This window comes from Tamandua tetradactyla, chromosome 19, assembly GCF_023851605.1.
Source record: "Tamandua tetradactyla isolate mTamTet1 chromosome 19, mTamTet1.pri, whole genome shotgun sequence".
Taxonomy (NCBI): Eukaryota; Metazoa; Chordata; class Mammalia; order Pilosa; family Myrmecophagidae; genus Tamandua; species Tamandua tetradactyla.
In genome coordinates, this window is record NC_135345.1 from 68,925,424 (window position 1) to 68,997,512 (window position 72,089).

The 72,089-nt window shown below is 37.8% G+C and overlaps 2 long non-coding RNA genes across 2 annotated transcripts; both read right to left on the reverse strand.

Annotated features, from left to right (window-relative positions):
* Window positions 1-3,085: 3,085 nt before the first annotated feature.
* Window positions 3,086-11,808, reverse strand: LOC143663669 (uncharacterized). Its single transcript, XR_013166110.1, has 7 exons — window positions 11,661-11,808; window positions 8,963-9,163; window positions 7,335-7,397; window positions 6,149-6,309; window positions 4,910-4,945; window positions 3,671-3,852; window positions 3,086-3,218 (listed from the first exon to the last, which is right to left on the reverse strand). It is a non-coding gene; the product is annotated as an uncharacterized LOC143663669 (long non-coding RNA).
* Window positions 11,809-16,329: 4,521 nt separating this feature from the next.
* LOC143663670 (uncharacterized) lies at window positions 16,330-49,563 on the reverse strand. Its single transcript, XR_013166111.1, has 3 exons — window positions 49,498-49,563; window positions 16,820-16,952; window positions 16,330-16,498 (listed from the first exon to the last, which is right to left on the reverse strand). It is a non-coding gene; the product is annotated as an uncharacterized LOC143663670 (long non-coding RNA).
* Between the last annotated feature and the right edge of the window lie 22,526 nt (window positions 49,564-72,089).

Genomic DNA, 72,089 nt, shown 5'->3' on the forward strand with positions numbered 1-72,089 from the left:
AAAGTTTGATACCATAATTATCTGAAACAAAACAGCGGTCCTTAATAGCAATTACTAGAGCAGAAGGTCCCATGAAATTCCAGCCAGAAATTGTGCTTAAAAAATTCTTTCGTTTTATGCATCTTTCTCCCCAAACACCTAATTATCCTACCCATCCTTATCTCCCCCCAAAGAAAATTACATTCAGCCTAAGTTTCAGTTAGAGAGTTCATTGCTAAACAGAAAATGTTCTCTGTGATTTGTGAGGCAATTGGAAGGGGAAAACGCCCTCATCTGTACACACTGGACAGCAAGCCCTTTGTTCCTATGTACACTTTCTCCTGAACTGCTTTCCATAAAAGAAAAATAAACTTGATGTATAAAGGCCTTAATAGATTTGATTGCATTTGTATTGCAAACTGCTGGGCCATTGTGTCAGCAAGTGTATTCTAAATGTTAATGCTTAGGCTGCTCCCTGCTTAACAAACTGGAAACTGAGACAAGACAACGAATTGTTCAAATTTGTACAATAACAATTGGAACCCAAAACTGATGGAGGTCTTAAAATAATGATAATTAATACAATAATTTAAATAAACTGAAGGAAGTAAAACAGAAGCATATGTAATCATGGAGCTTAGGTTGACTAAAGGTTAGAAAAATAAATCTACAGTGATGAGGCTGGGACCATGTCTTGTAGGACTGATGGGTCACAGATAACATCAAGACACTAGTCCATACCTGTCCTTCTGGAAAGATGCCCTTCTTTTGAAATATCACATATCAAATTCTTTAAATTCACCACCACCACCACCTCTCCATCTCTCTCTAAGTGCCCCTGTTTGGGGTACTTGAAGTACATTCTTAGTTTAGCTATCAGGTAATGGTCCCAGCATGGAATGAGGCGTTCCTTCAGACAGTCTTCATTACAACCCGATAAAGCCTTGGCATAGCCAAAAAAGGCTGTTGGTACATCAAAAATTAAATAAGAACTTAGAAGAGTTTTCTTTAGGAATTTGTTATTGATCAAAAAAAACTGATAGCAAATGTCACTTTGTCTGTCTTAGGTGGGGCATAGTTCCCACCGTCACAGATATAACAATAGGTTTTGCAGAAATAAAGTATAGATAAATATCCCCAAATGTCATCATATAGCCTTTATAACATTTTAGCCCATTATTTAAAATCTCACTGTGCTGACAGCGGTTCTGATCTCCAAATGGAAAAATTACATTTAACTGAGAGTATTAGCAAATCAAACCTGAAAAAGCTTTTGTAAAGATCTTAGATCCCAGAGATACTCAAGGTTTGAAAATCATTGTGCAACTCGGGCTCATTACATTGAATGGAAGGCAGTTTGGTGCCTTGTTTCTTTCATATTCTTCCAACATGCTTAGTCAGATGTTCTACATGTGGGATCGACTCCTCAATAAATATGTGTCAAATGCATGACTCAAATGGCTGACCACCTCTCCACAACCCACAATAAACTCTTTCCTAAGATTTTTGTGTGGGTGTCTATTTTTGGGGGGGAGGATGGGAGGCGGTGCATGGCCTCGGAATCGAACCCGGGTCTCTGGCATGAAAGACCAGAATTCTAACCACCGAACTACCCATGAGCGTGTCTATTTTAAGGCAGGGATTAAATCCTAGTTATTCTTATATCCCCTAAAGAACTCTGTAGACTCATAGAAATAGTTGACTGGGAAGTTCTTCATGAATGGACTTGAAAAAATTGAAATGAGTATTCTCCTTGCCAAAGGAAACTAAGAACCAGTGTACAGGCCTCCATTCCTACCTATTTTTAAATTTTTTTGCTTGTTAATTCCTCTTTCATAGCCCCTGCTGTTGTTCCTGCTACTTATGTCCTACAACACAGCAAGTTCATCACACATCTCCCCATCTCCTAACCTTTCTGTAGCCTTTGTTTTCATCTTTCCCCCATGTATTTGCCCAGATGTTCAGGTGTCTGTGTGTTGCTGATCAGTGGCTAATTTCCTTTTTATCACGGATAAAGAAACCTTCATTGCCTCCTACAGTACAACTGGCATAATCCTGACCCTAACACATCACGTTAAACAGGAGGCCTATAAATAAACATGCAGTGCTGTGAGGAATTTCACTGGTCCCTCTCCGGATCATTAAACCTATACATGTTTGATGGGCAATAAAAGAGATATGTGGAATGATAATGGCAACTGTAAGAGCTGCCCACCTCCTAGTCTGTGTTAACTGCAAGAAAAGAAAGAAAATTATCCATGTGTTCTTTAATATGTATATATTCTACTCCTTACTACTAATTTTGAAAGCCTATGCATATTTCATAGGCAACTGGTTCATAAATAAAAATCAAGCTAAGATTTTACCTTTAAATTCTTTGAACTTTTAGTAGGGACATAGAATAAAGTTTGATTAAACAAGGAGTGCTGTGATCTAGGTAGAAAAGTTTTGAGTGTGGATGACTCGGAGGGGAGGTGCTAACAAAAGTACATTTCTATTTTGTCACCTTTTGCTATATACATAAAGCATGTTGACATGTGCTGATAAGATATTTAGCAAAGTAATATTCAAATTCCAGAAGCAAATTATCAAGGCAATAAAGATAAAACAGCCTTATAAGTTCATTCTTTAAAGCTTAAAATGAAAGTAATAATTTTTATCATATAAGACAGGACAAAAATTATTTTAGGCATTGTATTTTGATTTCTTGGATAAAGTCAAACATAAACTATACGTCATAAAATAGAATGTTTAAAATACCTAGTGTTTAAAAATCAACAAATTCCATCATAAGCCTACAGCAGTGGCCAACATTAAACAAACACAGCCAAAAATATTGCAGCTAAGCATTTACACTTGAAGGCGGTGGAACGGTGGCTCAGTGGCAAGAACTCTCACCTGGTGAGCTGGAGACCCACGTTCGATTCTCGAAGCCTGCCCATGCAAAAAGAAAAAAATTACACTTGAACTTTCTATATGTGTGATTTCATATATTTTTGAGCAATCCTTTAATTTTTAATTTTGCTGAGATTGACTTTGAATCACCAGCACCAACCCCCATAGGGTAGAATAGATCACATAACTAGTGAACTTACCTGGCCACCCAACTGTTCACACTCACAGTCCCCATTTTCTTGTTCTCTTATCCCATTTGCAATAACTCTCAAAAAATGAGTTTAAAAAAAAAAAAGCTTGTTAGGAATTGGAAAAGCAGAGTGTTGCTTAGATGAAATCTGAACCTGAAGAGAAAACCAAATGCTAAAGCTAGTAAGAGAATGTGGAGAAAAATGGGAATGTTTGTCAAAGAATTTCAAGAATGATAAATCGTACTTAACCTAAGTAAAGTCTCAAATTTGATTGATGATTATGACATGAATGCACCAACCCTGAGCTTTATTTTAAAATCCAAAAAGGTGAAGCTAACACTATTTCAGGGTAAGCTTGAAGCAAAGCAAAGGTGATTTATCAAGCTCAAAGAGTAGAGTGGAGGTCCCACAAGAGCATCCTCTGGAGTTAGATTGCCTGGATTATCTCCTGGCTCCATGGCTGATTTGCCAGGTTAGCTTACTGCCTTGAGCAAGTGGCATAGCCTCTTGAATAAGAGGCATCTCTTAAAACCAAGTGACTCTGGTTCACTGAACTGCAGCTTCCCATTTCAAGGAAATGGTAACAGACATTGTCTGTGCCTTACCTGTATCCTCTCAACCCACTCCAGGAGTCACCAGCAGTTGTGGTGGGTAGTTCGACCACACCAAGGACTAAGCTTCCTACATCAGTCTCTTTGCTTTCTGCCTGAGGCTTCCACTGGTTTCCTCTGAGCTTGATTGACCAGGAAATGCTGGAGAACTAACATGTTCAGGGAGCAATTCTCAACTAATGAAGAAAAAAATATCATGGATAAATAGGCTAGCTTCCTCTCTCCTCAGTGAAGCAATTCTGATGTGTTTTAAATAGTCTCTTAGAAGGTCCCCTGTAGGACTAAAACCCAAAAATAACACCTGCTCATGAATGCATCAATCGGCTTTCCTCTCTTCACTGTCTCACCTACCCCACCCCACCTCCTCACTAGGCTTTCCAGATCTTCTGCCGCAAAAATATACTTGCACCTGGATCCTTTCCTTTGTGTCTGTCTGCCTTTGGAGGAAATCAGTCTAAGACACAACTAAAGAACACACGTCTCCATCTTTGGGAAATCCCGTATACTTTCTCCCCCACAGTGCAGTAGTTGCACTGAGAGTCTAATGGTCAATACCAAGACTCTGTAATTCCCCAAAAGGTGAGCTTCACATTTACTCCTTGATCTTATTTATGTGATTAAGTCACAAATTCATCCCTCTAGATAAAGATATCTCTGTGGGAAGTCTAAACGGAAAACAGCTAAAGGATTGCTACAAAATTTGGGGATTTTTTTGGCCCTCTCTTCCTAAGATAGGTACCCACAAATGGTTATTAATAACTCCTATCTTTTCTCTTTCTATGTTATGTAAGCAGAACTGTAAGTGTGAACAAGGATAACATGAGGAAATAAGTGTTGCCATTATCTATGTACTTTAAAGGTAAGTACTGGTGCTGATGTTCTATCTTTCTAATCCTGTTAACAACATCCTAGTCTATAAACCAAGGAAAATATTGGTATCCATCTGAAAGAATTGATATGAGGATTAAATGTATGTAGGTGTTGATGGCTCCTGGCAAACAGAAAGCTTTCAATAGATGCAATCTATATCATTAATATTATTATTAAAAATGAGAAATGGGGTTGAAGGGATTATTTAACCATTTCAGTTATTCTTTATACCTTTTTGGTAATAATTGTCACACCACTTCAATCATAAGATACAAATTTCTTCACTCTATAATGTTTCTGAAGTCTAGATAAAATGATATAATCAGGGATGATGCAATGGTGGCTCAGTGGCAGAGTTCTCACCTGCCATGCCAGAAACCGGGGTTCGATTCTCGGAGCCTGCCCATGACAAAAAAAAAAAAAAAAAAAAAAATACATTCATTGCTTACATTTAATATACTGAAATTGTTTTTTGCTGTTTTCCTAAAGCTTTTTTAAACTGATGGTTCATCTTATAATCAATAGCAACTTAAAACCAAATAAATAAGATATAAGCTATTCGTATTTTTGAAATACTGGGAATCCAAGAATGTTCTGAGATATATCAACAACAAACTTAAGATTCCTACTGTTCTTGAAGGATGATTGTGTCATCAATACCATAAATCAAAGAATTCAAACTCCAAGAGACAGACTCTCTGTAAATATTAACCTATAGCTACACATAAATTGCAATAGATGCAATTTATAACCTATGTGGAAAAATGCTTATGTGGCACATAAGCAGAACCGCATGCTTAAAAAAAATCTAGAGCCCACAGTCTCTGTCAATAGTTTACTTTGCAAGTAATACGGTAGGATTCTTTTGCCTTTAGTTAATTTCGAAGTATGTTTTAATAAGCTATTGTTATTTGATATCTGATTTATTGATAACTGATAAGAATCCTGGGCAAATTAACTACTTGAAAAACTGATTTGTAATTTCTATTTAAATACCTGAGAGAACATGGACAATCACCTAGCCTTTAACAAAACTCATGAATTTATACTTACTTCGGAAAACTTTAATGATCGTAGTTGATCAAATAATCACAACCATATAATTTCAAAAATGAATAGCTTCTTAAGAGTTGTTCCATACCAAATATGCCTATAGAAATACAAATCTATTGTTTATTAAAAAGTATTCCTACTTATGATGTAAGTGTAAACTATGTTAAAAAGTTTGAAAAAGTTATCCCTAGAAAATAAATTAATAATTAACAGACCAAACAAGGCAGCTAAGATTTTGTAGCTCTCTGTAGCTTCCTTGCTCTATTGATAAAGATCTTTGCAACCAGCAGGCATAAGTCATTTATACAGGCAGTCAAGTCCCCTAGGAAAAGAAAGCAATTGAAAATAGGAAGAGTGCTAGAAATAGGGTAAGCATAGTTTAACACAGCAAACTCCATAGGCAAAACAGAAGTTTCATTGTCTTATTATTTCTTACATGAGAAAATGCAATAGACCACTTAGGAAATAGACTAAATTCTGCCTCTGCGAATGTAATGAGAAAGTTTATCTCTAAAGATACGCAGTCAAACTGACATGACCATTTTTTACCTATCTCCTTCTGATGGCAGCAGAATATGTAGCAATCACTTTAAACACCACATTAAACTCCAGAAACAAACTACTTTAGTTTGAATCCTGGTTCTGTCACTCAATAGCTGTGTGTGACCTTAGGAAATTTACTCAACATCTCTGTGCTTCACTTCATTCATCTGTAAAATTAACAGAAATACATTATCATTCTCATATGGTTGAAATAGACTTCATAAGTCAATATAGTGATTACTCCAGTGCCTGACACATTCAAAACATTAACTGCTTTCTATTGTTAAAGATATTGATGTTTTGTTCCTTTAAGTCTTTCTTCAATCATTATCTTTATTCTTTCAGAGTTGATCTGTGTTTGTAAATCAGCAATCATTAGTTCATATTTATTATTTATTATTATTTATTTATCACAATAGTCATATTGCGAAATATTCATCTTATTGTTTTCTTACATTTCCTTCCTCCCTTCTCTTTCATTCAGCCAGAGGGTTATTTCTTTATGAAATAGAGATTCAAATAAACCTTCAGTCCAAGTGCCATGGAAAGATGCTGGATACCATCAGAGGGGCACCTTAAGAATAGGGTAGGAAGGGAAAGGAAAAGCCTAAATAACCCCAAGCGGAAGGGAAAATGAAGGAGGCTCCTGAGTGATGAGAAGTACAAAGTAGAATGAAGACTGAGAATCTCCCGTCACAGATAAGCAAAGAACAAAATGAAAAGGGCTCTGAAGATAGGCCATCCTCTAGTATTGAGGCTCTCATGTGCTTAATACTCGACTTATTAAAAGTTATAACTAACTTCAAGAAAAAACATTATAACCACCATAGATGGTTTGTTAATAACTATAAGAACCGTAGATGTTTTTTTAAATAGCAAAGTTCAATGAGAACAGTAAACTATGATGAAATCATTATAGGGGAAGTTAAAGCATCTGAGCAATTATTTAGCCTCAGTGATGAGCTAAGTATAGCTCCATTTTTAAAAGCAACCAATATGAAAAATAAATTTTAAATTTTAAATAGCTTTAGCTAAAATTTTCCCAGAGTTTTCTGTTTGCAATGCATTTATGTATATTGTTTTCTAGTTAATTCTCACAGTTTTATGCAATAAATATCACAATTTGCCTTATTTTGGTGGTAGTGGGCTTGACTTGCGCTGCCTCACTTTGAATTACAGCTCCACCACTTACTTGTCATCTTGGGCAAGTTATTCATCTGTACTCCAACTTTTTCACGGTGACTGCCTCCGAGTTCTGTCATTAAAGATAAAATAGTGAAACAGAAGAATTCCGGGCCCATTTTAAATACTCAGGGGCTGTTTGATATTATTATTAGAAAAGTCAGGTAATTTTCATCAGGTCACAAAAACAGTAAGTTCCAGGAATAGAACTGGGACATGGGTCTGTTTCATTCAAAGACCCATGCTTTCAATCTCTACATTATAATAAGGCTTTGTTTAATGAACAACTGATGAGGTGAGATTAAATCATTTCAAAGACTTTTGAAAGTCCATTATTCCTCTTCAAAGACCTTAAGGTAGTTACAATTTTTCTCCCACTCCAACCTGCCCAAAACACCAGTGTAGAAAAGGAAGAAGGCATAAAGTGCTTTTATTCAGCTTCTATCGATGTGAAGGGTCAGCCCCTCCAGAGTGAACTTCTGCTTCTTCTGGCTTGGGCACACTGATGTTCTCTCTATGCTTTTATTTAAAAACAGCTTTACTGAACTACAAGTCACATACCATACATTTCACCCATTTAAAGTATATAATTAAATTATTTTAATATATTCATTAAGTTGGGCAGACATCACTACAATTTCATTGTAAAACATTTTCATTCCCCAAACATGAAACTCCATACCCGTTAGAAGTCACTCCCTATTCCCCACTCCCCTCAGCCCCTGGAAATCATCATTCTACTTTTGGTTTCTAGATTGCCGATTCTGGACATTTCATATAGGTAGAATTATACAATATGAGGTCTTTTGTGACCAACTTCTTTCACTTAGCATGTTTTCAAGGTTGTAACATACAGCTGTATTTCATTTATTTTTATTGTCAAACAATATTCCATTGTATGGATGGACCACATTCTAATTACCCATCATCAGTTGATCCAACTACATTTTCACCAGCAATGTCTACATGCACCAATTGTTCCACATCCATGCCAAAACTTATTATTGTCTATCTTTTTATGTTAACTATCTTAGTGAGCGTAAAGTGGTACTTCATTGTGGTTTTGAGTTGCATTTCATTGATGGTTAATGATGTTAAGCAACTTTTTAACATCATTAAAAAGGGTGCTTATTATTAGCCATTTATGTATCTCCTTTAGAGAACTGTCTATTCAGACCCCGTGCCCATTTTTTAATTGGATTATTTGACCTTTAACTATTGGGTTGTAAGAGTTCTTTATATATTCTAGATGCAAGTCCCTTATCAGATTTTTGATTTACAAATATTTCATCCCATTCTAGGGATTGCTTTTCTCACTTTATTGATGGTGTCCTTTGAAGCACAAAAGTTGTTCATTTTAGTGATTTCCATTTTACCTATTTTTTCATTTTGTCACTTGTGCTTTTGCTTAACCCAAGAACACAAAGTTTCGTTCATAAGAGTTTTCTAGTTTTAGCTCTTACATTTAGCTCCATGATCTATTTGAGTTAGATTTTGTGTAATGGCACGAGGTGGGCATTCAAGCTCATTCTTTTCACATGTTACCATTCGATTGTCCTAGCAACATTTGTTGAAAAGACTATTTTTCCCCCATTAATTTGTCTGGACATATTTCTCGAAAATCAATTGACCACATACGTATGTCCATGTCTGGACTCTCAATTCCATTCTGTTCATCCATATGTCTATTCTTACGACAGTATCACTCTGTCTTGATTACTGTAGCCTTCTAAGTTTTGAAACCAGGAAGTGTAAATCATTCAACTTTGTTCTTGTCAAGATTGCTTGGCTGTTCTGGATCCCTTGCATGTCCATATTTTAGGATCATCTTTTCAATTTCTGCAAAATAAAAAAAAACATCTGGGATTTATATCAGGCTTGTGATGAATCTAAAGATTGATTTGGAAAGTACTGTCATTTTAATGATATTGTCTTCTAATCTAAGAACATAAAATATCTTTCCATTTATTTTAATCTTTAATTTCTTTCTACAGTATTTTGTAGTGTTCAGTGTGCAAGACATATGCTTATTTTGTTAAATTTATACCTAATTATTTTATTCTTTTTGGTGCTACTGTAAGTGTAATTGCTTTCTTAATGTCATTTTCAGAATGTTCATTGTTAGTGCATAAAAAATGTAATTGACTTTTGTGAGTTGATCTTTTATCCCACAAGCTTACTAAATTTAATTCCTGGCTCTGCCATGCTGTTTCCTCTGCCTGGAACAGACATCACTACCTGGAGCAGTTCAACTCCTACTCAGCCTTCAAGTGTCTGCTTAAAAGTTAACTCCTTGGGGACATCCTTCCTAATCTACCTTTCTAATCTGCCCCAATCTAGATAAAGTTATCTTGTTATAAACCTTCATAGCATCATGAATTTTTTTCCATAGTACTGATAAAAGAAAAAACTTTTTGTGAAATGTAGGATCTTATGGCTTTATTGAGCAATTCATGAGTCAGCCAGCATCCCCTTCAAAAAGCAGAAGGGAGCTCCACTGACAGCAGAAAAGGGATGCTCACATAGGGCAAGCATGGAAGCAAGTGAGGAAATGTTCTGATTGGCTGACATTGTTTCAGTTTTACATAGGAAGTTCATACAGAGTGGAGAGCAGACATACATTGATTGGTATGGTATGCTTGTGCATTCTGATAAGTTCTCTCTATTAGACTAAAACTAGTTCTATCATCATGTGTTGCTTATCAGCAACCCTGTAGGATGTGATCTGTTTTTTTGAAAAACCCATAAATTTGGAAAACTCCTTCTGAGGAAGGGGTCTTCCTCCTATCAATGTCCAATGCAGATGACCATTTTATTTTACTTAACAATACTTCCTTTTGGTCATTTTCTAATAATCCCACTGGAAATGACCAGAACACTTCTGTTGCCACCATCGATTTCTTGTCAGAAAGTCGAGTAGGCTTGGTCAGTCATTTTGTTCCATTTTTCCTTCTTATTTTTCATGTTTGTTTCCTTTCTTGTGTGCAGTGATGTTCATTGGGTGGCTCTGCAATTACATTTAAGACCCTGGGAGTGGGATTACTTATCCATTTGATTAAGTTATGGGTTTGGCCCTCTCTCCAATTTAAGGTGTCTGATATTTTAATTCTTATTTTTAATCTTGGTGCACTAGAAATCACATTACCATCTCATTTTCCTTTTGATTACCTGCTTTAAAAACAACCATCTGTCTTGAGGATGACAAGAAATTTGAACAGAATCATGAAACACAATTTGTACATCAAGAAATAAAAGCATATAGACTGATAAACACAGTTAAAAGCATAAATCCAAAGTGTATTAGTTTGTCCCTATATCCCACTAGACCAGCAATCTAGGTCAGGAAATAGGTCTGTACACTGAATATCTGAGCCTGAATGATATCATGAAACAGCTTAACTTGGGCCTCTGAGATATTCAGGATATTTATCTCTGTGCCAGAGTTATTAGCATAAATTCAACATTGTTCATGGACAGTCAGGGTACCTAGAGCCTGTCTGTTTTGCAAGAACAGTGTGCTAAGCTGTCAACTTCAACCTGGAGGGCCTTAAGAGCATTTAGGATGGTGTTAAAGCTCTGCTTTAAGTCCTTCAATATAATTATAACTGCTCACTCCAGGTTGTATTTTGTTAGGGAAGGTAGGATGGTGTACACAAGAAAGTGTAACCATGTATTATTGTAAATCAAGGGATTGGGACTATTAACCCTCTGTTGTCAGTTTGAGACCTGGTGTCCAGAAGATACTAAGTTAACTTTCTGATTGGCCTTGAAGGTAGACAATATATACAGGATCACAGGGTCCAGTCCAATTAACACATAGGTACCAAATCCATGCAGTATCTACAATTTATATAGGGGATGTCTGAACAAGACCAGAATCCAAGAACCCACAGGATTATGCTTTAGTTTTCCACTGAAACATAAAAATTCTCTATAGTCACCCTTCTTTTTATCAAAGATAATCTCAAAAAGATTCTTCCTAATCATGAAATAAAGTTTGTCTCATTAGATTTGTCCTGATTATTTACATAGATACAGCAAGAAATGCAATTTACCATATAGTAAATTGCAATTTACCAAAAGTAAATGCAATTTACTTTTAAGTTAGCTTGACTGGTAGTTTCATAAGGAAATTCCAACTGAGCTTTTACAAGCGTCTCGAGGCTAGAAAGCCAAGCCAAGAACTTGACACCAGATATCATCTGTGATAATTATATATTTGGGTGAATTCCTCTTTCTTAAGTTCCTCAATGTATCATACTGTCCCTATGCTTGCCAGAACATAACTTTCTTTACTGACTTGTGAACCTAGAAACCCTGGACCCATGAACCAAACCTGTTTTTCCAAGAGGGTTTTGCAAGCATTGGCTCAATAAAGTCAACCTTAGTTCCTTGAAACTGTCTGAGCAAATCATATTAGATGAGCATCATTCTCAAATATGACAAAAATAAAAGCCTTAGTTTTATAATCAGTATCTCCAATTATGCCCTGTTAACAAGGAGGACAAATTATTATTGAACCGTGCAAATCATTATTGCATCATAAAAAGTAAGAACATTCAGTAAGAGTTTCCAAATTCCAGAGCTCCAAGGAAGGGAGAAAAAGATGAATGTTCTATGAGTTATAGACATGCCCTTAGACATTCGTAAGGGATTTTTTGTATTTAGAAAACCAAACATTAAAACATCAGCAATAATCCAAACAAGACTACAATCATTCTTTATCAATGTATTCAATCTTAAGTAATGAATCCTTAGTTCACTCAATTTTGTGTTAGCAATCTCATGACCCCACAAGCTTCTTCATCAGAATTCTGGAATCTTGACTCTATCCAGTGGTGTAGTTTCATAGTTGCTTAAGCAATGTCATTAGAAGACTGTGCCCCAGAGTATCTGGTATAATCTTTTCCCTATGGGTCTCTGAAACAGTCCTTTCTTTTGAAGGTGAAGTCCTTTGGCCTGTAACTGATCACAAGTATTTTCAGGAAAGTTTCAGAATGAAAATTGTCAGTAGATGACAAAAGACTTAGGATAACCATGGTTAACTTATTAGTGTCTCACAAAAGTGAAAGTTCATTACAAAAATAATGCAATTAAGAAGGGAATTTGGTTGTTTCTGCCACATGTAACATATTTTAAGAATAACTAAAATTATGCCCAATAACACTACACTGTTGTCTAATATCAGGCAGATCAATGCTAGCATATTATTGACAAATCTCTAGGAATTTTTCCTGAAAACCTTATATTAATAGCATTTTATCCCAGCAACTCATAATATAGCAAATAAACTATTTCTAGTACCTTTATTTTTATAAAATGAAAGAACAAATCCTTTGTGATTTTCCAGGCACTTTCTGGAAAATCCCAAAGATAGTTTAAGATCAATAAGATGCCATTTAGGTTTGATTTTGAAAAAAGCAAAATTCAAAATTTGTCATATTTGCACATTTTGTTCAATGGGAAAATGGGTCCTTATTTACCTAAAGTGACAAAGATTTTTAAAGTAAATAACAATTAAAAGAATGTAAAAAAAAATTGGATCTTTTAAAAGTGAGAATTGTTCTCTAAAACAATAAAAGACGATAACATCAACGTAAATATCAATAAGGAAATTATTCTAAGACACAAAATCTTTGCCTTCTAGGCAGATTATTCAGATGGTTAAGCAAAACCTTTTATAATCTCTCACTAAGAACAGACCAATAATCCAAGAAAACTTTGTCATTCTAACAGAGAGAAAACCAAAATCTAATTTTGCATGAAATTTTGGTCTGGTAAGAAATTCTTAAAAATCTTATAATACTATCAAATTTTAGCCAACCTTGACCATGACAAATAAAATTACTTTTCCGCAAACCTTCTATAATTTCTATATCCATTCAGGTTTTGTTCTAGACATCCTGTTTCTCCTTCTGCAACAACTAGTCACTTTATTCCAGGACAAAACTGCTCTCTTTTTCCTCGCAGAAGCACATCCTGCATATCTTACATATTTAAGTTACCAAAAAGATCTTGGAAACTTCAAGCAGCCTCCTATAAACCAAAATTATTTTTAAAATACAGTTTGTCAGAATAATAGCACAATTAGATTAAACACAAATTTACAATTTTCATCATCTTGATAGAATGCCAGCTTATTTTATCAGTAAACCTTTGCAAAATTTTGGAAGAACATAATCAAGTAGAATAAAATCATATGCCTGTGTTGTATTTAATGTTGATATCCCAGAAGGCATAACTGTTTTTAATTCACTTAACATTAAAATTAGTCCCTCTTAACAAAGGTTTATCTGAATTATGTGAACTTGTAATTCTTAAAAAAAAAAACATTCGGTTTTAGTTCTGCAAATGCTCTTTTTTCTTTGGAAATATTAGAAGTTTGTTTTCCTTAATTTCTCAGATTTTAAGAATATTAATTTTTTTTTTTTTACATGGGCAGGAACCAGGAATCGAACCCGGGTCCTCAGGCATAGCAGGAAAGCACCCTTACCTGCTGAGCCACTGTGGCTACCCAAGAGTATTAATTTTTATGTAAGCATTTATTTACCTTTAAACCAATTTGAGTAGAGCTCTTTTAAGGAGTTTTATAAGTTAACTTGGCAATACCTTCCAGAGGTAGGAAAACATCATACATCAAACATGTAGGCAGACACAAAATTTTTAAAAATTTTTCATCCATGAGTTGGACATAAAAACACAGAAACAGAAAACATAGAAATACAAAACATGTCAGTTTATATAAGCTATTTTACAGTCTTATAATTTCTTAGTAGACTCTGAGTACCAATTAAAACAAGCACTCAATTCCGCCTGTTTAATTTGGCAGCCCTTTTTCTTGAGTACATCTCTGAAATGAGTACGTTTGTCTAATTGGAATATTTTTCCATAACGGCCATTGCAACTCTGGGTTGTCTTTGATGATTTACTATTAGTTTGATAAGAACAACTTCCGGCCCTGTAATTTTTTAACATAGGCTGGGGTGCCAGAGTGTGGAAAATCAAACTTTTTAGAGCTTGAGGATCCCATCATTATTTTACTTTTACTTTGTGCATAGGACAAAGAAATCAGCCTTGAAATGAAACTGCACCTTTCATGGCAGTTTCAAAGGCTAGGTACTTGGATTTAAATTTTGAGCCTCCTTGTCAATAAGATTGACTCACTAACCTGGACAAAGTACTTTTTGCCTTGTGCACAGGACAAAGAAATTCTTATCATGTGCACAGGCAAAGAAACAAACAGTAGAAAAGATGAAAGAGCAGACTGCACCAAAAGGCTAGGGACTCAGGACTCCAAATTTGAGCCTTCTCATAAAGAAGATTGATCCACTAACATTTGGATTAAAAGCTAGTGAGATCAGAGAGCTTGAATACAAAGAGAGTGGAACTGGAATCTGAGAGGCACTTAGCCTAACCCTTGGAGACAAAGGGGAGCAGAGAGAACTCAGAGGGTTCGTGGCACCTTCACTTGTCTTTTTCATCTTCAGAGCCATTAGCAGTCACCTTTGGATTCTGTCCTCCTCACCAAAACTGATATAAGAAAAACTTTTTCATGCAATTTAGGACCTTACAGCTTTATTGATAGATTTATTAATCAACCAGCATCCCATTCAGAAAGTAGGAGCTCCATTAAGAGGGTGGAAAGGAGGAGCTCAATATAAGGTAAATGCAGAAGCAAGTGAGGAAATGTTCTGATTGGCTGACATTAGGTTTCCATTTTACGTAAAGGCATCTTACAGGAGGAGCTCAATATAAGGTAAATGCAGAAGCAAGTGAGGAAATGTTCTGATTGGCTGACATTAGGTTTCCATTTTACGTAAAGGCATCTTATAGCCTGGGGAGCAGATGTGCATTGATTAGTATGCTATGCTTTTGCATTCTGATAAGCTCTCTCTACTGGACCTAAACTACTTTTATCATCATGTGTTGTTTATCATTGACCCTGTAGGGTATGTTCAGTGTTCTCAGAAAACTCCTGCAGGTCAAATTTTGTCTTTTAGAAAAGTCTTTCTCAGAAAGGGATCATCTCTTGGCAATGCCCAATGCAAGTGGCTTTTTTTTTTTTTACTTAACAGTTGTGGTGGGTTGAAGTTGTTATATATCCCCAGAAAAGGCCACGTTCTTTTAACCTATTCTTGTAGGTACAGTACTATTTTAGATGGGACCTTGCAATTGGGTTTTTTATGTTGAGATGTGACTGAAGTCCTTTATAAGGGAATAAAGGACATGCAGAAAAGAGCCCAGAGAGTTCATAAAAGCTAAGAGATGAAATTAGGAGAAGCTCCTAAAGAAGAGCCTTGGAGAAGCTAGGAGATGACCCATAGAAGCTCAGAAAGGAAGTCACTGGAACCATAAGCGGAAAGAAATGAAACCCAGGAGTGAAGGTCCAGCAGATGCTGGCCATGTGCCTTCCCATGTGACACAGGTGTCCCAGATGATGGCAGCCTATCTTAGAGAAGGTATTGTCCTGTTAATGCCTTAATTGGGACATTTTCAAGGCTTTAGAACTGTGAATTTGTAAATTAATAAATCCCCATTGTAAAAGCCAATCCACTTCTAGTATATCGCATTTGGGCAGTTTTGATTTTAACCAAACCAAAAAACAGTATTTATTTCAAACGTAGTATAACAAGATATTCAAAGAGACTTTTCCTATCTCTTAGAATTACAACTAAAGCTCCAATGCCAAGAACCATAGGCACTAAGTACCCCTACATGCTTCATGAGAAGGAACACAAAGCAGACCATGTGTCACTCCCCAGTGACTATCCCTCTTGCCGTAGGGCAGGCCTGGGCTTGGAGAGGGAAACTGCGAATCAGACAAGAGAGTGGCCTTCTGTGTTGGTCTGCATGGGAAATGTTTATCTTAAAGTGGCTGAAAAGTTATGGAATACCACCCTTCACCCCACCTCCAGAAATCATTAAGGAGTGGAATAGGGAGACTCAACATAGAATAGGGAGAATCAAAATAGAGGGAGACACTACTTCATGGCATCCCACAAAATTCAGGCAGTTTAATTAACTGATTGGATGTTTGTATAGTTTTATCAACTTATCTGTGTGTGCATTTGCTTAATGTGTATGACATCCACTAGATTAATAAGCTTCAGGGTGCAGGGGCTACATCTCCAGTACCAGCATAGCAGGGAAACATAGTGGGTCTTCAATAAATATCTGTTGAATAAATAAAAAACATGTGGAACTTAACTCTCTTGAATTTTTATTTAAAAAATCTCAATAACCCAGAATAATTATCAGAAATTTGCTTAGTTGAATTCACATATAAAAGATGCCCTAAATATTAGATTAATCAATTTTAATTAATTAAAAAATTAGAATCTAGAGATAAAAAGAAATTTGGAAAAAAGGAGAGAGAGTCTTCTGCCAGAAGTTTACTTTCCTTTGGAAATGTCATTTTGAATATAAGTCTGAAATTCTTGAGAGCAGAGGATTGTAGAGAAACAGCCCAGAATCAGATTGAAAAACAGACTCCACTAAAGTAGTTGTTGCTTGTTCCAGAGAAAGGCAGGTGGGATGGGTGGTAAAGGGAGTTACTTTTTCCTGTACTTTCGTTTTCTCTTTATAATGGTTTTCAAGGTAATATTTCATCCCAGAGCGAGCGAAGTCCCTGAAATTTCAAGAGCAGACAGGCCTTCTTTTACAAGCAACAGTAAAAAAATTTGAGCTGCTAAGCACATTACTAGGGAATTAATAATAAATCTGTACAGATTGATATTCCCCTGAGATTAAAAAAAAGAGAGAAAATATTAAAAAACCGATGCTTCTGCCAAATGAAAAACCTAATGGAGTGTATATATCTCAGGGGAAGGGAGGGATGCAGCATTTGCTTTCATTTCCAAAAACCGAAGCCTCCCACATCAGGTATTGAAGAGTATATTGGTCTCTTGTCATGTAATAATCTGATAGCAATAACAGTGACATAAACCTAACAGCATGATGCCCAGGAGAGTCTAACAGGCTTAGGTTAGAATGCCAATTCTGCTTATCAACTGGGTGACCTCAGACAAATAACTTAATGTCCCTAAGCCTCAGCCTCTGAACAGAAAATGGAGATAAAACCTACTTCATAATGTAAGGAGAATTAAATAGGGACAAACATTCATTGGTTAGGAGTCAGTAAGCTTTTGATCCTTTTTCTATAATGTGGTACATTTTTCCAGTTGATTTGACTTGAATCCAAAGGATGCTTTTATTTTGCATAAGCTAACATCTTTTTACCTACCAATTCACATACTGCTTTAATTTAATAAAAATTCAAGGTCATTTAGCTCTGGACATTTTTCTTACCCAATTTTATAGTATCAGAACTGGAAGACATCCATTCCTTGAAAATGTTAATCATGCTTCTTTGGATTTCATCTCCTTCCACTAACCCATCATCTCCCACCCACCTTCATCACTAATAGATTATAACCTCAGCAAAACCCAGGTTAGTATTTTATTCATTATTATACCCCAGCATTTACATAGAACTTAGCATTTTGTAGGTACTGTTACATGGATGGAGGAGTGTAAGATATATTCATTGAGACAAATTCATTACTGTATGAAATGAAATTACCTTAATATTCCAGTGGCTTAGATCAGTCAATGTTCATTTTTCACATTTCTACATTTGGATGTAGTTCAGCAGGGAAATTTGCCCTACCCACTCATTCAGACACAAGGATCTTTCCATGTAGTGTTTTTACTTCTTTCAGGGCCTTAGAATCCACCAACGAGCAATCAAAGAAAGAGGGAGTCAATGAGGAGGATCTCTGGGGAGATATTAGGAAGTGCATCCATCACTTCTTCTCACATTCTATTGGCAGAACTCAGGCATGTGACTCCACCCGACTGTCGAGGAATCTAGAAAATGCAATACAACTGTCCCTCCAGAAAAAAAAGAGGAAACCAGGCTAGTGAGACTCAGTCAATCTCTGCCACTTAATGGACCAACCCATGTTTGTTCAGTAATTAAATGACTGGCATGAGGAACTGAGCAAACAGTTGTCATCTAACAGTAATAACCAATGTTTGGGAACAGGATTCCAGGAGTTGGGGAGAAGTAGGAAAGAAAAGGAAACAAACAGGATAAAGAAAACCAAAATGAGACATCAGAACTAAAAATCAAGGCAAAAATTCTACAACTCCAGGGTCAGTGACCAATACAATATAAATTCGATATCAGCAAATATCATCATCAAACCAATAGCAGCTAAGAGAGTGCTCTAAATTTTGCTTGCTTTAAGTCCAACATATTCTGGAAACCGAAGCAGGTGGGCCTCATGTGAGATCAATGTGTCCGGGTCTGCAGAAACAGGAATTCAGAGGCAGGGAATTCTCTATAATAAAAACAACGATGCCATAAAGAAGCCCCATGAAAGCTGTTCGCGGTTATCCATATGACCTACTCACTAGAGATGTGTGGCAGATTTATTTGTGTACCCTAGTTTGGACATGTTCTTGGTTTTGGTCCACAGTCTGATGGGTGTGGACCCATTATAAATAAAGTCTTTCAAGATGTTACTTCAGTTAAGAAGTGACCCAACTGAATCAGGTTAGGCTTTACTCCAGATTAATGGAATCCTTTATAGACAGAGTGAAAGTTAGACAGAAAGAGAAGCCACTGGATGGAGCCAGAAGCTGGAAGTCAATAAAACCCAGAAAAAAATGGTAAGAACCTACCATCTGCAATGCTATGGGATGGTAAAACCAAGGAACCCCCAAAGATTGCCAACCAGCCAGAAGATACTGACCCTTGGAGGAAGCAAGATTTCTAGTCTCCGAAACCATGAGCCAATAAATTCTTGTTGTTAAGCCAACTCTTCGCCTGTTATTTGTTTTAACAGCCAAGAAATTAAAGCAATTTGATTGGCTCCTCCAGAGCCTCAAGCTTCTGTGTTCCTCATTCCCTATGGCACACTTGCCTTACTGGAAGGGACAGGCCTTATCGTAGAGGACAGACACATGATCCCCTGCATAAACATGGGAGCCAAGAGCGTGCATCTCCAGGCTTCAACTTGATGACTAGCACCTTTGCCTGAACATGTGCAAAGTACAGTGCCACCTATACAATTACACTATAGCATTGCCCTTGATGGGACAATCACATAACCATTTTCCCTTCTCACTTTCCAGTTTCTCTTATCAGTACATTTCCCCCTCTGCCAAGCATCATAATTAGTCCTCTGTGGACTTGATCGTAAATTTGTTTTGATTAATTAGCCTCTGAGCTGACTTGGCAGTTATTGAAATAGTGGAGAGGGCTTTGGATCTGTCAGTATGCAGACCCCTGCACCCTCTGGGATTCCTCTCTCTTTCAGCAGCAAAGCTTCAAGTCCAAAACTGTCTATGTTAGAAAATGCTCTGTGTGTATAATTAACTATTTGTCACCTTGAGGTAAGTACAGAGATGAAATCTCACCATGCTGTAGGAGGTGATGAATGTGTATCTTTTTATAGTGCCATGATGGACCAGGGACCTCAAGAATTAATTTGGAGACTACAGAACAATGACAAAATTTTTTAAGAGTCATTTGTGCTGTGACGCATTAGCAACAATCTAATCTTCCAAATATTCTCTCAAAATCTTAAATCCCCATCCCCAGTTTTGTTAGGTCTCCACCTCCAGAAGTCAATCAAAAACTGAGTATTTAGCCCAGAGATAAGGGTCACATTATGATTTGTGGAAGAGAATCCAACCAAGAGATTGAAATCCTGGATTCTGATTCTATCCCTGCCACTAATTTACTGATTAGGATTATCAAATATCTGAATGAAGTGAACTCAAGTCAAATAGGGAATACATTAGTTCATATAACTAAAAAGTCCAGGGATTGGTCTTCAGACACAGCTGAGTTAAGGAGATAAAGCTTTGCTTCCAAGATGCTGTACGTCTTTCTCTTGTACTTGGCTTCTCTTTACTTTTATACTGGCTTTATTCTGCAGAAAGCAGCTCCCGGTGTAGGAGGACCTTAGACATAGCCCTGTTCTTTCTTCTTTCTTCTCCTTCTCCTTCTCCTTCTCCTTCTCCTTCTTCTCTCTCTCTCTCTCTCTCTCTCTCTATATATATATATATATACATACATATAGATAGATAGATAGATAGATATACATATACATATATATATATATATATATAAGCAAAAATTTTAATTAGTTTCTGACTATCTTATTTAGGTCATGGACCTAGCCATGAACAAATCACCACATCCAAAGGGAAAAAAATAATCTGAGTCAAGCAGGCATCTTTTAATATCCTACCTTAAGGTGAAAGAGAGGGAAGTTTGGGGATCAAAACACAGAAACAGACCCTTCAGGACTACATACAATAAGTGACCCAAGAAATGAAAGATGAGGTGCTCTGAAAAGGGAGGATAGGATAGACAAAGACAAACATAACAGCAGAAATTTGCTACATGGTATGTTCAAGCCAATCACTTATTCTATCTGAAAAATGGGCATAAGAATGACTCTACTTTACACAGAAGTTAAGTTAAAAAGTTTATCTTCAAGATCAAATAATGCCTCAAAAAAAACCTTTGGAGAGGGAATATTTGTTAGATATTTTACAAAATCAGTTATATCTAGTGAAGATTTGAAGCGCTACGTACCCCAGAAAAACAGGTTCTTAAATTTAATTCATTCCTTTGGGTGTGAACCCATTGTAAGTTAAGAGCTTTTGATGAAGTTACTTCAGTTAAGGTGTGGCTCACCTCAATCAGGATGGGTCTTTATCCCATTACTGGGGCCCTTTTTAAGCAGAGGAAGATTTAGAGAGAAGGTACAGAATGCAAGAGCCTAGACGTACACGAAGCCCAGAAGAGAAGGGAGAGAGGCACTCCATGTGCATTACCATGTGACTGATGAGCCATGGATCGCCAGCCGCCAGCCCCAAAACACCAATCTTTAGGAAAGAGCATTAATGATGTCTTAATCTGGACTTTCTCTTAGCCTCAAACCATAAGCTAATAAATCCCCACTGTAAAAGCCAGCCCATTTCACAGTATTTGCTTGAGTAGGTATTTGCTTGAGTGGCCTAGGAAACTAAAACACATCTCTTGTATGCTGCTATCGAAAGCAAAAATAAATATATGTTTCCGAAAACAATTTGGCATTGTCTCGTAAAGCTGAATATTCATGAACAATACAGCCCAGCAATTTCACTTCTAAGTAGCAGAGACAATGGTAATCATCAAATATTCCATCTGCTTTCCTATGGTTTTCACTCTCCCTTGCATTAGATTTGACCGTATGGCTACTTCACATAAAGGAAATGCAGAGAGAAGTTGTCTGTCAATTCTGGAGTGAGGCACTGAAAACCTTGTGCAATTCTCTCTTCACCTGCAAAGGAGCATAGGCTCTGTCAACCGGTCCCTAGCGTCTCCCACTAAAAAAAACCTTTTTTGTATGAAACCATATATATTAGGAGTTAATTTGTTATTATAGGATAATTTATTTATCCTGTCTGATACAATCCTCAAGAAATACGTTTGCACATGTGCAAAATGATCACAGTCGCACTCTTCATAATAGTAAAAATGTTTAAGCAACTCAAATGCCACGATTTTTTTTTAATTTTGGTATATTTACATAACATTAAACAGCAGTAAACAATATTGCTACACATGCTACAAACAATATTATGTATGACTTTTAGCAACATAATGTTCAGTGAATAAATCAAGTCCTAGAAAAGTGTGTACAGTTTTATGATCTTTTTAAAGGTTTAAAAGTAAGCGAAAGAAAAGGTATCCTATAGGCATATAGGTAATCACTTCTCAGATTTTTTTTTTATTAATTAAAAAAAATTAACTAACACAACATTTAGAAATCATTCCATTCTACATATGCAATCAGTAATTCTTAATATCATCACATAGATGTATGATCATCATTTCTTAGTACATTTGCATCGATTTAGAAAAAGAAATAGCAAGACAACAGAAAAAGAAATAAAATGATAATATAGAGAAAAAATAAAAATAAAAAATATATATAAAAAAACAAAACAAACAAACAACAAAAAAAAACTATAGCTCAGATGCAGCTTCATTCAGTGTTTTAACATAATTACATTACAATTAGGTAGTATTGTGCTGTCCATTTTTGAGTTTTTGCATCCAGTCCTGTTGCACAGTCAGACTTTTGACTAAGATCAAGTATTGGCATATTCATAAATGTGATTTTTAAATAAAAGCAAGAAAATACTCACAAAACTTGCAATAGCAGTTATCTTGTAAATCAGGAGATGGGAAAAGGAAGAACACATTGGTAAATATAAGTTATTGGTAATGTTCTAAATTTTGGGTTGAGTAGTTGATTCATAGATATTGTAACTAAATAAAATACGACTAGACACTATCTAATAATGACAGTGTGACATGAAGCAAGGATTATAATTAATTCAATTTTATATAACTGAGATCCAAATGAAGAAATGTAAAAATATTAGTAACAGTAATAGAAATGCAAGTGATAGCAGATACAAGTTTAGCAACACTGAGGTACATTAGGCAAAAAAGGACAAAAACTAGACCTTGTAAAATTAATTCAAATTGTTACAGTTACAAACTCAAACATGTTAAAGGTTTAATTCCAGTTTATTTTATCTATTTGTCCTTAGCTTATAGCATCTATCCAATTTCTATCTTCTGTCTCTAATAAATGTGTATAAAAGTCAAAGAATGGGATTTTGCTTGGTTTGGTTTGGTTTTAGGAGAATAGAGGAGATATATGAAGCAAGAAATCGGAAGCTACGGAATCTTATCAAAGGAACAAATTTCTCCCAACTTTCGGTTTCCAAGGTTCTCTCCTCTAAATAGAATGGCCAGTCATTGGCAAAACAGGGAAATTGTTGGCTAAACATTCTCCTAAATTTGTCCCTTTTTTCTTCCCATGTAAGTCCTTTGAATTCCTTGTATTAATGCACCCTTTGTCTTTATACTGTCTTCAGTTTCTCACCTGCCAAAACCCAGTTTGAGCAACAAGACTGGGTCTCTTTGTCTCTGTAATGCATCCCTCTTCTCTCACTCTCTGAACTCTCTCCCAGCACACTCTAAACAATAAAAATGGTATCTGCAGCCCCTATGGGAATCCCAATTAATCTACCACTAACTATCCAGTTTCCAGAGCCACTGATCTAGAGATAATCCTAGGCAATGTTCTATCTTTCAACTCCTGAGAGAATTACTCGTGGGACATCAGCAGCAGCCTCCAGGGCAAAAACACATGGCTAGAGAGGAAAACTTGAGGACTGTTTTTGAAGACATACTAACCATTTCCAAGTATCCTCATAAATAACTGGAGGAGATTTTAAAGGCACATGCGGAAATATGTTATGAACCAGAGGAATTTAAGAGACTAAATTTTACCCCCAGACTGGTAAAACCCAGAAATATTCAAATCACATAGTTTGGATGTCTGTTCCTTCCATTATTTTGTAAATCTCTAGAAAGTAGAGGTTGTGTTTCATTACTCTTTGATTTCTCAGAATCTATCATTGCACCCAACATATAGTGGATACTGCATACAATTCAAAATTTAAATGAATTAATCAGTACAAAATGTAACCTTCCCAGAACTGTTTGTTTTGTTATGATAAAGGAAATCTGATGGCAAAGTGAGCCTTTCTCTGGGTCCCTGATGACTACAGGAGCTGTTGCTCAGTCGGCCCATACGTCTGACTATCCCCAGCCAGAGCAGCGCGTCAGACCAGGGCCTCCTGATGGCTTGACACCATCATCTGCCTTGCAGTTAACATGCTTCCTCGCGTCGCATAAATAAACAAACTGCAGAAGGAGGGAGAGGAGAGGTGAGAGTTCCGGAACAAATAGCTTGCCATGTATTAGAAACATGTGCCTCAGAGGACTTGGCAGCACAATTCGTATTAATTTTGTCTTTGTTTTTTGAAGCATCGACAAATAGTATCATAAAAAGAAGCGCACTACTTTTACAGGGTGTAATTCAGAGGAAATAAAGAAGATGTTATTTCTACCAGCATTTTTTTGTCAGAGATGCTGCAGATTTACAGAAAAATCTTGCAGAAAATATAGCATTCCCCCTCACACACACAGGTTTCTATATTATTAACACGTTGTATTAGTGTGGTACTTTGGTTATAATTGATGAAACAATATTATTGTGATTATGCTATTAACTGGAGTCCATAATAGTTTCCATTAAGGATCATTCTTTGGGCTGTACAGTTTTATGTTATTATTTTTAATACTGATAACATATATGCAACATAAAATTTCCCATTTTAAACACATTCAAATATGCAATTCAGTGGTGGTAATTACATTCACAATGTTGTGATGCCATCACTACCACCCATTACCAAAACTGTTTCATCACCCCAAACAGAAACTCTACCAATTAACCATTAACTCCCCATCATGTACCCCGACCCTGGGCCCTGCTAAGCTGTATTCTAGTTTCTGACTCTATACATTAGCAAAATCATTTATTAGTCTGGCTAAACTTCATAGAAATCATGATTAATGGGTGCCTGCTTATGGTCAAGAGAGCTTTGTATACTTTTTGTTACCTATCCACTAACCTTCTTTCTTTCTTCCTATGTTTTCTTCCTTCCATATTTTTGTGGTTTTTTTTTTAAAGAATGTGCTTTTATTACCTCGTAGGATTCCACATTTTTGTCAGATCATTTACCTTATGTTATAAGAACCAACGTCAGATGTTCACGGTGGTGACATTCATAAAACCACCCAGTGGAATATATTGGGGCCTGTGGTCAATAAATAATGTTGACATGGAAAGAATGGTGAAAGCACGACTTCCACCTAGAGTCACTACTGACTGTTAATTGCTCTACAAAAGCCCAATGCCATAAATAGAACACTGTGCCCATGGCAACCCCGCAGCTTAACACCAATGTGGTTGTTTTATGTTGGGGGTGCTGTGCATTCCCTCGCCTATCGTAGTTAATAATAACTTGTAAGTCTGGCATTTCCTGATATTACAAGCTTACACAACAGCTTTCATCCAAAGACCTGAAAAAGACCTTTCATCTAGCATGCATTATCAGCATTTGAAAGATAAAGAAGCCCCAAAAGATTATGCAATGGAAAACTTACTAAAATAACACTATGATTCAAGGTAACCACCTCTCAGTCTGTTGTTCTAATTTTTAGACAATCCTCTCCCGAGTTGGGCTTGAAGCTCTGGATGTTCACAAAACATCCAATGGGTCACTGAAGTCCAGGGAATGTTCCCAAAGGGCAGCTGTGGTTAATTGAACATCTTGTAACTTGCAGGATTCTGTTATTAGTCTCATTAATTAGTTTAATGCATTTCTCACAAAACAAATTCTCAGAACACATGAAAATTTAAGCATTTCCCTCTTGTTTTATAATCTCACAAATTAAGATGTTAGAAACAAATTGTAATTGAAATTAATGTATCACATTTTCATTGATAACTCAATAACAGTAAAACCCTAATTGTACTGGGTTGGAGTCGCATTAAAGGGGGTGGAGGTGCCAAGACCATCTATCACACTCCTTTCCTGGTGGTAAGAGCATTCTAAATAGTACAGAAACAGACAAAGCACTTAAAAATACTAAGCCATAGTGTCTAAGACACATTTCTCTCTCTCACATTTGTGCTGCTGCACCTGCTATTCCCTAAGCTGAGGCCACCTGTCCCCTCTCATCTCTCCTTCTTCAGCATGTTAACTCCCCAAAGACCAAACTTTGGTATTATCCCTTTCCTAAGTGCTTCATTGCACTCTCCACATTCTACCTTATCCCTCCCGTCTATAATACAGCCCTCCTCTGTGCTCCCAAAGCCCTCTTGGCTTCTGAATCAACTACTTATCTTCCTGTATCTAACTGGTGTCTCTAGTGCATTAGTCTGAGCTCTAAGAAAGCCGGAAAAGTGTTTGTATTCTGTAACAGAGGAGGACATGGGAGGAAGCAGTAATTATTTCTCATTTCTTATGGCCTAGCCTGATCCTTAGAAGAAAAGGATCTAAGAAGAAAGGATCCAATTTTTTGTTGGAAAATTGGCCAAAACTGGAAAGGGGATGTTCCGATTTCATCTCCCATATGTAAAGAGCTTGGAAGTCATCACTCCCATCCTCACAACAATAAGAAAACTGCGTAAATAGAAAAGCAATGACTTTTCTTGGACTGTCGGTGAACTGAAGTCACCAGCCCCAAATCTGGACAGATAGGTGAATCAGAGAGTTACAGCTGCTAGAGCTATAAACCAGCCAGAACACTTACATTATCATTTTAAGGAACTGCTGGAGGCTGAGTATGGATTACCATAGGAGTGATAAAGTGCTGGTAAGCACAATTTAGGGGACCCTACACTTTTGTGAGCTTTACCTCCAGAAACCCCACCTTCACTGTGAAGAACCAAAATCCCCTTGTGACTTTAACAGGAAAAAAAGTAACATCACAGAGCATACTCTATAGCAAAGGTATACCTTCCAGGCAAGAAGACAATTTATCAGAGCTTTATCCCTTGGAGATGGGCATACTCTTGATTATAACCTCCTCTAGCCTTCCTATCTCATGTAAGAGGGAAACATAAAACCAAAAACACTTGTTAAGGGCTCAGCCCTGAAACACAGGCCCACCAAAAAACTAAAATGTAGTTATAAGATTGTAGAATGATTCTCCTGCCCAACACCTCTCCGCTATACCCAGAGGAGTCAGTATACTGACAGTGGATTACAGCCAAGGGAGCTGCAAGGTGTCGACTCTGTATAAAGAGGAATTCTCAGGGAAGCCCAAACACAACAGAGGAGACTTGATTTGCTAAAACTTGGCTTAGAATTTTTGCATCTATGTTCATGAGGGCTATTAGTTTACAATTTTATTTTCTTGTAATATCCTTGTTCTGTTTTAATATCAAATTACGATTATCTCAAAAAGTGAGTTTAGACACATTCTCTCCACGCATTCTCTCCTTTTCAATTTTCTGGATGAGTTTGTATAGTATTTGTATTATTTGTTCCTTAAATGTTTTATAGAATTCACCCTCGGTAGACAAAGAAAAATAGAAATTGCTCCAAACCTGCTACCCAGATCTAATCATTATGTGTGCATCTGTGTGTAATATTACGAGATACCATGTTTAAAATATTGCAAATAATCTAAGTGTTTAAAAATAGAGAAATTATTCAATAAATGTGTTTCATCTATACAATTGATATTATTTAAAATGCTGTTAAAAGAACCTTTAAATGTATCTGAGTTTGGTTAATCAGAAGAGTGAGAATTTTTAACTGTAGTTTTCAAGAATTCACTTATGCTTTTCTTTTGCTCATTGTTTTTTAATAAAATCCTGATAATATAGTCTAGGAAAATGGCATTTTAAAGGTACAAGCAATGTTTTGCCTCTCCAGGATCGAGAATTGGAATTTCCTATGGATTCAATTTGCTTTTTAAAAAATGTAAAATCTGACCCTTATTTAGCCAATGTAAAGAAACATCTACTAAATAATCTGGAGAAAAGGTAGCATTGTGACATCACTGAATTCAGGTTTTTTGTGTGTTTTTATTTGCTTATTTTATTTTTTTGCTTAGAAGCAAAACATACATTGTTTGTGTTTATGGTTAACTACAGCTATCCCTAACTCTTCCGGATGTTTATATGAAGAAGGAAGGGAAAGGGGGAAATGTTTCATCTCTGCACATTCAGCAGCTCATTGTGCTGCAAACTGCTACCTGCTCTTGTAAGGCCGTGTATCAAAAAGTTGCTTTTAGTGATGTAAGGTAGGAGCCAGAGGACTAGAGAAAGGACATGTAGGAATAATTTATAACACAAGAGAAACAGAAAAAAAACAAAATTGAACTCTAGATGTCCTCTATGCAGTGTTAAGAGTGAATAACTCTAAACAGATGTTTTACTGTTATGTTCTAATATACCATATGATAATATATGACTATGTTCTAATACAACAAATAATATAATTTTCCTATTGTAATTTTCACACACCTTGTAGGTGAGGGTAGAGTTCCCCTTAAAGGAAGTAGATATTTTAGTCATGCTGGGAAAAGTCCACTTAGGACAAGAAATGGAATCAGTAACTAAGCTTAGATTGAGACAAGTGTCTGAACTCAGAGACAGGGACATGTTTGAATCTGATGTCTGTCAAGTGGAGACAAGCAGTCCATTAGTCAGGAAGGGAGCATTCTACAGGACCTGAGGAGGGCTGAGTATACAAGCTTCAAAAGTTACTTCAACCAGCAGCCAGTTTTAAGTCAGTCTGTGCTGAATGTCCCTTTTGTTATGCTCTGATAGTCAGCAAATGTTGCTCCAAATGGCAGCCTGGGAAAGACTTGGGTGTCAGAACAATAGAAAGAGTAGCAGTTGCCTCACAGAGGCTTGAATTGAAGGAGTCACAACAGAAACCAGCAGAAGGAAGTTGTGCCCAAATGAGGAGCAACTGATGACAGATGCAGGGACATGCCAGGCATGAGTAGGCAGAGGGGAAACTGAGGCAACTCTTACCAAAGGTGTGTGAGAAAGCACAGGGGAATCCTTAGAGTGTTGGAGGTTTAAAGAAGAAAAACAGAGTATAAGATCATTTTAGGGAGAGAACAGAAAAGTGAATTTAGTGGGAAAATAGAGTTGTGTTCAATTTCCAGTGCCACAAAAAGCTGAACAGCCTGGGGCAAGTGGTTTGCCTTCTCTGTCCCTTCATTTCCCCATGTGTAAATGAGTATACAAGTAGTACTTAGTTGTTCTGAGGACGACATGAGTTAATAGTCATAAAGCTTCTAGAACAGTCTGAAATGTATGAAAGATTATTGTTGACAGAGCTGACTATGTTCTAATATAACAAATAATATAATTTGTCAACTGGATCAGTGCCTGAAAGAACCTTGGGAATAAGGAAAGCTAGTCTGAGAGCAGCTATTGACATTTATAAATACATTCACGATGTATTTAATGAAAAAGTCACAGAATAATGTGTGTAGTTTCATCATATTTTGTCAATATATGTAGATATAGAAAGAGAAAATGTGGAAAAATATATGCTGATACTGCTGGACTGGGAGATTGCAGGTCTTTTTATTTTATTCTTCCTCAAATCTGTTCTATTATTTCTTCTATAATAAGAAAAACATGGATATATATATATATATATATATATATATACATATACATATATTTTTTTTTGTATGGGCAAGCACTGGGGATCGAACCCCGGTTTCTGGCATGGCAGGGAAGAACTCTGCCTGCAGAGCCATCATGGCCCACCTGGAGGTATATTTTAACATATAAGGAAAGAGCAGTACTAAAATTCTGGAAAGTCGATTGATAGAGAGCAAGTCCTGCAATATGCCCTAAGAAATTAATTTTAAATTCAAAATGCCATAAGAATTCACAGGGAAAGAATCTAACTTTGATTGTGTTAAGTAAAATAAAATGGCCTTGGGCAGGCCACAGTGGCTTAGCAGTAAGAGTTCTCACCTGCCATGCAGGAGACCCGGGTTCGATTCCTGGTGCCTGCCCATGCAAAAAAATAAAATAGCCATCTATATCAGACATTGCCAGGTCAAGATCCCTTTCTGGAAAGGCTTTTTCAGAAAACAAAAATAATTGACTTGCAGGGGTTTCTTCTGAGAAAACAGAATATACCCTATAGGATTGTTGATAAGCAATACTTGATAATAAAACCAGTTTTGGTCCAGTACTGATAGCTTATCAAAATGGACAAGCAAACCATACTAATTAGTGTATATCTGCTCCCCACTCTGTAAGACCCCTTCCTATGTAAATGGAAGCTTGATGTTAGCCAGTTAAAACAGTTCCTCGCTTGCTTCCATTTTCACCCTATATGAGCTTCCCCTTACTACCTGCTCGGTGCAGCTCCCTTTTACTTTCTGAACAGGTACTGCCAAGTTCATGAATCTCTCAATAAAGCTGCTAGATCCTAAATTGCATGAAAAGGTTTTCTTTTATCACTCATTTACCAGTGTGATTTTTAAAATTTACAATGCTTGCTGTTACCCAACTTTCCTTTTTAAATCAATTCTATCCGGTCAGCAGTGATTCTATGCTAGGAACACTCTCAGTAAGAAGGGGACAATCAGGCCTTTAAGAAAAGTCAATTACTGGCACAAGAGCAGCTAAATGTTAACCTTGCCTTGAAATACTGGGTGACAATGACCCCTTAGCGTTGGCCAAAAAAAACATTCTAAGTGCTCCATATACATTAACTCACTAATTGTCCACAAAGAAAAATCCTATGAAGAAGATACTATTTTTAGCCACATCTTACAGTGGGTTGCAGAGAGGTTAAATAACATGACCCAAACCACAAGCCACAGGAAGGGATCAAACCAGGAACCAAACAAAAAGCCCAGACCCATAGCCAGAGACTACAGCTGCTCTCAGACTAGCTTTCCTTAGTCCCAGGATTCTTTCAGGCATGGATCCAGCTGAGTTTAGAATTCTCTATTACCTTATAATTTGAAGCTAAGTGGGAAATGAGGAAATACCATCAGAAACATTGAAACTTAAGAACAGGATCCTATGCAAAAATACCTAAAACAGTCAAAATAAATTTGGAAACTAACCACTGTAGCAGAACTTTTTGCGTGTGTGTCATTTATAGAATGTAGCTTTCATTTATTCATTTATTCCACAAGCATTTCTAGAGCATCTGTTACATTGCAGGCACAGTGTGGAGGCACAGACAGCGGTCTCCACTGCTCATTCAGAAACACTTTTCTTTTTTTTACTTCAAGCTTCTCAGACCATGCCTTGCTGAGTTTCAGCATTAACAGAAAGGACAAAGTACCTGCCCGTGAGCACATGCACACCCCTGCATATAATTCCCCTAAGCCACGAGTTTCTCTCCTGCTCCCTAAACTGAGCACAGACATTGCATTCTCCCTTACTAGCACCCAATTAAAACTTTATCTCTAGCTCCAGGAATTGTGATGAAAACAAACAAATACACAAATAAAGATGAATGCAATGGAAAGACAAGATATCCAGCAGGCATCTGTGTTTTTGAGAGTACATTTATCCCAGCTTTAATAAAAAATCTTAGAAAGGTCTTTAGAAAAGAACTTTCCTGTAAAAGGTGGCTGAGAGGCTGATTTTATACATTTAGGTCCATTTGTTTTGAAGGGTCAGTGTCCTTCCTCAAGCGCAGGAAGCCCTGAGCCTGAGCATGGCAGGCCTTGTTGATTAGAAAAGGCCTGCTTTGTAATGGAGTGATTCTCTCGCCCAGGCTAAGAGAGAGTGTTCCTTCTTTCTGGTATTAAAGTGCCAGCGTCTTGACTCAGTTATTAAAATGAGGGAGCAAATAGCTCCTTGTTCTAATTTTCCTTATCAGCCTCTGCAGGACCCATTTCAGGCTGTCTGTGAAGTGTTAGAATGCAATTGTATGCTTGAATAAAAAGGAGGAACTGGATTAGAGCCTCTTAAAACCATTATATTGTCTTATTTAGTGACACTGCTTGCCTTACCATTATGAAGCAATAAGCTAAGTGTCCTTCCTGCACATATAATAATGCCCCACATTTAACTAGCATTTTACACTTTGCAAAGCACTTTTGAGTGTTTTCTCTTGAACCATACACCATGGCTGAGGCCACAATTGGGATGGTGCTACTATCACCATTGTACAGATATGGAAACTGAATTGTGGTTAAGATACAGCTTTAAAACATCAAATCCAGGACTTAAGAAAGCACACAAGCCAGGATGAGCCAGGAAGACCAAGTACAGCTCATCCTAACCTTGGCCTGCACAGCACGTCCTTCCACACTTGTGGACACCACCACGGATCCTCCTGCCTTCTTTTCATAACGGCTTCAAAATTCTAATGTAAGTGGTTATTCTTAGTGGTAGAATGCTCACCTTCACTGCAGGAGACCGGGTTCAATTCCCAGACCATACACACACACCCCAAAAAAAACAGTAAATGATTATTCTTTGAAGGGACAGAAATATGGCGAGACAGAAGAGCTCATACTAGCTGCCTTAAACATGAAATGTTACTAGTTATTAATCTTTGAATTAATATGGGGAATAGATGATCTTTAAGGAATTTAAGGTTTTGAACTGCTTTTTACATGAATGTGTATTCACATAAATATTTGTCTTATTTAGTGACACTGCTTTGCCTCACCATTACGAAGCAATAAGCTAAGTGTCCTTCCTGCACATATATAAATATAACATACACACAAAGAAAAGAAAGAAAAAGCAATTATTTTCAAAGTACACTTCAATAAGTAGTTACATAACACATTTCAGAGTTTTTTATGGGTTACCATTCCACTATTTCTGATCTTTCCTTCTGGCTGCTCCAAAATACTGGCAGCTAGAAGGACTATTAATATAGTGAGTAGAAGCCATACTCGCTGGTTAAATCCTATTTTCACCATTATACCTCCTCCTTCTCCCAATCTACAGGGATACTTAGGCAATGCCCGTTCTGACTTGTTCATGTTGAGAAGGGATGTCAACACTAAAGGATAGGGGAATGTAAAAAATTGATAGTCTTGGAGAGGTTCATCCTTCTGGGTTTCAGGATTCATCTGGCCTAGGAACCCTCTAGAAATTGTAGATACCAGCAAGCAAAGTTAGGGCATGAAATTTTTATGTAGTCTCAGTTTGAGCCCTAAGAGTCAACAGGAATGTTGTTGGTTGGAGTTTAGCAAACCATGGCAATTAGCACTAACTAAAGCTTGCGTAAAGAGTAGCCTTTTGACTCTATTTGATCTCTCTTTGCCACTGATACCTTATTTTATTGCACTTCTTTTACCCCTTTTGGTCATTGTTGATCCCACAGTGCCAGAGCCAAACTCATCCCCAGTCGTGCCCCTCGTCGTCAGGGAGATTTTCAACCTAAATGCCATGTCCCATGTAGGGGGAGGGTAATGATTTTCCTTGCAGAGTTGGTCTTAGAGAGGGAGACAGAGGACAGATGTAAGCAACAAAAGAGGTTTCCTGGAAGCAAGTCTTAGGTCTTGTTCTAAGTAGTCTAAGCTTCTCCACTACAGAAATAAGCTTCATAAGGGCAGTCCTCAAAATCAAGGTGTTGGCCTATTTTCTTGGGAGTCCTCAATGGTTGAGAGAAACTCAGAGCTTCTCAGATGGGAAAAGTGTGGTAGTTCCTCTTTTCTTCCCTTCGGACCCTCAAGGGACTCTACCAACACTTTTTAATTATCAGCCCACCAAAATCTGAGTTTTATCCTGATATTACATTAAGCCATACAAAATTGCAAGGCCTCATTCCCATTCTGGACTCCAGGAGTTTGGGTCGCTTAAATTAACTATCCAAACAGGTTGTTTAAGATGGTAAGATGGTGTGTTACAGAAAATTTAGGTTCTAGACAAAATGAACCTCTCTGCCTTTGGTCTCACTTAGTAGGTGAAGAAGGTCCAGAGAACATACACTATCATCTTTTAACCTGTATTCTGATTTACCTGGGTGCCAGCCAATTGGCCTTGTTCTTATCTTTAATTGAGGCCTACCCTCTTTTTCATTTACTTTTACTGTTATTACATATGGCTGTGCTAACTTTCAGGGCTGCAGCACTCCATTTCTGGGTCTTAGGTTTCACAGAGTTACTCAAAGTTCCAGGGAAATATCAGCTGATACACATGTAACTCAGTGTTTCAGAATCTAGAAATACACTCACAACTTCAGACTGTGTGGCTGTTATAAGGGCTTATAATGTGGTGTTCTAGTTTGCTAGCTGCCAGAATGCAACACACCAGAGATGGATTGGCTTTTAATAAAAGGGGATTTATTTTGTTGGTTCTTCAGAGGAAAGGCAGCTAACTTTCCACTGAGGTTCTTTATTACATGGAAGGCACAGGATGGTCTCTGCTGGTCTTCTCTCCAGGCCCCTAGGTTCCAACAGCTTTCCCTGGGGTGACTTCTTTCTGCATCTCCAAAGGCCTGGGCTGAGCTGCGAGTGCTGAGATGAGGAATGCTGAGATGCTTAGGCTGTGCTACATTGCACTCTCTCATTTAAGCACCAGCCAATTAAGTCAAACGTCACTCATTGCAGCAGGCACGCCTCCTAGCCAACTGCAGATGTAATTGGCAACAGATGAGGTTCCCGTACCATTGGCTTATGTCCGCGTCAACAAAGTTAGGTATGCTCACCTGGCCAAGTTGACAACTGACTCTAACTAACACATATGGCCTCCAATTTTTTTATAAGTATTTTCTGAAATAGGCCTTAGCATACTTGTTCTTCTGTTTCTAGCTTATTTTGCACAATATATTGTCCCCAAAGTTTATTCAGATTTTTGTGTGCCTCTCAATGTCCTTCTTTTTTGCAACAACACCATGTTCCACCATATAAATATATCACAGTTTGCCATTCTTCTTCTCAGTCATTATACTCTCAGCTTCATCCATCTGTTGGGCATCATGGATACTGTCCAAAATAAACAAGCCATGTCTTACAGTATCCTCACTTGGTTGTATAATCAGCAGCATTCTCAATTTTAGATAATATTCACTGGTCCATAGTGACAAAGAACTGAGAAACACGGCACCATCAAATATCAAATCAAAACTACCCCTTATCACTTGTCTCTCCCCCACCCCCTCCAATTAGTTGCCCTTGTAGTGCTGCGGTACTGTTGATGTTTTCCTGTTAACTATTGGCCATAGCATGCATTTTTTGTTTTCCTCCTATACCCCTCTACTCTTGACTCTGTCCAATATCAAACCTGTGAAACAGTTCATATGAGTACTTATATATAATTGTAGATTTAATCAGTGGGATACATGGCACTATGCATCCCCTTTCAATCATATTCACCTTCAATATGGCGATGTTACTTATAAACCCCACTAATTAGTTACAATCAATTTTATCCATTCCCTTGCATTTACGTTCAACCTCATTGGGTAGCCTTTCCACCTTCTCTAGCTTTTGTGTACCTCTGGGTCTGCTATATTCCATATTCTTCTATATTCTACAATGTATAGCTATATTTTACAGTGTAACCTCTGAGATTACACTTATCAGAGTCATAATAGTGAAATCATACAGTAGCTGTCCTTTTGTGTCTGGCTTATTTCACTCAGCATTATGTCCTCAAGGTTCATCACATTGTCATATGCTTCAAGACCTCATTTCATCTTACTGCTATGTAAGATTCCATTGTATGTAAAAACCACATTTTATTTATCCACTCATCTGTTGATGTTTCCATCTTTTGGCAATTGTAAATAGTGACACTATGAACATCAGTGTGCAAATGTCTGTTCATGTCACTACCTTCAGCTCCTCTGCGTATACACCGAATATTGATAGTGCTGGATCATAGGTAATTCAATATTTAGTTTTATGAGGAAACGCCAAACTGTTTTCCACAGTGCCACACCATTATACATTCCCACCAACAGTGAATAGGTGTTCCAGTTTCTTCACATCCTCTCCAACGTTTGTAGCTTTCTGTTTGTTTAGTAGCAACCATTCTCGTAGGTATGAGATAGTACCTCACTGTCATCTTGATTTGTATTGCCCATATAGCTAATGAAAATGAGATTTCTTTATGTGTTTTTTTTGCCATTTATATTTGCTCTTTAGAAAAATGCTTATTCCTATCCTCTGCCCATTTTATAATTGGATTGTTTGTTCTTTTGTTGTTGAGCTGTATAATTTATTTATGTATACAGGATATCAAGCCTTCACCCAGTATGTGGTTTCCAAATATTTTCTCCCATTGAGTTGGCTGCCTCTTCACCTTTTTTGGCAAAATACTTTGAGGCACAGAAATTCTTAATCTTAAGGAGTTCCTATTTATTTATTTGTTTGCTTGTTTGTTTGTTTTGTTTTATTTTTTGCCACTTGTGCTTTAAGTGTAAAGTTTAAGAAACTACCTCCAATTACTATATATTGAAGATGTTTCCCTGCATTTTCTTCTAGAAGTTTTATAATGCTGGCTCTTACATTTAGGTCTTTAACACATTTTGAATTAATTTTTTGTGTAGGATGTAGGGTAGGGGTCCTTTCATTCTTTTGGCTATTGATATCCAACTCTCCCATGCCCATCTATTAAAAAGACTATTCTGTCCTAGTTCAGTGGATTTGGGGGCCTTATCAAAGATTAATTCTCCATAGATTTGGTGGTCTATCTCTGCACTCTTAATTCAATTCCATTGATTGATACTTCCGTCTTTCTGCCAGTACCATGCTGTTTTGACCCACTGTGGCTTTATAGCAAGTTTTAAAGTCAGAAAGTGTTAGTCCTCCTACTTTGCTCTTCTTTTTTAAGACATCTCTAGCTGTTTGGGGTCTCTTTTCCTTCCAAATAAATTTGATAACTAGTTTTTCCAAGTCTTTGAAGTATGTTCTTGGAATTTTTATTGGTATTGCATAAAATCTGTTGATCAACTGGTGTAGAATTGACATCTTAATGACATTCAACCTTCCTCATGAGCATGGAATGTTTTTCCATCTATTTAGGTCATTTTTTATTTCTTTTAGCAATGTTTTGCAGTCTTCTGTTTACAAATCCTTGACATCCCTAGCTAGGCTTATTCCTAGACACCTGAGTCTTTTGATCACTATTTTGGATGGAATTTTTAGCTTAATTGTCTCCTCTGATAGGTCATTACTTTTGTATAGAAACATTACTGATTTTTTGTACATTAATCCTGTATTCCACCACTTTGTTGGACTTGTTTATGAGCTCAAGTAGCTTTGTTGTAGATTTCTCAGGTTTTCTAAGTATAGGATCATGTCATCTGCAAATATGGAAAATGTTACATCTTCCTTTCCAATTTTGATGCCTTTTATTTCTTTCTCCTGTCTAAGCACTCAACAAGTCTATTCCAATGGTGACAATGGGCATCCTTATCTCATTCTCACTCTAAGGGGGAATGCTTCCAGTCTCTCATCATTAAGTATGATGCTGGTTATGGGTTTTTCATATATGCCTTTTATGATACTGAAGAAGTTTCCTTTGATTTCAACTTTTTGAAGTGCTTTTATCAGGAAAGGATGCTGAATTTTGGTTGCATGGTTTTTCAACCTCAATCAATGTGATCATGTGATTTTTCCCTTTTGATTTGTTAATGTGCTGTATTACATTGACTATTTTCTTGTGTCAAACCTTCCTTGCATTCCTGATATAAATCCCAGTTGGTTGTGATGCATAATTATTTTAATATGTCATTGGATTCCATTTCCTAGTATTTTATTCAGAATATTTGCATTTATGTAATTAGGGAGAATGATCTGAAATTTTCCTTTCTTGTAGCATCTTTATCCAATTTTGGTTATTAGAATGATGTTAGCTTCATAAAATAAGTTAAGCAGTGTTCCTTTTTCCTCAATTTTTTGGAAGAGTTTGAGCAGGATTGGGGTTAGTTCTTTGGGGAATATTTGATAAAATTCCCCTGTGACGCTGTCTGATCCTAGGCTTTAATTAGTAAGTGCAAGTCATTAATATTCAAAGTTATAACTGTAAAAGCAGTTCCTGATGTACCATTTTATCCTTTAGTTTTTATTTATCAGATCTATATTCTCTTCCCTCTTTCTGTTTTTATCCTTTAAATTACCATTAATGGAACAAATATTAAACTAAATTGAGTAGATTGAAATACTACTCAATTTATGGTAAAGGGTATAGAAAAAATAGGGGAACAAAGATTAAAATTTATTGAGTATATGGAAATTCTAGTGGTCAATGAGAAGGAGGGGTAAGGGGTATGGTACGTGTGAGTTTTTTCTTTTTTAATTTTGTTTATTTTTCTGGAGTGATGCAAATGTTCTAAAAAATGATCATGGTGGTGAATATACTACTATGTGATGATATTGTGAGCCATTGATTGTACACCATACATGGAATGTTTGTATGTTAAGAATGTTCATGTTTGTATGTTGTTTTTGTTTGATAATACAAAATAAATTTAAATAAATTACCATTACTGGTAATTCTGTGCCATCCTCCAGACCTCTCCTTTTTTTTTCAGCTGACAGAACTCCCTTGTCTGTCTTTGAGGATTTTAATCTCTCCCTCAATTTTGAAGGACAACTTGCCTGGATAAAGAATTCTTGGCTGGAAATCTTTCTCATTCAAGATCTTAAATATATCATGCCATTGTCTTCTTGCCTCCATTGTGACTGTTGAGTAGTCCAAACTTAGTCTTAGTTTTTTCCCTTGTAAATAGCAGATTGCCTTTCTTGTGCTGCTTTCAGAACTTTCTGCCTCTCTTCAACATTTGACAATTTGATTAGTATGTTTTGGAGTAGGCCCATTTGGATTTATTTTCTTTGGAGTTTTTGGGCCTCTTTGATTTGTGTACTATGTTTTTCATAAGGGTTGTGAAGTTTTCCCTGATTATATCTTCAACTAACCTTCCCAGCCCTTTACTCTTCTCTTCTTCTTCTGGGACAACAGTGGTTCTTATATTTGTACCACTCTTGTTGCCCATCATTTCACTAATACCCAGTCTATTTTTTCCATCTTTCTTGCCATTTGTTCTTTTGTGTGCTCTAGTTCAATTGTTCTTGTCTGTAGTATATTTCTAATTTTGTCTACTGTATTCTTTAATTTCTGTGGGAGCTGCCACTTTTTCTATTTATTTTTTCAAATTTTTCTTTATGTTCTTCTGGTGTCTTCCTAGTAGCCTTTATTTCTTTATAAGTATTCATAAGTTGTTGTTCTGTATTCTGTATCCCCTCCAGTGTTTTCATTTTGTCATTTGGCTGGGCTATATCTTTTCGGATCTTCACATGCTTTGTGATTTTCTGCTGCATTTGGGGAATTTGATTATCTTAATAAGATTATTTTGCAAGTTGGTTTCCTTCACTCATATAAAGTTTTGTATTTCTTGATTCTGCATTGAAGATTCCCTTTTGCACTTGGCTTATTGGTAATTCCAAGCCAAACCAAAGCCCTAATCTCATGGAGGGGGTACAATTCTACTTGAGGGTCTATTAAAAGTTAGACAGAGGTGAATGGGTAGTTCAGTGGCAGAACACCAATCCACCATGCAGGAGACCCAGGCCAATTCCTGGCCCATGCAACCCAAAAAAAAACAAATAAAAATAAAATAAAATGAAATGAAAACAACACACCTCAACAATAATAAGCTCCAAAGTCAGAAGGAGACACCCCAAGATATTGGGATGTGCCCACAAAGACAGAAAAAATCTTAAAAATAAATAAATACAATATATAAATGTATAAAAATAAATAATAACCATAATAATATAAACATAGAAAGTATATATAAATAAAATACTTAGGCAGATAGGGAGTTTGCCAGGATACACTTAATGCTTCTTCTCAGCAGGTGTCTCCTAAGGCCCTTCTCCCCTCAGACCTAGCCCTCCCCAACAGCAGCAGATAGCTGGGAAGGTGGAGTGCATGCTGCAGGGCTGTTCTCAGGCTGCAGCAGCAGGATGGCTGATTCTGGCACACAGGATGGTGGAGCTGACTGTAGCACCCATAGGATCAGTCAATCAGCCATGCTCAGCAGATCCATTGCTCACTACAACCAATGGGATGGCCACTCTTGGTGCCCAGCCAGGCAACTGTTCTCAGCACCATAGGGCTGGGCTCTTCGCAGGAAATGGCCAGACATACCTCCAGACTCCCTGCAGATGCCACCAGCTTTGGAGCTTCTCAGGGAGATTTTCTCTGCCAGCAGCTGGGGCAGGCTGAAACACAGGGAAGATCTGTTCCTTCAGATCCGCACTTCCCTGCTCACCACCATCCACCACTGGTGGGGGTCACCATCAATCAGACCACCCTGCTCTCCCTGTCCTGATCCCATGCCTCTCTCCCCACTAAGAAACACTGAAGACCTTCTTTGATCACTCATCCCCTGGGACCGCAATCCCAGTCATTGTCTCCCCATCCCCTGTCTTGTCCTAAGAAATAAATGAATTCAATCCACCCCACTCTGTCATCTTCCTGGAGGTCTCATGTAAATATTTTTGTAATCTGTTTAGACATGGGAGGAAAAGTCTATATTTTATAGACCTTTCCAATATTGGCACAAAGGACTTTCAGAATGACCTTTGCAAATGATGCTAGAAAGTATATATTCAGATTTGCTTCTCTTTTGGAAATAAATGTGATCCTGGAAATATTTATATAAACCCATTTTTTGAAAAACTAAATTTTATGAGGGCCTTTTTTCTTATCTTATTTAATTCTCTAAAAACACTTTGTAAACAATCACTACCACTTTACTAACTTCTCCAATCAGTTTGTATTTTGATAATATACAGTTGTAAGTGTACATACATGACCTTTAGATATTTCAGTTATGTATGCTATAGCATTTTTGAGCCCCTAATTCAGAGGCAAAGGAAGAATGTAGGGAGGGTGGGAAGGAGAAGGGGAGAAAGGGAGGGAGGAAGGATGAGAGGGAGGGAGGGTGGGAAGGAGAGAAGAAAGCAAGCAAGGAAGAGATAAAGCAAGAAAGCTGCTATGAAGGGACTTCCAGAGAGCACAACATATTGGATTCCAATAAGGCATCACTTTTCATTTCTATATTTTAGACTAAACACTTTAAGTAATGACATGATTTTTCTCCCAGATCATGCTGAGTGGAGATTACAGGTGAGGTTGTTTGTTTTTTTTAATATGATCTTGAGGAATCACATTTCTTTCCTTCAGAGCACTTTCCAATTTAGTCATTATTATTTGATTAACAGCCATAGTGTCAACTGAACAGTAAGTTTGTATAACAAAGGTCATGCCTGAATTTTATCTCCATTGTATCTTCCATGGCTGGCACTTAGTAGGAATTCAGCAAATACTTGTTGAGTGAGTAAATGAACAAATGAGATGAGTGTGCATCAAATTACAGATTTAATAACTGACCCAAACACCAGCTAGCTTCTCTGGTGGTGCTGACTTCATCCTTTATCAAAATTTTTGAATAGTCTGTTCTCAATGGGGTATAAACATTAAATGGTTTTACTTTTTCCTCCTTGTCTATTCTTTAACTGCTCCTCACCCTTCCTCTTCTACCTTATGCATTGTTTGGACAGGGAAAGGTGGCAAGTCTTTTCATTTACAGGGACTGCTTTGTTGTCTCAAAGACCCAGAGGCTCTCTGGATGGATGCCCTCTGGCTGGAAGGTGTCCAAATGCTGGGTCTCTTGCAGAGCGTATGCTGTATATTTGATGGCGGTGCAGGGCCCCGTCCCACTCTGCAAAGTTCCCTGATGCGGGAGACCTGCTCCAGCTCAGCTTCACCCAACACCTGCTTAGCTACCTCTGCTAGTAGCCCACCCTTCAGGCTCTTGTCCCTGGCATCTCCTCAACCTGGCAATCAGTCATCTTGGCAGATAGGAGGAAAGTTTGGCCAAGATGGCTGAAGCCAACCTACCTATCTACTGTCAAAGAGAATTTGGGGTTATGGTAATGTAAAAAGGTCAGTGATTCCTTGCCACAAAAAGGAAAAAGGAAAAAAGTATAAGCCCATATAAAATTGTCAAAAACAAGCATTTCAGAGCTAGACATTCTCACTCCAAATGTAGATCTTTCCTAATGCCTGCCTCTGTCTGATTTTTTGGCCTTTGGCCTTTGTATTCATATCAGTGCCAGGTGACTAGATGGCTGAAACTAATCTAGTTCCTGTTGTGGTATTACTAAGTATTAATGATACAATGGTTTAGCCAATCCAGATGATGCATGTGCAATTTACCAGGTCCTTCAAAGCCTTAGCTGTAAGCAAGAGGAAATAATGATAACTTGGGGCACTATTACAAATCAGTGAGGGATATGCTTTAGATGGGAAAGGGAATCATTCTTTCAGCTCTTCTGAAGTCTGTCATTTAAGTTGTTGCCTCCTCTCCCTCCTGAATGTGTTGAAACAAATATTTGTACTAACAATTAAAGGAAATTGCAATAATTTTTATAAGATTTTTATGACACATTTTGAGATAATAAGAGACCTCCTGATGTGCCATGAAGGAGAAATTGAAATTCCCTGAACTTAAAGATTTGATAGTTTGTGGAAAACTCATCCACATAGGTACTTAGAAAACAAAACCAAATCCCCAAATTCTCCCTGCAGAGTCTTGGTTTTAATTCCTAAATTATTCAGATCCACTTTCACTGGAACCACTTCTAACAAAAGAGCTATAATTGCTAAAGGTGGTATTAATTAGGTGGAATGTTATGTCTTTTTCTTTCACAAAGTCAAACCTTTACCAATAGTCAGAAATTGAGTTGTTTAAATAGATTGAAGGGCTCAGAGCACCACCTGCTGGTATAATGCAAGTATTCATGCAAGTTTTCTTGATTATAACTGACAGTCTCTCTAATCAGGTTTCTACAACCAAAAATCAAAAAAAAAAAGTAATTATCTGAACAAAGGTAACTAATAGACACACAAATGTATCATTTTCTTGAAGTAATGAAAAAAAACTTCTAAGAAAATCACTGAACTCAGAGTAAGCAAGCCTGCCTTGACTTTGCCAATTTCGAGCCATGGGACCATTTACACATTTTTAACGTCACTGAGCCTCAGTTCCCTAGTCTGTAGAATTTGGTTTAAAAAAAAGAAACTGTTCTAAATAAAATAAGATATCATAGCATGCTAATCTGGAGGCTACGCTTATGAAAATTTCAGCTAGATATTGCTGTTTGCCATGGTTTGCCAAACTCCAAACAAAACCTTTCCTGCCAACCCTAAAGAACTGTAGGGCTCTCTCTGAGGGTCTAAAAAGGTTCCATGCACTATGATCACTTTCCAGAAAACTACGACCTCCAGATGGATTCGTAGGTCAAGTAAGTCCTGAAGGCCAGAGTAGGTCGCCTCTCCAGAACATCAATGAGTAATATCCCCATATCCCATATTATCAACAGCTTCTTCCCAACATGAAAAATTTAGAATAGGCATAGCCCAAATACCCCTAAAGATTGGAGGAAAGACCAAAGGAGAAAGTGGAGTTATAACAGAGAAAATAAGATTTAACAAATGAATATGATTGCTGAATCATTACATTAATACTTCTTTTAGCCTCCACTGTCTTGGAGCAGCTAGAAGGAAAAACCTAAAATTGTGGAACTGTAACCAATACCAAATTCTGAAATCTGTTCTATAACTAATTGTTGCACTGTGCTTTGAAAGTTATTTTTTTTTTTGGTATATATGTTATTTTTCACCATAAAAAAAGAAAAAATATGGGACCATGCAGCTATTGTAAACTGTTTACAATGCAGAGTAAACAGATTACTGTAAACAGTAACACTTAATATTCTTTCATGAATAGTAACAAATGTACCACAACAATACTCATGTCAATGATGGGGGGATGAGGGATATAGGATGTTTTGGATTTTCTATTTTTTTTTTCTTTTGGTGTAATGAAAATGTCCTAAAATTGATCATGGTGATGAATACGCAACTATGTGATGATACTGTGAGCCATTAATTAATTAATTGTATACTTTGGAAGGACTTTATGGTATGTAAATATATCTCAATAAAATTGCATTAAAAGAAAAAAAAAGATGCTGTAGCATGCTAGGGAAGGATGAAAAATTGCTTAACATTGAGGAGGAAAGTGGGAATGAGGAATTTTTACTTTGATCCCAAGTCCTGAGGATGCATTTACATTACTGTGGAAAAAATTAGGGAAGAAAGTGTTGGTGAGAGAATAAAAGAAATTGTACAGGGAATGAAGCCTGCAAGAGAAAGAAGTAAAACCTAGGAGGGTTCTAATGGACTTGGAAAAAAATGAAAAGGCAAGAAACTAAAGATCATGAGGTGAAAGTCAAGATAAACTGTAAATAGGAAATGAGAAGTTCAGAAGAATAGGAAGTGACAGAGATTCAGCAGATGACGACACTGTCACAGGTGTGGCCATGTAAGTAGAAGGCTAAACAGGATGGAGGCAGGTGTGATGGGAGTAGAGGTACTATAAGGCAGAGGAACTGGTGAAATTGTTCAATAGACATTGACTGGTTAATGGCAACAGAGAGAAAATACCATCAGCAAGAGTCAAAGCCCTTACTAAATAAGAGGGAGAGACAAATAAGTAGGAAATGATAACAAAAGAAAGAATAGAGGATGGCATAGGCAGATGCCAACAGTCCAAAACAGATGGAATTTTTGCATGAGGATGGCATTTTCCTCATTCATTGAATCATGAATCAGTCTCTTTCTCTCACTGTCTCTCTGTCTCTGTCTGTCTCTATATACATATATATGTATATATGCACTCACACATATATGCGTATATGTACAGGTACATGTAGGGTCCCAAAAGTTTTAGTGCAGTAGTGAGGTATGTTTTTTTGTTTGTTTTTTGTTGTTGTTTTTTTGTTTTGTTTTGCCTGGGCAGCACCAGGAATCGAAGCCAGGTCTCCAGCATGGCAAGCAAGAACTCTGCCACTGAGCCACGATAGCCTGCCCAGTAGTGTAGTTTTAAGTTTGTTTTTTCTTGTTTTTTGTTTATTTGTTTTTGTTTGCTTTTTAGGTGCATGGTCCGGAAATCCAACCCAGCCCTCCTGCATGGAAGGTGAGCATTCTACCACTGAACCACCTGTGTGCCCAGTTTTAAGTTTTAGTAACTCCCAAAGCATAAATGCTACAACTTGTAAAATGAATCATTTGATAGTTTAACTATTTGAGTTTTATTTTCTCTTGCTTAGTTTTCTGATTTTTAAACATTAATTTTGAATTTTAACTTTTTGTTTCAGCCAATGTTTCCATCTTCAATTAGAAGGACTGAATAATTTTATTCAGCCAAGATTGAATAATGCTATCCAATCTACTAAAACTCACAACTACTCCCCAACAACAGGTGATTTAGGTTACTACTCTACAGAAATAATCATCTGATATAGGAAGGTTGAGTCCCTGTGCTTCTCAGCATGATCAGACTTCACACGGACACACATAGTCACACACACGTGCATACATGTGGAGACCAATTCAAAAGACTTTAACTTTGGAAGGCTTCCAAGTTTGTTTCTGGAGGTGCATGAAACAGCTAGCCAACTATTAATATGTAGCACTGTTCCAGGTTCAAGAAAATAAGGTCATACTCCTGAAAGAATTTTGTTAAATAGCTCAAGGAATAGGCTTAGATGACCCAGTTTTTAACTCTACTCTTTCCTTATCCTTTCCCTCTTAAAAAAAAAATACTACATTAATAATAACGTATTTTAATAAAACTACAATCAATTTAATTTTATGGAGGCTATTTCATATATTTTGTCAATGCATTATTATATACCATATTATGTATGAAACATTTTCTTATAAAAGTACAAATCTGAGGCTATGCTATTTTTATTATACCATTATTATAGACTGATTGCCATGTGAAAACTAAAATGTGTTCAGAGTTGGTATAATATAGTGGTTAAAAGAAAGGACTCTGGAATCAGGTTGCCTGGGTTCAAAATCTGATTGTTCTACTTACTGGCTGAGTAGCTAACTTCTTTATATCTCAATTTCTTCTACAATGAAATGAGATGATAATACCACTCACTTCATAGGGTTATAGGAAGGATTTAAAGAGATAACATGTGGAAGCCATACAAGTGCTTCAGAAAAGTGGGCTGTTATTGCATCAGCTCAAACTTCCTTTCTACCATCCCTCTCCTCTTCATTTCCTCCTGCATTAATCTGCCTGCATCAGCAATAATTTGGAAGGGGAAACTAAAGCTAATTTTCCTCTGAATCTTATTTTCTAAAATATAAAGTTATATTTTATAACTTCAATATAAAAAAATAGTGCCCCTTTTCCCTAATCTCTTCCCCCAATATAAGAATTTGGGACCAAAATGTAATGCTATTAACTTCATTTGAATTCCAGTGAGATCTTAGCATATTTGAGTGTTGCATCTTGCAATCATAATAGACATAAAGTGTTAAATTCTAGTCCTTAAAACTACAAAAGAAATGTAGATTTATTCAGGGAAAGCCAAATTTTCATATATTGGTGTTCCCTGGATACAGAGGAAATGAAAATTATTAAAAGGTTAAAATATTTTTGGAAACCATAATAATAATGACTGGCTTTAACTAATTAACCCTTCCATTGGCTTGATGACAGGGTTAATTAGCTCAAATGATATATATCATTTATTTTGGAGGGAAAAAAATGCAATGGAGATTAAAATCATTCTCTTGCCATCTTGTGTTTCCATTCCCACATTGCAATTTTCTAAAAATGCTGGCTGGATGCATTGTTCTCCTATTTAATTTTAGTATATTTTGGTATGATGCTTAAAGCTGCCACCTGAAACTATGATATGATTGCATTTTGTCCTTTTTTTTCAAAATTCCAATTACTTAAATGTTCAGTCCTGATCTCCTTCTAAAAAGAAGATTGTTTTACTATACATTTGATGAATAAATGAGACAAGATGTTATAAAGAAGAGCTGGGTTTTAAAAGGAAGTCTGAAACACACACAGTTCTGTGGGTTACTTACATACCAACTAAAGTCCCTGAAAGTGAATCATTCATAGTTTGTATCAGAACAATAGGTGATATCCTTGGAAGATACAAGCAACACAATTTAGACAACTTAACATGAAAGTTTTGTGGTGGTGGTGAGTCTTCTGCTTTGGTTAGGTGGACTCAACCTCAGGGTATCAGTGCCAATATCAAGAAAAACTTTAAGTTATTTAATTCCACGTCCATGTTTATTTCCACTGTAGACTTGAAACATAATCTTAATTAAATAGCATAAAATAAAATAAAAATACTCTTTTGTTTCCATAGTCCCAACTAAAAGTATAAGTGAATGTTGGATTATAGACACATCCATTCTTAAAAAAAGCTCTGCTTTAGAGGGGCCAGCCTCTTCAGAACATCAACTGGTTCCATCCCCCATCCCATTTTATAAATAATCCCCTTCCAACATGAAAAACTTAGAATGGGCACAGCCAAAATACCCCTAAAGAGTGGAAGAAAGAACAAAGGTGATGGTGGTAGGGTTTAACAAATGAGTATGATTGCTGAATCGTTATATTGATATTTATTTTAGTCTCCAGCACCTTAGAGCAGCTAGAAGTGAAAATATAAAATTATGGAATTTTTTACTTTCAAAAACTCTGAAATCTGTTCTGCAACTAGTTGTTATGATGTACTTTGAAATTTTTTACTTTTTTGTATATATGTTATTTTTCATGCAAAAAATGTTGATTGTGATGATAAATACACAGCTATATGATAGGAAAAATTAATGTAATCATGCACTGCATTAAAGAATGAAGAATTTTTAATCTTAAAAAAAAAGCTCTGCTTTGCCTCAGACATAGTGTTATAAATGAGTTCACTAGAAAAGACTTCTTATTCTGTTTCAGTTAACTAATGCAACAATTAGTTAGTTGGGTCTTCTATATCAGTTAGTTACATAATAAACCATCCCTAAACACTGGCTTAAAACAATAATATTCTGCAGGTCAACAATATGGGCTGTACTAAGCTAGATGATTCTTCTGGTTTTCACTGGGTGCTTACATGCATCTGTGGTCATTTGCTGAATTGGTTAGAAGCTAAAGGGTCTAGGTTAGTTTGAACAGGAAAGCTTGTCACTGCTATACTTGATCTGCATCCTCCAGCAGCCTAGCCCAGGCCTGTGAGCAGGGGAGCAAAGCAAGTTTCCAAGGTTATTCAAGAATGAAACTTATATTCAAGGCTTCTTAAGGCCTAGGCTCACCATTACTTCTGCTATATTCCCTTTGCCAAAGTGAGTCACAAGACCACAAAATAGCACTGAAAAGTGCATTGAGTAGCATACAGAGGGGTAGCAAATTATGGCCATTTTGGCAAACTACCAATTTTCTACCTAAGATATGTAATTAGATCAACCACATTTGAATAGTCTGAATGTGCTCCCATGTGGTTCAAGACACTGAGCTTTCATTATCAAAGCAGACTTTAATTATTACCAAAAATCTAGTAACATTTCCATGGAAACTTCTGCAATTCAATGCTACTTGCTATATTTTCTACATGATACTAATCTGGTTTAAATCTGACCACATTATATATTAACCCCATGTTTGTGACTGAGAATTGATAATTAACTTCAATGCTACAGAATAACAATGCATTCCAGTGGAAAAAATAGCCCATCAGAAGTCAGATAAAATATAATTGCATTTTGGTTTCATTGATGACTCCTTAAGATTGCACGTGCAAGATTAAACTTAAGGTTCATAAGCTCCACCCAATGAAAATGAAAGACACCAGTGAACAAAGGAAAGGCAGGGGAGGAGGTGATCATAGAGAGGAGGAAGGTAAATAATTTTCCTGAAACATCTTCACAGGGATGTAGCATGAAAGACTAGAAAGAGAGCAGGCTTGAGAAATAGAAAACCTGTGCTCTGCTTCCAGCTCAACCACTTACATGTTGGGGGCCTTTGGAAATAATTTAATATCTGTTAGCTTGGGTTTCCTCATTTCTGTAAACTAAGGCAATGTACTAAGTGGTCTCAAAAATATGTTTCAGCTCTTAAAAAGAATTCATGCTGGAGGATTTCTGGGAAGATGGCTGAATAGTATAGTTCAAGATTAGTCCTGCTCCATGGAAAAGTTAGAGAAGGGACAGGAGGGCGACTGAGGTGGTAATTCAGAAGCGAAGCTGACCTGGGTGAGCCTTCTGCACCACATGGGGTAGCCCTGGTTGCAGAGGCTGAAAAACTGAGAGACAGAAAGCTGGAGCCTGGCATGGAGGTGCAGAGCTCACAAGAGTGCACGGATGGGAGCAGGGACTAGGAAGTAAGCCAGGCCATGTTCCTTGGGCACACTCCCCTCACCAGTGCACCCGTGACTAGTGATTCACCCCACACCCCATGCACCCAAACCCTGACACCCGCTCCCATTCCACGTACTCCAGGCACCCCCACCCCACCAGCTCCCAATACACATACCTGCCCCACACCCCCCAATACACATACCTGCCCCACACCCCCACCACAGGTGCAGCCCAACCCACCTCTCCTGCACCCCTCCTGAGCACTACTTCCCCCTCCCTGTACCCTGCAGGCTGCTACCAGCACATAAAGGCTGCGGGCACTAACCTCCACACCTAGGCTACCCCTGACCCCTGTCCATAGTGTCGTACAGCCTCACCCCACCCCACCCCTAAGCTCTGTGCATCAGTTTACTGTACTCCTAGCTCCACACATGTACATGGCCCCCCAGTCATGTCATGCAGCTCTGGGAATCTCAGTTTACCACAGTCCTAGAACCGTACATGTGCACTGGCCCTCAGCCTCGCTTCCCAGCGCTGAGAAACTGCTGGCCTGTGCAGCTGGATTACATCTGCCTCCAATCCATTAAGTCATAATGCCAACCTGCTGCCACAGTTCTATGCGTACATGTGAACAAAAGGCCCCATGCCTTAAAACAGTGCACACCAGGGTTCCACTCCCAAGACTGGGTCACCTACACAGCTACGTCCTCCCTGGCTGCTGGGTGCCTCTGTTCACAAGCATCAGTGTAACATCCCTAATCTGCACCTATACATGCCCTGAAACGAATCACTGCACTGAGTACCCCACCCTGTACCCTGCTCCCTGCTGTACAACCATCCTGCAAACACAAGGCTTTAGTCCAGTGAAAGAAATTAACTCCCAAAGTAAATCAATCAAGATATTTACATGCCACGAAGAGAGCAGGAAATCACTATGGACATCACAATGCAGACAGATATAGCCCTGCTTAATGAACAAATTAAAACACCAGAGGAGACACAGACATTGGAATAACTGATCAAAGATGTTCATACAACTCTACTTAATAAAATAAATGGGATAGCAAATGAATAAAAGATATCAAGAAGACAGTAGAAGAGCATAAAGAAGAATTTGAAAGAATAAATAGAAAAATAGCAAGTATCACAGAGATTACAGACTCTGTTGATCAAATAAAAAACATACACACAACACCAGATTTGAAGAGACAGAAGACATAATAAGTTATATAGAGGACAGGATAACTGACTCCAAAGACTCAAAATAGCAAATGGCAAAAAAAGATGGAAAAAAATAAATTGGATCTCATGGAAATGGTGCGCAAAACAAAGCACATAAATATAAGAATCACTGGTGTCCCAGAAGGAGAAGAGAAGAGTAAAGGGCTAGGAAGAGTAATTAAGGAAATAATGGGGGAAAACTTCCCAACCCTCACAAAGGACATAATTATACAAGTCAAAGAACCCCAACGAATTCCAAATAGAAAAAATCCAAATAAGCCTTCTCCATGGCACATACTAAACACTCTGTCAAATGTTGAAGAGAAGCAGAAAATTCTGAAAGTGGCAAGAGAAAAACAATCTTCTACATACAAGGGAAATCAAATAAGACTGAGTTCAAACTACTCAACCAGCACCCTGGAGGCAAGAAGGCAGTGGTATGATATATACAAGACCCTGACAGAGAAAGACATCCAGCTAAGAATTCTGTATCCAGCCAAATTTTTCTGCAAAACAGAGGGGGAGATTAAAGTTTTCACAGACAAAGAAGTCCTGAAAGAATTTGTCAACAAAAAACTTGGCCCTACAAGAAATACTATAAGGAATTCTGCCAGCATAAAAAAAAAAAAAAGACAGGAAAGGGAGCTCTGGAGGAGGGCACAGAATTGAAGAGTACTGCTAAGGGTAATTAAAGAACATAAAGAGAAAGAGGGAAAAATATATAGATCTGACAAAAATATAAAAAAAAATAAGATGGTGAAATCAAGAAACTCCTTTTTAGTAATAACTTTGAATGTTAATGGACTAAACTTACCAATTAAAAGATAAAAATTGGCAGAATGGATTAAGAAACATAATCCAGCTATATGCTGCTTAAAGACTCTCATCTTAGACACAAGGATACAAATCGATTGAAAGTGAAAGGATGGAAAAAGATTTTTCATGCAAATTGTAACCAAAGGAAAGCAGGAGTAGCTATACTAATATCAGACAAAATAGACTTTAAATGTAAAGACATCACAAGAGACAAAGAAGGGCACTATATACTAATAAAAGGGCCAATTCACCAGGAAGATAAAACAATCATAAATGTTTATGCTCCCAATCAAGGAGCTCCAAAGTACATGAGACAGACATTGGCAAAACTGAAGGGAGTGATAGATTTTTCAACAGTAATAGCAGGAGACATCATACATCACTCTCCTCTATAGATAGAAAAACCAGACAGAAGATCAACAAGGAAATAAAGAATTTAAATAACATGATAAACGAATTACACCTAACAGATATATACAGGTCATTGCATCACAAAGCAGTGATATATATTCTTCTCTAGTGCTCATGGAACATTCTCCTGGGTAGACCATATGCTGGCACACAAAACAGGTCTTTGTAAATTTGAAAACCTTGAAATTATTCAAAGCATTTTTTCTGATCACAATGGGATGATGCTGGATCTCAATAACCACCGGAAAGAGAATATTCACAAATATATGGAGATTAAATAACACGCTCTTAAACAACTGGCGGATCAAAGAAGAAATTGCTACAGAAATCATTAGCTATCTGGAGATGAATGAAAATTAGAATACAACTTATCAGAACTTATGGGATGCAGCAAAGGCTGTGCTGAGAGGGAAATTTACTGCCCTAAAAGCCTATATTAAAAAACAAGAAAGAACAAAAATCAAGGACTTGCCAGAACACCTGGAGGAACTTGAGACAAAACAGCAAACTAACCCCAAAGCAAATAGTAGAAGAGAAAAAACAAAGATTAAAGCAGAGATAAATGAATAGGAGAACAACAGAACAATAGAAGAATCAATAAAACCAGAAGTTGATTCTTTGAGAAAAATCAATGAATTTGATGGGCTGCTAGCAAGACTAACAAGGAAAAAAGAGAGAGAGGATGCAAATAGACAAAATCAGAAATGAGAAGAGGTGTGTTACCACAGAACCTGGAGAATTTTTTTTTTAATTATAAGAGAATATTATGAACAACTATACACCATTAAACTAGACAACTTAGATGAATGGACAAATTCGTGGAGACACACAAACAAGCTACACTCAGAAATAGAAGATCTCAATAAACCAATCACAAGATTCAAGCAGTCATCAAAAATCTTCCTACAGAGGAAAGCTCAGGGACTCATGGTTTCACAGGAGAATTTTATCAAACATTCTACCAAAGAACTAACACCAATCCTGCTCAAATTTTCCAAAAAATTGAGGAAAAAAGAACTCTACCTAATTCATTTTATGAAGCTAATATCATTTTAATACAAAAACTGGGTAAAGATGCCATAAGAAAGGAAAACTACAGGCTTACCTCCCCAATGAACATAGATGCAAAAATTCTCAATAAAATATTAGCAAATCAAATTCAACAACACATTAAAAGAATTATACACTGTGACCAACTGGCATTTATACAAGGAATGCAAGGATGGTTCAACACAAGAAAATAAATTACTACAATACAATATGTTAACAAATCTAGAGGAAAAATCACATGATCCTCTCAATCGATGCTTAAAAGCCCTTTGACAAAATTCAGCATCTGTTTCTGATAAAAACACTCAAAAATACAGGAATCAATGGTAACTACCTCAATATGCTAAAGGGAATATATGAAAAACCAAAACCAGCTTTGTACTCAATGGAGAGAGACTGAAAGGTTTCCCCTTAAGATCAGGAACAAGACAAGGATGCCCATTGTCACCATTATCATTCAACATTGTGCTAGAAGTTCTAGCTAGAGCAACAGGCAGGACAGAGAAATAAAAGTCATCCAAATTGGAAAGGAAGAAGTAAAACTCTCATTATTTGCCAATGATATGGTATTGTACTTGGAAGATACTGAGAAATCTACAGCAAAGTTATTTTAGCTAATAAACAAATTCAGCAAGGTGGCAAAATATATAATTAATGTGCAAAAATCAGTACCATTTTTATACATGAACAATGACCTAGCTGAGGAGATAGTTAAGGAAAAAATTCCATTCAAAATAGCAGCTAAAAGAATCAAGTACTTAGGAATAAACTTAAGTAGGGACATAAAGGACTTGTACACAGAAAACTACATGACATTGCTAAAAGAAGTCAAAGGATATCTAAATGGGTGGAAAGGCATCCCCTGCTCATGGATAAGAAGGCTAAATACAGTTGTTCTAGTTTGCTAGCTGCTGGAATACAATATACCAGAAATGGAATGGCTTTTAAAAGGGAGAATTTAATGAGTTGCAAGTTTACAGATCTAAGGCCGAGAAAATGTTCCAATTAAAACAAGTCTATAGAAATGTCCAATCAAAAGCATCCAGGGAAAGATACTTTGGTTCGAGAAGGCCGATGAAGTTCAGGGTTTCTCTCTCAAGTGAGACAGCACATGGCGAACACAGTCAGGGCTTCTCTCTTGGCTGGAAGGGCACATGGCGAATACGGTGTCATCTGCTAGCCTTGTCTCCTGGCTTCCTGTTTCATGAAGCTCCCCAGGAGGCATTTTCCTTCTTCATCTCCAAAGGTCGCTGGCTGGTGGACTCTCTGCTTCGTGGTGCTGCAGCATTCTCTGCTCTCTCTGAATCTCTGTCTCCAAAATGTTTCCTCTTTTATAGGACTTCAGAAACTAATCAAGACTCACTCAAATGGGTGGAGACATGTCATCCCCTAATCCAGTTTAACAACCATTCTTGACTAAATCACATCAACCAGGGAGATGATCTCATTACAGTTTCAAACATACAGTATTGAGAGAGATTATTCTACCTTTATGAAATGGGATTTATATTAAAACATGGCTTTTCTTAGGGGGCATGTTTCCTTTCAAACCAGCACAATAGTTAAGATGTCAATTCTCCCCAAATTGATCTACAGAATCAACAAAGTACCAATAAAAATTCCAACAACTAACTTGGAAGATTTGGAAAAGCTAATTACCAAATTAATCTGGAAGGGAAAGAGACCCTGAATAGTTAAAAGCATCCTAAAAAATAAGAAGTGGGAGGATTAACACTTCCTGACTTTAAAACCTATTATAAATCCACAGTGGTCAAAACAGTATGGGACTGGCACAAAGATAAAAGCATTGACCAATGGAATTGATTTAAGAGTGCAGAAATAGACCACCATAACTATGGTCAACTGATTTTTGACAAGGCTCCCAAATCCTTGTCACAAAATATGGGACAAATAGTCTTTTCAATAACTGCATGGAAGAACTGGATATCGATAGCCAAGAGAATGAAAGAGGACCTCTATCTTACACCCTACAAAAGATTAACTCAAAGTGGATCAAACACCTAAATATAAGAACTAGCACCATAAAGCTTCTAGAAGAAAATGTAGGGAAACATCTTCAAGACTTAGTGATGGGAGGTAGCTTCCTAAACTTTATACCCAAAGCACAAGCAGCAAAAGGAAAAACAGATAAATGGGAATTCCACGAAATCAAATGTTTCTGCACTTAAAAAGACTTTGTCAAAAGATGAAGAGGCAGCCAACTCAATGGGAGAAAATATTTGGAAATCACATACCAGACAAAGGTTTGATTTCCTGTACACACAAGGAAATCATACAACTCAACAACAAAAAACAAACAACCCATTAATGAAATGGGCTAAAAATATGAATAGACATTTTTCTGAAAAGTAAATACAGATGGCTCAAAAGCACATGAAGAGATGTTCACTTTCATTGGCTCTTAGGGAAATTCAGATCAAGACTACAATGAGATACCACCTCACACCTATAAGAATGGCTGCTGTTAAACAAACAGAAAACTAAAAATTTTGGAGAAGATGTGGAGAAATTGGGACACTTATGCATTTCTAGTGGGAATATATAATGGTGCAGCCACTATGGAAGACTGTTTGGCCGTTCCTTAGGAAACTAAATATTGAGTTGCCCTATGACCCAGCAATAGCACTACTTGTTATATGCCAAGAAAAGCTGAGAGCAACGACACAAACAGACATTTGCACACCAATGTTCATAGCAGCATTATTCACAATCACCAAAAGATGGAAACAAACCAAATGGCCATCAACAAGTGGATCAACGAAATGTGGTATATACATATGATGGAATAATATGTATCAATAAGACAAAATGGCATCCTGAAGCACATGAAAAGATGGATGAGCCTTGAGGACATAATGCTGAGTGAAATTAGCCAGACACAAAAGGATAGATACTGTATGATTACGCTTTTATGACCAGCATAAAAGTATAATCAAAGGCTTATAATACAGAATATAGAGGACTTAGAGATACATAGAAGCTAGAAATGGGTGAACCGTTAGCTAAGGAGTTTGAACTCCAATGTAAGGGAATAGGAGGAAAGGTGGTTCTCTAGTGGGTCTATAAGTAATGTTGAATATGAAGACCATATTGAAGACGAACAAGATTGAAAGGCATTGTATAGACCTACATGTCCCACTGATTAACATAGAAAAATGAATTCATTCTCACAAGAATTACTTCAAAGATATGATTCTTGTACAAAGAGTATTTAAGTCCAGGGTAGGGTACAGGGAGAAAACTACTATTGCATGCTATTAGCTATATTCAAAAGGAAACCATCAGCACTACCATAGCAACAGCAGAAGTATATAATGGGGGGTGGGACAAGAGTTAACAGAAGGCTTAGATTTCCAATTCGGTGATGATGTATTTATTGGTTTTCTTTCTCTTGGGAACAATGGAATTATCTAAAATTGAGAATATTGATGGACTGTAGACTTTGGACCCTCTACATGACTCCTGATGAATGCAGGTAGCTGAAGGATGCACTGACTGAGAAGTACATTGGTGAATGATAGTGTTTACTTATGAATGAAGGTTGTGCTATTACAAAAAGGAACAAAGTCGTGAGGCATGCAACAATGTGAATGAACATGGGGGACATCTGAGGAGACAAAATAAGCCAGAAACAAAAAGCAAGAATGGTATTTTAGGGCGGGCCGCGGTGGCTCAGCGGGCAAAGTGCTTGCCTGCTATGCCGGAGGACCTCGGTTCGATTCCCGGCCCCAGCCCATGTAACAAACAAACAAAATACAATAAAACAAGAAAATGTTTAAAGATGTTTCCCTTTCTTCCTCCCTTCCTTCCTTCCATCCTTCCTTCCTTCTCTCTGTCTTTCCTTCCCTTCCTCCCTCTTTAAAAAAAAAAAAAAAAAAAAAAAAAGAATGGTATTTTAGGAAATGCTTACAAGAAAACAGGGGTCTAGACTGCAAGCTTTTAGAGCAGACACATTAAATCAGGACTGGTGATTATTTCTGGATTATGAGAGGCTGTTTAATATATATTACCTGATATTTAGAGATAAGAACAAAGCTGAAGAGGTTGGGGTTAAAGTAGTTCAGAACATATGGGTAAGGAAGATAGTGTCTATATTTTAAAATCAAATATACTCTTTGAGACCAATGGAAGAAAGATTTATTTGGTCTGGAACTGAAATTTGCTGTAGTGCATAATCTACATTATCTGTATAGCACGTTTGAACAATTGAAACACAGGGAGCACAGAATAAGAAAGAGGTCCTTTAATTCTGCATGGATTATTGTAATGCCTGGATATATCCTAGAGTATATTAAGCAGATAATCAAAACATATTGGCAAAGTCCTTGAGGGATGGGAAAAAGAATATGGAACTATTAAACCTTACCATCAGGGAATCCTCTGATACTGTGTCAAAATTTAAGGACACCCAAATCAATAGGTCAGTCCCTCGATCATGTGGCTTACTCTTGTGAAGCTTTTATGTAGGTAGCAGAGAAGCTTGTATTAACTATAGGTATGACTAAGAGTTACTTCCGGAGTACCTCTTTTGTTGCTCAGATGTGGCTTCACTCTCTCTAAGCCCAGCTCTGCAAGTGAAATCATTGCCCCACACACACACATGAGACATGACATCCAGGGGTGAAAGTCTCCCTGGTGATATGGGAGATGACTCCCAGCAATGAATCCAGACCTGGCACCACAGGATCAACAAGTCCATCTTGACCAAAAGGGGGAAAATAAGTGTAATTAATAATGTATCACTGGCAGGGAGAGTTCAAAGGAGTTGAGAGGCTACTCTGGAGGTTGCTCTTATGCAAGTTAGACCTTGGTACCTACCATGAACCGCCAGTCCCCAGTCAGCATCATTCCACCCAACCCTAAAGAACACTGTGGTAGTTAGATTCAGTTGTCAACTTGGCCAGGTGAAGGCACCTAGTTCTATTGCTGTGGTCATGAGGCAATGGTATGTGAACCTCATCTGTTGCTGATTACATCTGCAGTCGGCTAGGAAGTATGCCTGCTGCAATGAATGATGTTTGATTTAATTTGGTGGTGCTTAAATGAGAGAGCTCAATGTAGCACAGCCCAAGCAGCTCAGCATACCTCATCTCAGCACTCGCAGCTCAGCCCAGGCCTTTGGAGATGTAGAAAGAAATCACCCCAGGGAAAGTTGTTGGAACCCAGAGGCCTGGAGAGAAGGCCAGCAGAGACCATCCTGTAAGAAAGAACACAGTTGAAAGTTAGCTGCCTTTCCTCTGAAGAACTAACAAAATAAATCCATTTTATTAAAAGCCAGTCCATCTGGCATAGTTTGATTGAACACCATAAGTACTTGGAATCTCAGGTAGGACATAAAAAAAAAAGCCAGTCCATCTCTGGTGTGTTGCATTCCAGCAGCTAGCAAACTAGAACAAACACCTAGGGTAATATATAAGATTCCACAAGGGTTCCATGCACTAGAGTAACTTTCCAGAAACCTACAACCTCCAAATAGGTCTATGGTCCAGATAAGTCCTGAAACTTAGCCCAGCCCCTCCAGAACATCAGATAGTTCCTTCTCCCTACCCCATATTAGGGACATACCTCTCCAAAATCAAAAATTTAGAATTGCCATAGCCCAAACACCCCTAAAGAGAGGATGGAAAGATCAAAGTTGATGGTGGATGTCATGGTTAGGGACAGGTGTCAACTTGGCCAAGTTGTGGTACCTGTTCATCTGATTGGGCAAGCACTGGCCTGTCTGTTGCAATGAGGACATTTCATAGGATTAGGTCATGATCACATCAGCTACATCCACAGCTGATTCCATTTGTAATCAGCCAAAGGGGAGTGTCTTCTGCAATTAGTGATGCTAAATGCAATCATGGGAAGCCTTTTAAGGAGGACTCAGAGGAGACAGGTTCCATTCCTGCTTTGGCTGGTGAGCCTCTCCTGTGGAGTTCATCCAGGCAATCGGAGTCATCAGTTTCGCAGCCTGCCCTGTGGATTTTGGACTCTGCGTTCCTATGGTCATGTGAGACACTTTTATAAATTTTATATTTGCAAGTGTTCCCTGTTGATTCTGTTTCTCTAGAGAACCCTAACTAATACATCTTGGTACCAGGAGTGGTTCTTAAGGAACAGAATCCTAAAAATGGGTTTTTATGAATGGTTTTCTACTCTGACTGGACTCAGAGACACTAAGGACTCTGATTCCCATAATCAGAATGACACTCCCAATCCATGGACTGAGTTGGCAAAGGAGATAGTTAAAATATCATCATTCAATTTTCACTTGTACTAATGCTTCACTTGTACGAAGCCAGACTCTGGGGGAGAATGTTTTTGACACCTTTACAGAGTTTTGTAGAAATAGGAGTTATAGAGATGTTGGTTGGTTGTTAGATACACTGTCTACATTAAAGGGTGAAAGGGATGGGCTTAAGGCTTCAAACGAGAAGCTTAAGCGCCGTCTGAAAGATGTAGAGGTTTCTATGAGTGTCCTGAAGGAAAATCTTATTTCCTGTAGCCGTAGACTTGAGATCTCTGAAGATCAGACTCAGAATCTTATTGTTAGAGTAGCAACTTTACAATGTAAACTGAAATCTCAGTCTTGCATGGTGTCTGCCGTTAAAGTGAGGGCATTGATTGGAAAGGAGTGGGACCCTGAAAAATGGGATGGTGACATATGGATTGATAATGATGTTGGGGGTGAGATTGAAACCCTAGACCATGCTGAGCTTTCTCTAGATAACCCTGTAATAGTCTGCCCTGAAGACATAGCCGCCCCACCTCCAGCCTGCCTTGAGGAATTGGCCACCCAACCTCCTCCTGAAGGGATTAGCCCTAGAGTTATTAATCCTGTTTCACCAGATGAAACTGCAAATGAAGGCCCTGAAGCAAATGGCTTGGAAGATATTTCTAATTCTTTTCATGACCCACCCCCACCACCCCTCATTTCTTCTAGACCTATAACTAGACTAAAGTCCCAATAGACCCCTAAAGGTGAGGTACAAAGTATCACACATGAGGAGGTATGTTATACTCCAAAAGAACTGAGTGAGTTTTCCAATTTATATAGAGAGAAATCAGGGGAATATGTGTGGCAATGGATTTTAAGAGTGTGGGATAATGGTGGGAGGAATATAAGGCTGGATCAGTCTGAATTTATTGATATGGGCCCACTAAGCAGAGATTCTGCATTCAATGTTATAGCTTGAGTGGTTAGAAAAGGTGTTAACATCTTGTTTGGGTGGTTGGTTGAAACATGGATCAAAAGGTGGCCAACATTACCTGAGGTTGAAATGCCAGAACTGCCCTGGTAAAATGTAGATGAGGAGATCCAGAGGCTTAGAAAGATTGGAATGTTAGAATGGATTTATCATGCAAAGTCTGCTCTTACACCCCAAGAATGTCCAGAGGATGCACCTTTTACCAGAACAGTGAGAAATAAGTTTGTGAGACTAGCACCATCATCCCACAAGAGCTCTGTGGTTGCACTTCTCTGTAGGTCAGATATTACTGTAGGAACTGCTGTCACTGAGCTGGAATCCTTAAACACAATGGGGATGACAGGATCCTGAGTTGGCAGAAGCCAGGTGGAAGCACTTAATCACCAAAGACAGGGTAGACACGGCTATTATAATAGACAACAAACTCAAAGGAGGCATCAAAATTATATGACATGCAGAGATTTGTGGCATTGGCTAGTAAATCATGGGGTGCCTAGAAATACAATAGAAGGGCAGTCTACTAAATTCTTGTTGGAGCTGTATAAACAAAAGAGTTCTAGGTCAAGGGAACAGAAGTCTAACCTGAATTACAAAAACACAGAGTCACGGCCCCCTAATCAATTTCCAGACTTGAAACAGTTTACAGACCCTGAGCCCCTTGAATGAAGGGGAGGCCAGGTCCCTATGGGGGAGAAACCTGTTACACTGCCACAAATTTATACTGTTAACCTTCCCCTAAGTATTCCCCAAGGAGACCGATGGCCTTTTATCAGGATAACTGTGCAATGGGGAAAAGGAAATGATCAGATATTTCGGGGATTATTAGACACTGGTTCAGAAGTGACATTAATTCCAGGGGACCCAAAACGTCACTCTGGACCACCAGTCAGAGTGGGGGCTTATGGAGGCCAGGTGATCAATGGAGTTTTAGCTCAGGTCCATCTCACAGTGGGTCCAGTGGGCCCCCGAACCCATCCTGTAGTTATTTCCCCAGTTCCAGAATGTATAATTGGCATAGACATACTGAGCAACTGGCAGAATCCCCACATTGGTTCTCTAACTCGTGCAGTGAGGGCTATTATGGTGGGAAAGGCCAAGTGGAAGCCACTAGAACTGCCCCTACCAAGCAAAATAGTAAATCAGAAGCAATACCATATTCCTGGAGGGATTGCAGAGATTAATGCCACTCTTGAGGACTTGAAAGATGCAGGGGTGGTGATTCCCACCACATCCCCGTTCAACTCTCCTATTTGGCCTGTGCAGAAAACAGATGGGTCTTGGAGAATGACAGTGGATTATTGTAAACTCAACCAGGTGGTAACTCCAATTGCAGCTGCTGTTCCAGATGTAGTATCATTGCTTGAGCAAATCAATACATCCCCTGGTACCTGGTATGCAGCTATTGATCTGGCAAATGCTTTTTTCTCAATAGCTATTAGTAAGGACCACCAGGAACAGTTTGCTTTCAGCTGGCAAGGTCAGCAATATACTTTCATTGTCCTACCTCAGGGGTATATCAGCTCTCCAGCCCTATGTCATAATCTTGTTCGCAGAGAACTTGATCGTTTCTGCCTCACACAAGACATCACACTGGTCCATTATATTGATGATATCATGTTGATTGGACCTAGTGAGCAAGAAGTACCAACTACTCTAGATTTACTGGTAAGGCATTTGCGTGTCAGAGGATGGCAGATAAATCCAACAAAAATAAAGGAACCTTCCACCTCAGTAAAATTTCTAGGTGTCCAGTGGTGTGGGGCATGTCGAGATATCCCTTCTAAGGTGAAGGATAAATTGCTGCATCTGGCCTCTCCCACCAAAAAAGAGGCACAACGCCTAGTTGGTCTTTTTGTATTTTGGCGACAACATATTCCTCATTTGGGTATGCTACTCGGGCCCATTTATCAAGAGACCAGAAAAGCTGCTAATTTTGAGTGGGGACCTGAACAAGAGGAGGCTCTGCGACAGGTCCAGGCTGCTGTGCAAGCTGCTCTGCCACTTGGGCCATATGATCCAGCAGATCCAATTGTGCTGGAAGTGTCAAATGGCAAATAGAGATGCTGTCTGGAGCCTTTGGCAAGCCCCTATAGGAGAATCACAATGCAGACCCTTAGGATTTTGGAACAAAGCCTTACCATCTGCTGCAGATAACTACTCTCCTTTTGAGAAACAGCTTTTGGCCTGCTACTGGGCCTTAGTAGAGACTGAACGCTTAACCATGGGCCACCAAGTTACCATGAGACCTGAGTTGCCATGAGACCTGAGCTGGGTGCTGTCTGACCCACCAAGCCATAAAGTTGGGCATGCACAGCAGCACTCTATTGTAAAATGGAAATGGTATATACGAGATAGAGCCAGAGCAGGTCCTGAAGGTGCAAGTGAGTTACATGAAGAAGTGGCACAAATGTCCATGGTTTCCACTCCTGCTACTACGTTACCTTCTCTTTCCCAGACCAGAGCTATGGCCTCTTGGGGAGTTCCTTACACTGAATTGACTGAGGAAGAGAAAACTCAGACCTGGTTTACAGATGGTTCAGCACGATAAGCAGGTACCACCCGAAGGTGGACAGCTGCAGCATTACAACCCCTTTCTGGGGTGTCCTTGAAGGACAGTGGTGAGGGGAAATCCTCCCAGTGGGCAGAACTTCGAGCAATGCACCTGGTTGTTCATTTTGCATGGAAGGAAAACTGGCCAGAGGTGCGTTTGTATACTGACTCATGGGCTGTTGCTAATGGTTTGGCTGGATGGTCAGGGACTTGGAAAGATCATAATTGGAAAATTGGTGACAAAGAGGTCTGGGGAAGGAGTATGTGGATAGACCTTTCTGAGTGGGCTAAAAGCATGAAGATATTTGTGTCCCATGTGAATGCACACCAGAGGGTGACTTCAGCAGAGGAAGATTTTAATAATCAAGTGGATAAGATGACCCGTTCTGTGGGTACCAGTCAGCCTCTTTCCCCAGCAACTCCTGTTATTGCCCAATGGGCTCATGAACAAAGTGGTCATGGTGGTAGGGATGGAGGTTATGCATGGGCTCAGCAACATGGACTTCCACTCACCAAAGCTGACCTGGCTACAGCCACTGCTGAGTGCCCAATCTGCCAGCAGCAGAGACCCACACTCAGCCCCTGATATGACACCATTCCCCGAGGTGACCAGTCAGCTACATTGTGGCAGGTTGATTATATGGACCACTCCCTTCATGGAAGGGGCAGTGATTTGTTCTAACTGGAATAGACACATACTCTGGATATGGGTTTGCTTTCCCTGCATGCAATGCTTCTGCCAAAACTACCATCTGTGGACTTACAGAATGCCTTATCCATCGTCATGGTATTCCACATAGCATTGCTTCAGATCAAGGAACACATTTCACAGCAAACGAAGTGCAGGAATGGGCACATGCTCATGGAATTCTCTGGTCTTACCATGTTCCTCATCATCCAGAAGCAGCTGGATTGATAGAACGGTGGAATGGCCTTTTGAAAACTCAATTATAGTGCCAACTAGGTGGCAAAAACTTGAAAGGCTGGGGTAATGTTCTCCAGGAAGCTGTGTATGCTCTGAATCAATGTCCGCTGTATGGTGCTGTTTCTCCCATAGCCAGGATCCATGGGTCCGGGAACCAAGGGGTGGAAATGGGTGTGGTGCCACTCACTATTACCCCTAGTGATCCACTAGGAAAATTTTGGCTTCCTGTCCCTGTGACTCTGAGCTCTGCTGGTCTACAGGTTTTAGTTCCAAAACGGGGTGTGCTTCTTCCAGGAGTAACAACAGATACCACTGAACTGAAAGTTATGATTGCCACCTGGTCGCTTTGGGCTAGTTATGCCTCTGGATCAACACACCGAAGGGGATTACATTATTTTCTGGGGTAATTGACCCTGACTATCAGAAGGAAGTAGGACTGAAACTACATAATGGAAGTAAAGAAGAGTTTTCTTGGAATATAGGAGATCCCCTGGGGCGTCTATTAGTACTACCATGCCCTGTGATTAAAATCAATGGAAAACTGCAACAACACAATCCAAGCAGGACTACTAATGGCTCTGAAACTTCAGGAATGAAGGTTTGGGTCACCCCACCAGGCAAAGAACCACAGCCAGCTGAAGTGCTTGCTGAGGGGAAAGGGAACATGGAATGGGTAGTGGAAGAAGGTAGTGATAAATATGAACTTCGACCACGTGATCAGTTACAGAAATGAGGACTGTAATGCTGTTTTGTTCATGTTATACTATTTAAGTTGTAAGATATCAAGTTTAAGAATGAATGTTGCCCAAGGATTTGCACCCTATTCTGGTGAGATTTAATGTGTTTCCAGTTATATGCAGGACAGTTGAGTATTGTCAGGTAAAAGAAAAAATGTGTGCTTACTTGTTTTCATTTGGAAATTAAGTACGGTCTAAGGTGATATATATCTATATATACATAGGTGCCAAGTTGACAAGGGGTGGACTGTCATGGTTAGGGACAGGTGTCAACTTGACCAAGTTGTGGTACCTGTTCATCTGATTGGGCAAGTGCTGGCCTGTCTGTTGCAATGAGGACATTTCATAGGATTAGGTCATGATCACGTCAGCTACATCCACAGCTGATTCTATTTGTAATCAGCCAAAGGGAAGTGTCTTCTGCAATTAGTGATGCTAAATACAATCATGGGAAGCCTTTTAAGGGGACTCAGAGGAGACAGGTTCCATTCCTGCTTTGGCTGGTGAGCCTCTCCTGTGGAGTTCATCCGGGCCATCGGAGTCATCGGCTTCGAAGCCTACCCTGTGGATTTTGGACTCTGCATTCCTATGGTCACGTGAGACGCTTTTATAAATTTTATATTTGCAAGTGTTCCCTGTTGATTCTGTTTCTCTAGAGAACCCTAACTAATACAGTGGAGTTATACAGAGAATATAGGTCTTAACAAATCAATATGAATGCTAAATCATTAACTTGATATCTCTTTTAGACTCCAGTATTTTAGAATAGACAGAAGTAAAAAGCTAAACTTGTGAAATTGTAACCCATGTCAAACTCTGAAATATGTTCTAAACTAATTGTGGTGCTGTGCTTTTAAATTTATAGTTTTTTTGTATATATGTTATTTTTCACAAAAAAAGAAGGAAAAAAGTCTATTGTGATGATAAAAAAATATTTAAGCTCTCTGATCTCCTCTATTATGGAGCAGCTAGAAAGAAAAATATGAGAGTATCGTATGGTAGCCCATGACAAACTCTGGGGTCTGTCCTGTAACTACCTGTTGATGAGTGCTTTGAAAATTATTGCTTTTTTATTTATTTGCTTTGTATATAGGTTACTATACAATAAAAAAGTTAAAAGTCAAAAAAATAAAGAATGTATGCTGGCTGTGAAGGGCTCTAAGTTTACCATATAGTTACTATGAATAATTCCCATCTTTCTCACTCTTCTCTATTTTCCACCCATTCTGTGGGGGGAGGGGGAACCATTGGTAGAATGGCTTCCATCCAGTTAGGCTAAGAGTACTCGCAATGTAATGTGAGAATTGTAGTGAGTGAAATTTGTTTGACAGTCAGATTACATGACAGATGAGCCTACCAACAGCACTTGGGATGTGTGGCTAGGGGTACAAAGGCAGTGAGGAATGACAGAGACACAGAGGAAATAAAGGGTTTTTCCAGGAAACAGATGATCCAACAGAGAATAAAAATGAAGCTGTTTTGAGAAAAGGTAGATAAAGACTTCTGGATAAACTGCATTAATAACTAGCTACATGGACTGGCGATTAGAAAATATTGCAAAGGCAAACATCAGGGTAAGAGGATAGCTCAGCATTGCTGAATGGATCTATGTGCCTAGAAAGAGGAGATTATGAGAAATTTCTGGGAATGGAGCTCAATTAAACTCAAAGTCGATATGTTTATGGAGACCCTATTTTACACAGCACTGTTCTCACAGTAGAAGAAATTTAAAAAAAAAAAAAAAGAAAAGCTTCCTTATCTTAACTTAGAAAGGAAAGAAGGCAATAAACAAAATAAATTATTAATGAATTAGAACATGATAAATGCCATGGGGATAAATAAAGCAGGATAGATGTCCCTGGATGGAAAATGGAAATTAAAAATTGTAAAAATATAGTCAGGAAAGGCTTCAAGAATAAGGTGGCATATGAGTAAAACTGCATGGAGGAAAAGGAATTAGACATGTGGACAACTGAGGAAAGTCATTCAAAGCAGAGCTTTGAATAAATATAATACACTATATGTCTAGTATATTCTAGGACCTGCAAAGGTCAATGTAGCTGGAATGGAGTAAACAGCAGAGAGAAAAGTAGAAATGATAAGAGATGAGAGGGAGTGGAATTGGGGCATATTGGGAAGGCTTTATAGACCACTGTAAGGTCTTGGGCTTTTGAGCAGAGCAAAGACCTGACTTGATTGCCAGGGGCTTTGGGTTCAGTGTGGCCTGGTTGGTTTGTAAATTTGTTATTTGTACATACAGAGGACAACTGTAAAAAGGATACCAATTCTCCAGACTTGAATGGAGAATTGAATGATTCTTCCTTCAATCAATAAATATTTATTGAGTGAACAAACATATGCCTAACTAAGCTCTAGAAACCCAATAGTGAGGATAGCACAGGTCTGCCATGGAAACTTAAGATTTATGGGGAGACAGAGAGCTTCTTTTGCTGCTCAGATGTGGTCTCTCTAAGCCAACTCTGCAAATAAACTCACTACCCTTCCCCTCCCTACAAGGGACATGACTTCCGGGAGTTTAGGTCTCTCTGGCAATGTATAATCTGATTCTCAGGGATACACCTGGTCCTGGCATCATGAAATACAGAATGCCTTCTTGACCAAAAGGGGGAAAAGAAATGAAACAAAATAAAGTTTCAGTGGCTAAGAAATTTAAAATAGAGTTGAGAGGTCATTCTGGACATTCCTCTTATGCAAGTTTCAGCCAGATATTGCAAATGGCCACAGTATGCCAAGCTCCAACTAGAGAATACCCTGGGCTCTATCTAAGACACTATAAAAGTTTTTCTTAGTAAGTTTATTTTTTTTCAGAAACTTAAGACCTCCAGATTGTTCCTAGGCCAAATAAGCCATGAAACCCAGAAGTAAGTCTCTCCAAGAACATCAACCAGTTTCATTTCTCTACCCCAAAAGGTCAACACCCCTTTCCAGCACACAGAAGTTGAAAAGGTCATTGCCCAAATATCCCTGAAGATTGAGAGAATGATCAAATGAGAGGGAAGTGCTGTAATTGAGAAATTAGGATTAGCAAATGATTATGGCTACTGACTCATTATATAGATATTTCTTTTTAGTTTCTAGTGTATTAAAAAAGCTACAAGGAAATATCTGAAATTGGTGAACTGTATTCCAAGAGCCTTGATTTTTTTATAGTGATTGTATAACTATATAGCTTTTATCTTGTGATTATATGATTATAAAAACCTTGTGACTGACACTTCCTTTATCCAGTGTATGGATAGATGAGTAATAAAATAAAGACAAAAAAATTAAGTGAGGGGATAAAGGGGTATGGGATGTGTTGAGTGTTCTTTTTTATTTTTATTTCTATTTTGGAATAATGAGAATGTTCTAAAATTGATTGTGGTGTATGATGTATATGATGGTACTGTGAGCCATTGATTGTATACTTTGGATGGATTATATGATATGTGTATATACTCAATAAAATTGCATTTAAAAAATATTTATGGGGTGCTGAGATGAGCTCAGCATGAGGGGCCAAGGAAGGCACCACAAATCGGGAAAATTAAGACACACATAAGAGTCTTTTAAGATGAGAGCAGAGGACTCATGTCTCAGAGGACAAAAACCTCACCCCTGAGTTCCTCATCATATTTACTGAGAAGCCTCAAAACAGCAAGCATCTTTCAAGGATGCTAATAAGTTGTTTTTCATCCAAACTGCCACATCAATATTATTCTCAGGCATGCCATACAAGGTTCAATTGTTTCCTTCTGCAAAACAATCATGTGCTCACCAGGACAGTGTTCTGCCTGGCAGGACCTGGTGTTCCAAGGTCTACACCTTTGTTTGTGTTACGGAAACATTCTGACCTTTGGCCATTTTTCCAATATGGGGAGAAAGAATTGAGCACAACTCAGGTGTGCAGAAATACACATTTATTTATTTGTGAAAAAAAACTAACTTGCTCACTGGTCTCTGTTTCAGTTAGTAAGCTGGCAGAATGATATACCAGAGATGGAATGGCTTTTTAAAAAGGAAATTTATTAAGTTGCAAGTTTACAATCCTAGGCCATGAAAATATCCAAATTAAGGCACAAACAAGAGTTTACCTTCACTCAAGAAAGGCTAATGAAGTTTGGGGTTTCTCTCTCAGCCGGGAGGGCACATGGTGAGGTCTCCTAACTTTCTCTTCCAGTTTCTTGTTTCATGAAGTTCCCCTGGGCATTGTTCTCCTTCATCTCCAAAGGTCTCTTGCTGTGTGGGCTCTGTCTGTTCTTATTGCTCTTTCCAAAATGGTTCCCTTTTAAAGGGCTCCAGTAAGCAACCCCACCTTGAATGGGTGGAGACAAATCTCCACGAAACCATCTAATCAAAAGTTACCACCCACAATTGGGTGGGTCACATCTCCTTGGAAACAATAAAAAAGATCCCACCCAGCAATATTGATTGAGGACTGAAGGACATGGCCTTTCTAGGGTACTTAACAACTTCAAACCAGCACAGCCTCCATTTACACTCAGAAGCTGGAAAAAGAAAAGTAATTACCCATTCACAGTAACTTATTCTCTTTGTATTTAAAACAAAACCGAGACCTCTTACAATTTAGCTCTGTTTCTCTGGTCTTCCCAGTTGTTTGGGTTTTTCCTCTCAGTGGAAGGGAAGCTGACATAATAAGATACCCATGTGACCTGCTGAGGTGACCACCCACTCCATCATGGTTATGAGCCTCTGTCCTTTCATGCTTTGTCAGTCCTGGCTGTTCTCTCAGCTTATCAGAATCAGTGACAGTGGGCTGTGGCTCTGACAACCACACTGGAAATGCTGCAGACAGCTCAGAGGCTGAATAATAGCTCTTCTAATCTGCAATTAAAAGCGTCCTCCAATAAAACTACATTAAAGAAAATGGGAACGAAGCAGAATGGAAAGACAAAAAATTGAAGAGGCAGAATCTGAAGAATCTGTGGTGGGAAAAGTACTGGGATCAATACACAGTGAATGGAAAAGTGGAGATTTCCTGAACTAGAAAGAATTTACAGATTACAGACGATACTTGGGAGCCTGAAAAAAATTTAGATTGTTCAGAGTTAATCGAAGCATTTCTTAATTTTCAAAAAAAAGGTAAAGAAAAAAACATACAAAAAGAAAATCTTTATCTGACAATGAATCTGATGACATCAAATCAAAGAGAAAAGAGATGCTGCTGACAAACTGAGAGGTTTTGCTAGAGGTCTTGATCCTGAACCCATAACTGGTGCCACAGACAGCAGTGGAGAATTCAGGTTTCTCTTGAAATGGAAAGATTCAGATGACATAGACTTGGTGCTGGCAAAAGAGGCAAACATGAAGTGTCCTCAAATTGTACTTACTTTTGATGGAGTGAGACTAACTTGGCATTCTTGTCCAGAAGATGAAGTTCAATAATTGTTTGCATTGCTTTTTTTTTTGTGTGTGTGTGTATATATAGATACACAATACATATATAATGGTGTCTTGGGTTTTTTATATATTAGTATGAAGAATGACTATATTCTAATGGAAATCAAGTGTTTTATGTTTATTTTGAAGTAATAATATTGGGGTAATTTTTAGGGGGTTGAGGGGATATTAGCTTTGTTTTTTTCTTTATTTTTTTGCATCAGCATCACTGGTAACTTTGAACAAATAAAAGATTTCTGTAATTGTTTCATTTATCAGAAAAGAACATTTACTACCATGTTATATTATTTCCTTTGCATTAGAGAAGAGCTTTTCTAATGTGGGAAAAAAAAATTTCATAGTAATTACTGAATCAGAACTTCTGTTTAACCCATATATGTCTAAGAATCACTCTGACTATTCTGTGTTTTTTTAATTTTTTTGTTTGTTTGTGTGTATATAAACACATATTTAATTTTTATTATTATTATCTTTTATATTCATCAAAAACAAAAACCATTCAAAACAAAAATGGCATTTCACAACCATAGATAAGTCTGTAGTGCTTCTGGAATGCCATTATTCTGAGCAAACCAAGGAATCACTTTAAGTTACACTGAAAATTCTCCTGAAGTCATAAACTTTCAAGTCAAATAGATGATTTAGTAATTAATTGCACAATTTAAATATGATACAAATAATTGAAATTACATAATTTAAAGCATCCAGATCAAAATCCATGTCTATAATCTAGAGTCATATAAATGCAAAATATTTCCAAAACTCTGAGAGGAAAATCCACCACAACCAACAATTTCCCCACCCAGATGAGAAAACAAGGCAAATTTTGTGTTTTCATTAGCCAAACAAAGCTTAGCTAAATGGGTATTTAAAGGTTTCTCCTAAAGAGTCATTCATTTATGGAAAGTTGGAATCCCTGTACTGTATTGACTACAAAGTTCATAATCCAGGGAAACCTAATCAGATGGTCAGAGATGTTGCCATTTCAGACTTGTTGGTGTAAATGGGTAAACAGACTTTTGTAATCTAAACTATCGACCTGCATGTTCTTTCTTTAACCCCAATGCATCCTTACATGTAGGCTCAATATTTTCAGTATTTGGGTTATTTGTACAGCATAAGCCAAGAAAAACAATAACTTCAGAGTAATCAGAATGTTATCCAACTGTGTGTTGTTTACTTTATTGTTAATACTGGTAAACTGTGGCCAATAAATAGTTTTATATCCCTTTAAAAAATACATCAGTGGATCCCCCTGACCACTGATGACTTGTCTTTACCTTGGCCCTCATTGATAGTGCTGGTTCTCTGTGACTTAGGATGTCCCCCAACTGGCCCCCAACTTTGGATTATCCACCACAGGTATATTAGCCCCCAACTTTCAGCCACATTCCACATAACCCTAGGGACATGTAAACATTTGTGGATCTTCTTCATGCTACTCACAGGCTGCAAGGAACCAAATAGTGTAAGTGCCTATAACCACTTCATGTTGGAGGGAAGCATATGTAGGACATTCTTCTCCCAGCCACTCTGAGAGAAATCCAAAAATCACCAGACTCTGGTTTAATATTTCCCAAACAAAGCTTTCTGACTTGGTTCTATTATATTTATTTTCCCCAAACCCAGGTGCAAATCCTGAGAATGGGGCAAGGTGTAGGCCTTACACCTATCTAAGTTCTGCTACACCCCTATCTCTCCTCCTCCCAGGCTCCTAGTCCAGCTGGGAAAGGGCACTTATCGCCCTCTGTGTGAAAAATGCCCTGAGAAGCCTGTATCCTCTTTACTCAATAGCATAGTCTCAGGACCCCTTTACACACTTAAAATGTGAGGACCCCACAGAGCTTTTATAATGTGGGTTATATGTATTAATATTTAATGCATTAGAAATTAAAACTGAGATAACATTATGATATTTATTTATAAATTAATTTTAAAATAAAGTCAAATGTTGACATATAACATTTTATGGTCAGAAAAAAATTTCAAAATAAAAATATTTAATTAAAAGAGTGGCATGTTTTGTTTTGCAATCTCTTCAATATCTGTCTTAAAAGAAAGCATTTAGATTACCATCTCTGCTTCTGCATTCAATGCATAAAAATATGTTGTTTTGGTTGAAGTATATGAAGAAAATCTGGGCATACAGATATGTGTTTGGAAAAGAGAGGAAGAATATTTTCATATACTTATGTATACTCTTCTTTGATACTGTGCCAAAACAATAAGTGGCAAACTGTTAAAGGTTAGTTGCAATATACAATCTGAAAAACAATATTAATGAATTTTTCAAACTGGTATGTTAAAATCCGCTAGTCTCTCTTAAACTTTGAATGGTTTTTTAACCATACATATTATTGTATCATACATTGGTCATTTTGAAAATATTGATTCACTGAGTAATACAGACCTTACAAATATTGTCACATTTCTCTACAGAACAGCAAAAACACAGTTGTTAATATCTCATCAGCAAAGTCTTCAGGTATTAGGACTCCATAAGCTCAAAAAAGCAATAAAGATTTCCTCGGGACCCACAGAGGAGTCCTCCTCCATGATTCTGGGACTACTTGGGCCTCAACAACTACTTCTTTGGTTGTGAGTGAAACCTAAAAGAAGAAAGTCATCAGCTGAGCTGCTGACAATGCAACCACTGGCAGAGTGTAGTATGTAGAGTAAACCGTATGACCCTATGACAATTTTTGTAAAATGGAGAGAACAGAATGGATCAAGAGGCTTCTTTAACTC